We start from the raw sequence: 72,089 nt of genomic DNA, 5'->3' as shown, positions 1-72,089 counted from the left end.
AAGGTTAGATTTTTATTTGGTCAAGTAGTCTAATCACCCCCCCCCCCTCTAGACCTACTTTCGATCCTACAGTTGTCCATGAATATCAGTCAAGTCAAGAAACTCAGAAAGATTGTTAGGATAAAGAAATTAGCGACAAAAACAACAATATCTTTGTCTGCACTATGAAGAAGACATCAGTTCACTACATGATGGTACTAAGTATTATACCTTGCCTTTTTTATCCCTTTGCCCCATTTTCAATATAGAGAAGATATTTATGCACATCCTTGTTTTCAGGCCTTTTCAAAGCAGTTCACTGATGATTACCTCTCAAACTACCTGTATGGCCAGGAGGCGAGGAAGGTATTCATACAACACCCACGGTTCAATATTGAAGTGTTCCTCAAGAGGATGAAGGGTGAACGGTCAATCATCCACAGGCACTGGCCTAAAGTTACAAAGACCTTCAACATCAATGAAGGCTCAATATTAGCCTTCCGCTTTAGCAGTTTTCCTGATGAGATTCATCTGTCTATGTACCATCTATGATGGTAATTTTGAAAGGTTATAGATGTTGCATGTGAAACTTGGTGTTGGTGCAGTTGTGTAATGGGGTAGATGAGTGTTGAAGCTGTATGATGTTGTACTCTGATGTATTTCAATTAAGAAATCCTGCTTCCTTAATATGAAAATGAAATATATTGTGTGCTTAATATGAAATTTCAATTAGATTAATAAATGGATTATTAATAATATGCCAATTAGCATGCTAATTGGTTTTTTCTATTGCAAACAATTATTGAGAAAACACCGTGGGCGATGACCTCAGGCAACGCACACAGTTTCTAGGAATAAACCATATTGTATCAATGAATAATCACACACGACATCCTCTTGAAAACTGTTTACGTTAGGTCACCTTGCGCAAATGTTTACAACATAAAAAGTATGCGTGATGGATAACCTTTGCCACACAGTTTCTTCTACGCACCGTGTGTGATGCATTCAATAACGCAAATGATAAAATTGTTAATATCGTATGCAATGGCAAGGCTATCACAAAGGATTTAATGGGGAAAATTATGTGTGATGTACCTGCGAATGAAAACATTTACCTTGGAGTGACTGTGTGGGATGTATATACGAATGGAAATGCACTTCTTGGATTAACAGTGTGTGATGCATTCAATAACGCAAATGATAAAATTGTTAATATCGTATGCAATGGCAAGGCTGTCACAAAGGATTTAATGAGGAAAATTATGTGTGATGTACCTGCGAATGAAAACATTTACCTTGGAGTGACTGTGTGGGATGTATATACGAATGGAAATGCACTTCTTGGATTAACAGTACAGGATGCACATACTAATGGAAATGTATTCCTTGGATTGACTATGTGGAATGTACATACGAACGTAAACGTTTAGCCGGGACTGACTGTGTGGGATGTACTTATGATAGGAAACGATTTGGCATGTATAGTTGTATTTTTAGCACAAGTGTACATATAATCATATTTGGTCGCTCGCCCGTCGCACACGATCTCCTTTTGCCGAGCGTGTGTGCCAGGAAGGCCTATCCCCGACGGTTTCTGGGTCGTGTGGGAAGGACCCCCCTTTGCACATACTCACTCAGCGACGGTTCAAAATGCTGTCATGGAAAGGAGTTAAAAACCGTTTGTATAGCACCTCAATGTACCAGTGAAAGATACCACCTGCAGTAGAGCCTAGAAGATTTCTAGAACAAAATTTAGTCCCGCAAAGAAATTTTATATTACCATCCATAAGCTTAATCCATGAGTGGGAGAATTTCTAATCATTAATTTCATTCTCTTCTAAGATTGTGCAACATGTTCTTTCTCAAGTTGCTTAAAATTCATAATTTGATTTCTAAGATAAATAATCTTAGTGGGATGAAATACTTGGTAATAAAGGCATCCTTAAACTTATCCCATTAATTAATACTATTGGGAGGCAAGGATGAAAACCAGGTTTTAACATGATCTCTTAGCGAGAAGGAAATAATTTGAAATTTATAATATCATTATCCACATATTTTTTTTCTTCTGCATATCACATAATTCAACAAAGGTATTAACATGGGATGCAACATCTTCATTGGGATTTCCAGAAAATTGTTCTTTCATAACAAGATTTAGCAAAGCAGCATTAATATCATATCACTCCGCACTAGTGGTGGGAGGAGCAATTGGAGTACTAATAAAATAATAATTATTAGTATTTGAGAAATCACACAACTTAGGGTTTTCTTGAGACATAGTGATAAAGCAAGCAAATGAGCAAACTAACAAAGCAAAATATTTTTGTGTTTTTGGTTTTTAGAGAAGTGGAGGGAGATGAAAAAGACAGGCAAATAAAAAATAGAGCAAGTAGATGATAGTTTGAGTGAAGGTACTTGTAGTGATTTGATGATGTCTCCCCGGCAAAGGCGCCGGAAATTCTTTCTCCTACTTGTGAGTTGTGTTAGGATTTTCCCCGAAGAGGAAGGGTGAAGCAGTATAGTAGAGATAAGTATTTCCCTCAGTGAGAACCAAGGTTTATGATACCAAAAGGAGAACCACGCAAATCCTAGTGAACATCACCTGCACACACAAAAGCAAATACTTGCACCCAACGCGGGCAAGATGGTTGTGAATCCCCTCTTGAACTCGTTACTTGCAAGGATCAAATCTTGTATAGGTGGATAGATAAATTGCAAAACAAAATAAAATTAAATAAATTGCAGCAAGGTATTTTTAGTTTTATAATATGATTAAAGTAGACCCAGGGGCCTAGAAACAATAGCATACAGTGGGTAGACAAATTACTGTTGGGCAATTGATAGAAAAGCACATAGTTATGACATTATTCATGGAAATGATCACACATGTAGGCATCACATCCGTGACAAGTAGACCGACTCCTGCCTACATCCACTACTATTACTCCACCAATCGACCGCTATCCATCATGCATCTATGGTATTAAGTTCGTGACAAGCGGAGTAATGCTTTAAGCAAGATGACATGATGTACACAAAGTAAAGTCAAGCAATATGAATAAACTCCATTGTTTTACCCTTAATGGCAATAATCCAAATACGTGCCTCGCTACCCCTTCTGTCATGAGGTGAGGACACCGCAAGATTGAACCCATTACAAAGCACATCTCTCATTGAAGATAAATCATTCTAGTTGGCCAAGCCAAACAGATAGATCAGATAGAAATACAAATCTATCATAATCATGCATAATAAAGTTCCGAAAAGACTCACTTAATTTCAATAAATAATCTGATCATAACCCACAATTCATCGGATCCCAACAAACACACCGCAAAAGAAGATTACATTGGATAGAACTCCAAGAAGATCGAGGAGAACATTGTATTGAAGATCAAAGAGAGAGAAGAATCCATCTAGATACCATGGACCCGTAGTTCTATGGTGAAGTACCCACGCATCATCGGAAGGGTGGCAAGGATGATGTAGAAGCCCTCCATGATCAATTCCCCTTCTGGCAAAGTATCGAAAAGGCCTCCAAATGGGAACACGAAAGAACAAAAGCTTGTGGCGACGGAAAAAGTGTTTTAGGTGGCTCTCTGTTAATTTCCCAATATTTGAGAATTTATAGAAATGAAATTAGGTCAGATGGAGCCATGTGGGGCCCATAAGGTAATAGGGTGTGCCCTACCCCCCTGGGCATGCCCTATTGCCTTGTTGTCTCCTTGTTTGTTGTCTGGTCTCCTCCTGAAGCTTCTAGGGTCTCTTTTGTCCAGAAAAAAATCGTCAAATAGTTTCGTAGCATTTGGACTCCATTTGGTACCGATCTCCTAGACTAGTCTTATAACACGTGCATATTGCCATTACTATTTATTAGACTCTCAAAAAAATTTAAGTGAAGCATGAGAGTCCAATCATTTCTATAAAATAGAACCACTGTCGTGCTCTAACAGGTATAAGTGAAGCACAAGAGCAACTGCCTAGCTCAAAAGATATAAGTGAAGCACATAGAGTATTCTAATAAATCACGATAATGTGTCCCTCTCAAAAGGTCTGTTCGGCAAACAATGATTGTGGAAAACTAAAAAGCAAACAAAGCGAAACTATAATGCAAGATGCTCCAAGTAAAACTCATATCATGTGATGAATAAAAATGTAGCTCCAAGTAACATACCGATAGATGGGAGACGAAAGAGGGGATACCATTCGGGCATCTCCAAGCTTAGATGCTTGGGTCTTCCTTGAATATTACCTTGGGGTGGCTTGCTCATCCCAAAGCTTAGGGTCTTGCCGCTCCTTATTCCTTCATCCATCGTGATCTCATCCAAAACTTAAAAACTTCAGCACACAAAACTCAACAGAAACCTCATGAGATCCATTAGTATAATAGACAAATCATAAACTTTAGGTACTGTTATAAACTCATTCATAATTTATTGTTGCATAATGCCTACTGTATTCTAACTTATCCATGACTTATACCCCCCGATATAATCCATAACATCATTAAAACAAGCAAACTATGCAATAAAAACATAATCTATCTAAAAGAGAATAGTCTGTAATGGTCTGAACAAAAACTATACTTATGTAACTCCAAAAATTCTGAAAATTTAGGACAACATGGGATATTTGTATATCAATCATGTGTAAAAATTTCATAATTTTATCACAATCCAATGAATCAAAATAATTTCCGCACTGGCCACAAAAGTTTTTGTTTTTCCGCAGAATCAAGTCAACTATTGTCTAAATCATCCCAAAGGCTTTACTTGGCACAAACACTAATTAAAACATAAAGAACACTATCATTGCAGTAGCAATAATTGTGTGAGCATAGAAAATAGAAAGTAAAAACAAAAATTTAAGATAACTATTGGGTTTCCTCCCAACAAGCGCTATTGTTTTACGTCCCTAGCTAGGCGTAATGCGTAGTTTCAAGTATTGTCATCCTTCATGTTAATTCCATAGGTGTCTCTCATAATAGATTCATGTGGTTGTTTGATTCTCTTAGTAGGGAAGTGTTCCATCCCTTTATTTAATGGAAATTGGAATCTTATATTTCCTTATTTCATATGAATAATAGCACCTATGGTTTGTAGGAAAGGCCTGCCAAGTATTATAGGAGAAGATGGATTGCATTCAATATCGAGCACAAATGAAGTCCACGGGCACATAATTTCTATTAACAAGTATGAGAACATAATTTATTATACCCAATGGTTTCTTAATATTTGAATCCGCTAAGTGCAAAATAAGGGAACATTCATTCATATCGGTGAGACCTAGCACGTCACATAAAGTTTTTGGTATAGTAGAGATGCTAGCACCAAGATCACACAAAGCATTACATTCATAATCTTTAATCTTTACTTTAATAGTAGGTTCCCATTCATCATGCAACTTTCTAGGTACTGAAACCTCCAATTCTAGTTTTTCTTCATGAGCTTAGCTTCTATAATGTGTTTAGTAAAAACTTTATTTTGTTTGTAAGCTTTAGGTGAATTTATCATGGATTTCAACAATGAAATACATTCAATCAAAGAGCAACTATCATAATCAAAGTCCTTGTAATTCAAAGTAGTCGGCACATCACTATTTAAAGTCTTGACCTCTCCAAATCCACCTTTATCATTAGGATCATCACCATCTGAACAATTGGGACACCTTCTAACTAAAGTTGACTCATCTCCAGTCCCTTTTCATCAAGTTTTATATTACTAAACAAAATTTCAATGGGTGTCAGAGGTTGTCGGAATCACGATTATGTTATACGATTCTACGACTTTACGATCCAAACTGACCCCTCTGATTCTATGATTTTAGTTCATAGAATCTACATTTCTATGATACTGATAGTCAAGATTCTATGATTTGCGATCCTACCATCAAAGCTCCGATCCGATTCAAAATCGCGATTCTGACAACACCGATCATTTTAATATCTTCATCATCACTAGTAAGAGGATGTGACTCTGGTTTAGTAGCCATCTTATTTACCAGTGTAGTTTGTTTATCGGATATCTTTCCTATCAGGTTTTCAATACAAGCAAGTTGAGACTGAAGGTTGGTGACTTCTTGATTAACTTCATCAAGTTGTTTACTAATGGCATCCAATAAAGTAGAGTTGATGTCTACTATGCAACTATATTCTTGTAGACACGTGTTGGGCCTCCAAGCATAGAGTTTTATAGGACAGTAGCAATTTCCCTCAAGTGGATGACCTAAGGTTTATCAATCCGTGAGAGGTGTAGGATGAAGTTGGTCTCTCTCAAACGATCCCTGCAACCAAATACAAGAAATCTCTTGTGTCCCCAACACATCCAATACAATGGCAAATTGTATAGGTGCACTAGTTCGGCGAAGAGATGGTGATAAAAGTGTAATACGGATGGTGGAAATATATTTTTATAACCTGAATAAATAAAAACAGCAAGGTAGCAAATAGTAAACGGGCACAAAAACGGTGTTTCAATGCTTAAAAACAAGGCCCAGGGTCCGTACTTTCGCTAGTGCAATCTCTCAACAGTGCTAACATAGTTGGATCATATGATTATCCCTCAAAGTGTAACAAAGAATCACTCCTGAGTTCCTATTAGCGGAGAACAAAAGATAGGAATTGTTTGTAGGGTACGAAGCCACCTTAAAGCTATTCTTTCTGACCGATCTATTCAAGAGTACGTACTAAAATAACACAAAGCTATTGTTTCCGTTCGATCTATCCTATAGTTCGTACTAGAATAACACCAAAGCATATTCATATTAATAATACTCAATCCACACAAAGAACTACAAAGAGTGCCCCAAGATTTCTACCGGAGAAACAAGGACAAGAACATGCATCAACCCCTATGCATAGATTACCCCAATATCACCGCGGGAATCCGCAAGCTGAGTGCCAAAACATATATCAAGTGAATCAATACGATACCCCATTGTCACCACGAGTATTCAATTGCAAGACATATATCAAGTGTTCTCAAATCCATAAAAGTATTCAATCCGATGACAACGAAATCCCAAAGGGAAAAACTCAATTCATCTCAACAAGATAGAGAGGGGAAAACAGCATATGATCCGACTATATTAACAAAGCCCGCGATACATCAAGATCGTGACATCTCAAGAACAAGAGAGCGAGAGAGAGAGAGAGAGAGAGATTAAACACATAGCTACTGGTACAAACCCTCAGCCCCGAGGGTGGACTACTCCCTCCTCATCGTGGTGGCCGCCGGGATGATGAAGATGGCTACCAGAGATGATTTCCCCCTCCGGCAGGGTGCCGGAACGGGTCTAGATTGGTTTTCGGTGGCTACGGAGCCCTGCGGCGGCGAAACTTCTGATCTAGGTTAACCCCGAAGGGTTTCGGAATATTTGGGAATTTATAGTGCAAAGAAGGGGTGCGGGAGGCCACTGAGGTGGGCACAACCCACCTGGGTGCGCCAGGGGGGCCTAGCGCGCCCTGGTGGGTTGTGCCCCCCTCGGAGCACCCCCAGGTGCTGCTCTGGCCCATCGGGAGTCTTTTGGCCCATAAAAAATCCACAAAAAGTTTCGTGGTGTTTGGAATCCGTTTAATATTGATTTTCTGTGATGTAAAAAAAGCAAAAAACAACAACTGGCACTAGGCACTGGGTCAATAGGTTAGTGTTGGGGAACGTAGTAATTTCAAAATTTTCCTACGCACACGCAAGATCATGGTGATGCACAGCAACGAGAGGGGAGAATGTGATCTACGTGCCCTTGTAGACCGACAACCGAAGCATTAGCGCAATGCGGTTGATGTAGTCATACGTCTTCACGGCCCGACCGATCAAGCACCGAAACTACGGCACCTCCGAGTTTTAGCACACGTTCAGCTCGATGACGATCCCCGGACTCCGATCCAGCAAAGTGTCGGGAAGAGTTCCGTCAACACGACGGCGTGGTGACTATCTTAATGTTCTACCGTCGCAGGGCTTCGCCTAAGCACCGCTACAATATTATCGAGGACTATGGTGGAAGGGGGCACCGCACACGGCTAAGAAAACGATCACGTGGATCAACTTGTGTGTCTAGGGGTGCCCCCTGCCCCCGTATATAAAGGAGCAAGGGGAGGAGGCTGGCCGGCCCTATAGGCGCGCCAAGGAGGAGTCCTCCTCCTAGTAGGAGTAGGACTCCTACTAGGAGGGGGAAGGAAGTGGGGAGGGAGAAGGAAAGGGGGGCGCCGCCCCCCCCCTCTCCTAGTGCAATTCGGACCAAGGGGGGAGGAGGCGCGCGGCCCACCCTGGCTGCCCTTCTCTTTCTCCACTAAGGCCCATATGGCCCATTACTTCTCCCGGGGGGGGGGGGGTTCCGGTACTCCGGTTTTCTCCGAAATCACCCGAAACACTTCCGGTGTCCGAATATAGCCGTCCAATATATCAATCTTTATGTCTCAACCATTTCGAGACTCCTAGTTATGTCCGTGATCACATCCGGGACTCCGAACTAACTTCGGTACATCAAAACTCATAAACTCATAATATAATTGTCATCGAAACCTTAAGCGTGCGGACCCTATGGGTTCGAGAACAATGTAAACATGACCGAGACACGTCTCCGGTCAATAACCAATAGCTGAACCTGAATGCTCATATTGGCTCCCACATATTCTACGAAGATCTTTATCGGTCAGACCGCATAACAACATATGTTGTTCCCTTTGTCATCGGTATGTTACTTGCCCGAGATTCGATCGTCGGTATCTCAATACCTAGTTCAATCTCGTTACCGGCAAGTCTCTTTACTCGTTTCATAATACATCATCTCGCAACTAACTCATTAGTTACAATGCTTGCAAGGCTTATGTGATGTGCATTATTGAGAGGGCCCAGAGATACCTCTCCGACAATCGGAGTGACAAATCCTAATCTCGAAATATGCCAACCCAACATTTACCTTTGGAGACACCTGTAGAGCTCCTTTATAATCACCCAGTTACGTTGTGACGTTTGGTAGAACACAAAGTGTTCCTCCGGCAAACGGGAGTTGCATAATCTCATAGTCATAGGAACATGTATAAGTCATGAAGAAAGCAATAGCAACATACTAAACGATCGGGTGCTAAGCTAATGGAATGGGTCATGCCAATCACATCATTCTCCTAATAATGTGATCCTGTTAATCAAATGACAACACATGTCTATGGTTAGGAAACATAACCATCTTTGATTAATGAGCTAGTCAAGTAGAGGCATACTAGTGACGTTTAGTTTGTCTATGTATTCACACAAGTATTATGTTTCCGGATAATACAATTCTAGCATGAATAATAAACATTTATCATGATATAAGGAAATAAAATAATAACATTATTATTGCCTCTAGGGCATATTTCCTTCAGTCTCCCACTTGCACTAGAGTCAATAATCTAGATTACACAGTAATGATTCTAACACCCATGGAGATTTGGTGTTGATCATGTTTTGCTCGTGGAAGAGGCTTAGTCAACGGGTCTGCAACATTCAGATCCGTATGTATCTTGCAAATCTCTATGTCTCCCACCTGGACTAGATCCCGGATGGAATTGAAGCGTCTCTTGATGTGCTTGGTTCTCTTGTGAAATCTGGATTCCTTTGCCAGGGCAATTGCACCAGTATTGTCACAAAAGATTTTCATTGGACCCGATGCACTAGGTATGACACCTAGATCGGATATGACCTCCTTCATCCAGACTCCTTCGTTTGCTGCTTCCGAAGCAGCTATGTACTCCGCTTCACATGTAGATCCCGCCACAACGCTTTGTTTAGAACTGCACCAACTGACAGCTCCACCGTTTAATGTAAACACGTATCCAGTTTGCGATTTAGAATCGTCCGGATCAGTGTCAAAGCTTGCATCAACGTAACCATTTACTATGAGCTCTTTGTCACCTCCATATATGAGAAACATACCCTTAGTCCTTTTCAGGTATTTCAGGATGTTCTTGACCGTTGTCCAGTGATCCACTCCTGGATTACTTTGGTACCTCCCTGCTAGACTTCTAGCAAGACACACATCAGGTCTGGTACACAGCATTGCATACATGATAGAGCCTATGGCTGAAGCAGAGGGAACATCTTTCATTTTCTCTCTATCTTCTGCATTGGTCGGGCATTGAGTCTTACTCAATTTCACACCTTGTAACACAGGCAAGAATCCTTTCTTTGCTTGATCCATTTTGAACTTCTTCAAAATTTTGTCAAGGTATGTGCTTTGTGAAAGTCCAATTAAGCGTCTTGATCTATCACTATAGATCTTAATGCCCAATATGTAAGCAGCTTCACCGAGGTCTTTCATTGAAAAACTCTTATTCAAGTATCCCTTTATGCTATTCAGAAATTCTACATCATTTCCGATTAGTAATATGTCATCTACATATAATATCAGAAATGCTACAGAGCTCCCACTCACTTTCTTGTAAATACAGGCTTCTCCAAAAGTCTGTACAAAACCAAATGCTTTGATCACACTATCAAAGTGTTTATTCCAACTTCGAGAAGCTTGCACCAGTCCATAAATGGATCGCTGGAGCTTGCATACTTTGTTAGCTCCCTTTGGATTGACAAAACCTTCCAGTTGCATCATATACAACTCTTCTTGCAGAAATCCATTCAGGAATGCAGTTTTGACATCCATCTGCCAAATTTCATAATTATAAAATGCGGCAATTGCTAACATGATTCGGACAGACTTAAGCATCACTACGGGTGAGAAGGTCTCATCGTAGTCAATCCCTTGAACTTGTCGAAAACCTTTTGTGACAAGTCAAGCTTTGTAGACAGTAATATTACCGTCAGCGTCAGTCTTCTTCTTGAAGATCCATTTATTCTCAATTGCTTGCCGATCATTGGGAAAGTCAACCAAAGTCCATACTTTGTTCTCATACATGGATCCCATCTCAGATTTCATGGCTTCAAGCCATTTTGCGGAATCTGGGCTCACCATCGCCTCTTCATAGTTTGTAGGTTCATCATGATCTAGTAGCATGACTTCCAGAACAGGATTACAGTACCACTCTGGTGCGGATCTTACTCTGGTCGATCTACGAGGTTCAGTAGTATCTTGTTCTGAAGTTTCATGATCATCATTAGCTTCCTCACTAATTGGTGTAGGTGTCACAGAAACTGGTTTCTGTGATGTACTACTTTCCAATAAGGGAGCAGGTACAGTTACCTCATCAAGTTCTACTTTCCTCCCACTCACTTCTTTCGAGAGAAACTCCTTCTCTAGAAAGTTTCCGAATTTAGCAACAAAAGTCTTGCCTTTGGATCTGTGATAGAAGGTGTATCCAATAGTTTCCTTTGGATATCCTATGAAGGCACATTTCTCCAATTTGGGTTCAAGCTTATCAGGTTGAAGCTTTTTCACATAAGCATCGCAGCCCCAAACTTCCAGAAATGACAACTTTGGTTTCTTGCTAAACCACAGTTCATAAGGCGTCGTCTCAACGGGTTTTGATGGTGCCCTATTTAACGTGAATGCGGCCGTCTCTAGAGCATATCCCCAAAAACGATAGCGGTAAATCAGTAAGAGACATCATAGATCGCACCATATCTAGTAAAGTACGATTACGATGTTCGGACACACCATTACGCTATGGTGTTCCGGGTGGTGTGAGTTGCGAAACTATTCCGCATTGTTTCAAATGTACACCAAACTCGTAACTCAAATATTCTCCTCCATGATCAGATCATAGGAATTTTATTATCTTGTTACGATGATTTTCAACTTCACTCTGAAATTCTTTAAACTTTTCAAACGTTTCAGACTTATGTTTCATTAAGTAGATATACCCATATCTGCTTAAGTCATCTGTGAAGGTGAGAAAATAACAATATCCACCACGAGCCTCAACATTCATCGGACCACATACATCTGTATGTATGATTTCCAACAAATCTGTTGCTCTCTCCATAGTACCGGAGAATGGTGTTTTTGTCATCTTATCCATAAGGCACGGTTCGCAAGTACCAAGTGATTCATAATCAAGTGGTTCCAAAAGTCCATCAGTATGGAGTTTCTTCATGCGCTTTACACCGATATGACCCAAACGGCAGTGCCACAAATAAGTTGCACTATCATTATCAACTCTGCATCTTTTGGCTTCAACATTATGAATATGTTTGTCACTACTATTGAGATTTAATAAGAATAGACCACTCTTTAAGGGTGCATGACCATAAAAGATATTACTCATATAAATAGAACAACCATTATTCTCTGATTTAAATGAATAACCGTCTCGCATCAAACAAGATCCAGATATAATGTTCATGCTTAACGCTGGCACCAAATAACAATTATTTAGGTCTAATACTAATCCCAAAGGTAGATGTAGAGGTAGCGTGCCGACCGCGATCACATCGACTTTGGAACCATTTCCCACGCGCATCGTCACCTCGTCCTTAGCCAATCTTCGCTTAATCCATAGTCCCTGTTTCGAGTTGCAAATGTTAGCAACAGAACCAGTATCAAATACCCAAGTGCTACTGCGAGCATTAGTAAGGTACACATCAATAACATGTATATCACATATACCTTTGTTCACCTTGCCATCCTTCTTATCCGCCAAATACTTGGGGCAGTTCCGCTTCTAGTGACCAGTCTGCTTGCAGTAGAAGCACTCAGTTTCAAGCTTAGGTCCAGGTTTGGGTTTCTTCTCTTGAGTAGCAACTTGCTTGTGTTCTTTTTGAAGTTCCCCTTCTTCTTTCCTTTGCCCTTTTTCTTGAAACTAGTGGTCTTATTGACCATCAACACTTGATGCTCCTTCTTGATTTCTACCTCCGCAGCTTTCAGCATTGCGAAGAGCTCGGGAATAGTCTTATTCATCCCTTGCATATTATAGTTCATCACGAAGCTCTTGTAGCTTGGTGGCAGTGATTGGAGAATTCTGTCAATGACGCAATCATCTGGAAGATTAACTCCCAATTGAATCAAGTGATTATTATACCCAGACATTTTGAGTATATGCTCACTGACAGAACTGTTCTCCTCCATCTTGCAGCTATAGAACTTATTGGAGACTTCATATCTCTCAATCCGGGCATTTGCTTGAAATATTAACTTCAATTCCTGGAACATCTCATATGCTCCATGACGTTCAAAACGTCGTTGAAGTCCCGATTCTAAGCCGTAAAGCATGGCACACTGAACTATCGAGTAGTCATCAACTTTGCTCTGCCAGACGTTCATAACATCTGGCGTTGCTCCAGCAGCAGGCCTGGCACCCAGCGGTGCTTCCAGGACGTAATTCTTCTGTGCAGCAATGAGGATAATCCTCAAGTTACGGACCATATCACATCACAACATGCCCTGCAAAAAACAAGTTAGACGTCCTCTACTTTGTTGTTGCAAGTTTTACGTGGCTGCTACGGGCTTATGCAAGAACCAATCTTTCCTACGCATCAAAACCACAACGATAGTTTGTCAAGTTGGTGCTGTTTTAACCTTCGCAAGGACCGGGCGTAGCCACACTCGGTTCAACTAAAGTTGGAGAAACTGACACCCGCTAGCCACCTTTGTGCAAAGCACGTCGGGAGAACTGGTCTCGCGTAAGCGTACGCGTAATGTCGGTCCGGGCCGCTTCGTCCAACAATACCGCCGAACCAAAGTATGGCATGCTGGTAAGCAGTATGACTTATATCGCCCACAACTCACTTGTGTTCTACTCGTGCATATAACATCAACACATAAAACCTGGCTCTGATACCACTTTTGGGGAACGTAGTAATTTCAAAATTTTCCTACGCACACACAAGATCATGGTGATGCATAGCAACGAGAGGGGAGAGTGTGATCTACGTACCCTTGTAGACCGATAGCGGAAGTGTTAGCACAACGCGGTTGATGTAGTCGTACGTCTTCACGGCCCGACCGATCAAGCACCGAAACTATGGCACCTCTGAGTTTTAGCACATGTTCAGCTCGATGACGATCCCCGGACTCCGATCCAGCAAAGTGTCGGGGAAGAGTTCCGTCAGCATGACGGCGTGGTGACTATCTTGATGTTCTACCGTCGCAGGGCTTCGCCTAAGCACCGCTACAATATTATCGAGGATTATGGTGGAAGGGGGCACTGCACACGGCTAAGAAAACGATCACGTGGATCAACTTGTGTGTCTAGGGGTGCCCCCTGCCCCTGTATATAAAGGAGCAAGGGGAGGAGGCCGGCCGGCCCTATAGGCGCGCCAAGGAGGAGTCCTCCTCCTAGTAGGAGTAGGACTCCTACTAGGAGGGGGAAGGAAGTGGGGAGGGAGAAGGAAAGGGGGGCGCCGCCCCCCCTCTCCTAGTCCAATTCACACCAGGGGGGAGGAGGCACACGGCCCACCCTCGCTGCCCTTCTCTTTCTCCACTAAGGCCCATATGGCCCATTACTTCTCCAGGGGGGGTCCGGTAACCCTCCGGTACTCCGGTTTTCTCCGAAATCACCCGGAACACTTCCGGTGTTCGAATATAGCCATCCAATATATCAATCTTTATGTCTCGACCATTTCGAGACTCCTCGTTATGTCCGTGATCACATCCGGGACTCCGAACTAACTTCGGTACATCAAAACTCATAAACTCATAATATAACTGTCATCGAAACCTTAAGCGTGCGGACCCTACGGGTTCGAGAACAATATAGACATGACCGAGACACGTCTTCGGTCAATAACCAATAGCGGAACCTGGATGCTCATATTGGATCCCACATATTCTACAAAGATCTTTATCGGTCAGACCGCATAACAACATACGTTGTTCCCTTTGTCATCGTATGTTACTTGCCTGAGATTCGATCGTCGGTATCTCAATACCTAGTTCAATCTCGTTACTGGCAAGTCTCTTTACTCGTTTCGTAATACATCATCTCGCAACTAACTCATTAGTTGCAATGCTTGCAAGGCTTATGTGATGTGCATTACCGAGAGGGCCCAGAGATACCTCTCCGACAATCGGAGTGACAAATCCTAATCTCGAAATACGCCAACCCAACATTTACCTTTGGAGACACCTGTAGAGCTCCTTTATAATCACCCAGTTACGTTGTGACGTTTGGTAGCACACAAAGTGTTCCTCCGGCAAACGGGAGTTGCATAATCTCATAGTCATAGGAACATGTATAAGTCATGAAGAAAGCAATAGCAACATACTAAACGATCGGGTGCTAAGCTAATGGAATGGGTCATGTCAATCACATCATTCTCCTAATAATGTGATCCCGTTAATCAAATGACAACACATGTCTATGGTTAGGAAACATAACCATCTTTGATTAATGAGCTAGTCAAGTAGAGGCATACTAGTGATGTTTAGTTTGTCTATGTATTCACACAAGTATTATGTTTCCGGATAATACAATTCTAGCATGAATAATAAACATTTATCATGATATAAGGAAATAAAATAATAACATTATTATTGCCTCTAGGGCATATTTCCTTTAGTTAGTCCCAAAAAATGATATAATGTTGCTATAAATGATTGTAAAACATCTAATAATGATAATATATTGGCATGAATACTTCATAAATTATAGATACGTTGGAGACGTATCAAGAGTGTTCTTTAAGTTCCTCAGCAAAGAATTTATTGTGCTCATACTGTGTAAACATGAAATTCTTAGTAGTATTTTCAATCTTAGCCAACATTTTATGATAAGAACTATCATAGATTTTTTCTTGCGACATAGCGATGAAACAGGCAAAACATTTTTTTGTGTTCTTCGATTTTTAGAGAAGTGGAGGGAGATGAAAAAGAGAGGCAAAGGCAAATGAAAAGGCAAATAAAAAGTATAGCAAGTAGATGATAGTTTGTATGTAGGAACCTGGTGAGAATTTGATGACATCTCCCCAGCAACGGTGCGAGAAATTCATTCTGCTACTTTGAGCTGCATTGGTATTTTCCCCGAAGAGGAAGGGTGAAGTAGTACAATAGAGATAAGTATTTCCCTCGGTGAGAACCAAGGTTATCGAACCAACAGAAGAACCATGCAATCTCTCGTCGTCAGCACCTACACAGGCAAAATAAAATACTTGCACCCAACGCGGGCAAGAGGGTTGTCAATCCCCTTGAACTCGCTACTTGCAAGGATTAATTTTGCTAGTGGTAGATAGATAAAAAGAAAAGTAAATAAATTGCAGCAAGGTAATTTTGGTTTTTGTAATATGATCAAAATAGACCCGGGGGCATAGTTTTCACTAGAGGTTTCTCTCTCGAAACAATAGCATACGGTGGGTAAACAAATTACTGTTGGGCAACTGATAGAAAAACACATAGTTATGTCGTTATTCATGGCAATGATCACACGTATAGGCATCATGTTCATGACAAGTAGACCGACTCCTGCCCGCATATATTACTATTACTCCACCAATCGACAGTTATCAAGCATGCATAAAAGAGTTCAGAGAAGACTCAAACAATATTAAAGAATAATCTGATCATAAACTCACAATTCATCGGATTCCAACAAACACGTCGCAAAGGAAGATTACATCGATATAACTACAAGAAGATTGAGGAGAACATTGTATTGAAGATCAAAGAGAGAGAAGAAGCCATCTAGCTACTAGCTATAGACTCGTAGGTCTGTGGTGAACTACTCACACATCATCGGTATGGCAGCAAGGTTGATGTAGAAGCCCTCCGTGATTGATTCCCCCTCCGGTAGAGTACCGAAAAAGGCCTCCAAAAGGGATGGCTGAAAAACAGAAGCTTGCGGTAACAGAAAAATTGTTTCGGGTGGCTCTCTGTTGGTTTCCCAATATTTAAAATTTGGTAGAAGCGAAATTAGGTCAGAGGGAGCCACGTGGGGGCCATAAGGCATTAGGGCGCGCCTACACCCTAGGGAGTGCCTTGTTTCCTTGTCGTCTACTCGTTTGCTGTCTGGTCTCCTCCAGAAGCTTCTAGAGTCTCTTTTGTCCAGAAAAAAATCGTCAAAAAGTTTCATAGCATTTGGACTTCATTTGGTACTAGGCACTGAGTTAATAGGTTAGTTTTCAAAAAATGATATAAAATTACATATTAAAGCATATAAATTATACAAGATTGATAATATAATAGCATGAAACAATAAAAATATATAGATATATTGGAGACATATCACTATCCCTAACGCTAATCTTCAAGTTCCTGAACAAATCATGTGATAATGAGTGGTTTCTCGCGGTGTTAAGAATATTCTTCACTCATCAAGTGGTCCGATAGCTCTGAAGAACTGGCCACCTGAGAAGACTTGGAAGCACTCAAGCAATTGTTCCTTCGCGTGCCGGCTTGGGGCAAGCCGCATCTTGTCCGGGAGGGATTGTCAGCAGCAACAACAGCAAGCCTCACACGCGGGAAGGAAGCAAAGCAAGTTCAAACCGGCAGCCCACTCGCAAGCCTCGACCGCCCGCTCGGCTTGCTGGCCCAGAATGAGCCTTGGGCCTTGTAAACATTGAAATGCCCCATTGTAGCTGTAGCAAGGACAGGCAAGCACGATAATGGGGGACTTCCTATTTGCCACTGGTTGCAGCAAAATGCCGACGTTTCGCACAGGGCGTCACTAACCTGGGCAAGCCCATTTCCGTTGGCACAATCGAGATATGAAAAAACGCAAAATAGAGCGTGCTTGTGCTGCTAATCGATCCTGGGACCTCGTGATCAATGGCACGCCATGCTAGGCACTGCACAGTCAACTTCTCATGTTAAGATTGAAGCGTCAGTCCTAAAGAAACATACAACAGCGGCAGGATCGAACAATAACCTACTGCAAGTGAGCAACGCTAATAGCCACCATAATTTCTGGGATTTCGTACATAAAATGGCAGTCCGCCTTATATGAACATAAGCTGCAAACATTTTCATATTTCATAGAGAGAGAAAAATTAAAACTTGAAACATTTTTGGGAATCTTAGAAAAAAATCAAAATAAAGGAACAACATGAAAACGACATTTTTTCCTGAATTCAAGAAGAATTTCTCGAAAATGCAAAACATTTTCTGAAAAACGGGAACACAAAACTAAAAGCACGAACATTTTTCAAAATTACGAACAGAATTTTCAAGACGTGAACAATTTTTTGAATTCCCCAGAACATTTTTGGAATTTGGGGTTAAATTTTGAAAAATATGACCATTTTGATGTGAACAAATTTAGAAAGCGGGAACATTTTTTGGAAATTCCCATTTTTTTGAATTGGTGAACAAAAGCTAATAAATATGAACATTTTTTGAATTCCCCAAACATTTTTTAACTTGCAAACAAAGGTTAAAAACATGAGCATTTCTTGAATTTATGAACAAATTTTGAAATCCAGAACATTTTCTGAGAAATTGATATTTTTTAATTGGTGAACAAAAATTTAAAATATGAACAATTCTTGAAAATTCAGAACAAAATTTCAAAACAGAAAAATAATTTTAAATAATTCAAACAATTTTGTAAGTGCTATTTTTTCAGTATTGGACAAAAATAATAAAAATGAAGGCATTTTTCTATAGCTCCGAACATTTTTCTAAAACACAAACTTTTTTGTAAAACGCGAATAATTTTTGAAACTTCGAAATTTTTTCGAAACACGAACATTTTTTCAAACACACAAACATTGAGTAATTTTTTAAGATGTCTAAAACCCAAATTTTGAGTAATTTTTTGAACGTATAAGTTTTTTCACAAATGCAAACAAAATTTTGAAAACGAACAAATTTTGGATTTCCAAAACATTTTTTGAAAGAACAGTTTTTTAAAGCATGAACATTTTTTAACGTTGAGAACAAATTTTGAAACGGAGAACAAATTTCGAAGTGCGAACAATTTTTTAAAGCACACACATTTTTTGAATCTTGAGAACAAATTTTGAAATGAAGAACAATTTTGAAAAATCCTGAACAAATTTGGTAGCATGAATTATTCTTGAATACATGAACAAAAAGTTGAAATCAGGTACTTTTCTGAATTTCGAAAGTTTTGAAGTTTTTTGTGTAACAAGAACAATTTTTGAGTTTTGAGAACATGTTTTCAAAAACTGAACATTTTCTGGAGACACTATTTTTTTGAATATTTTGAAAAATAGAAGATAGGAACAGATAAGGAAATAAAAGCCAAATAAAGAAAATGTGCTGAAAAGAGAAATTAACTTGAAAGGGAAAACAGAAAGAAAACAAAAAAGTAGAAAAGACAAAAGAACCAGAAAAAGGAAGAAGAAAAAAACAGAAAGAGTAAAAAAAGAAAAAGAAACTAAAAAATAAAAAACCGCTTCAGGAACCTTCTAGATGATTCCCAAAACCAGTAAGCACCAGCTGGAACGCTCTAGAAGGTTTGCAAAACCGGAACTTGTACGGACGCTACAGATGGGCTGGCCCAAAATCGCTCCCTAGTCGCATCTCTGTGCAATTTTTTTGAGGGAAAGCCTTCTGACAGTTTATTAATCTTCAAGTAAGTTTACATCATTTGCCAAAGCATCTAAAATGAAACTAGGCGGATCCACATACCACGAAGTGGTAAGAGGTCCCTCCGCTTGACTAGCTAGCAAATGATCTACCTTATTACTTTCCCTAGGATAATGAACAAAAGAAATACTAGAGAAATTCCTTGCTAAAAAACTACACTCCTCATAGATAGTTGTTGCAGCACCAATCGAATTGCCATCCTCTTGCATAGTCTGAATTACTTCCAGGCAGTCTGAATTAACAATGATGTTATTGCATCCTGGGTTGCTTGCTAGGATCAATCCGTCCCGGATAGAGCGAGCTTCAGCTGTAGGTGCATCAGCTACGTAACTGATAGCACAAGCACTCGCCGATAAGAATCTGCCTTGATCATCGCGGATGACAGCTCCTGTTGCTCCACTTCCCGCATCAACAGAGAACGCCGCATCGACATTCAGCTTTGCAAATCCAACTCCAGGTTGTTACCAGCCGTGTCTTCGAATCTTAGCTGCTGATTTTGCTGCTCTCACATAACTCAAGAAAACCGCAGCGATACCTTGCGCCGAGCGAGCAGTGGTCTGAACCGGTTCGTCCCGCGCAATACGCCGCCGTTCCCACCATGTATACCAGCAAGCCGTCGCAACTAGTTCCTTAAACCCCACACCCGAAATGTGAGTAGGTCCCGAAATCTGACCTCGCAGTATGGTTTCCAAGGCACCCGGGCCTGTATTATCATGTCCGCAGGATGAAGATATGGCGTCACCCATGCCCAAACTGCCCCAGACTTCTGAAACTCGAACACATAAGAAAGTAGCATGCTTGATATCCTCACAATGGACTTTGCAAACAGGGCAGAGGCTACTAGTCTGTATGTGTCGATTAGCAAGAATGCTATTACATGGAATGGTCCCATGCAATACCCTCCAACAGTGGATCTTTACCTTTGCCCAGACTTGAAGTTTCCACAGCTGCTGCCAGACAGGGTTCACTGTGGTGGTGCTTGGAGGGCTCGTCCTAGCCAATTTCCTCCCGTGTTGGAACTCCCATTCAGTGTAATACGCGGACCTGACGGTAAATATGCCGGTTTTGTTAAAATTCCAAGCAACAAAGTCCTCCATATAACCAACTGCTAGGGGAATGTTCAGGATTCTTGCAGCATCAACTGGCAAGAAGAGGCTCCTCACGAGCTGTTCATCCCATTCCCTAGCATCCGGATTGATCAATTCTGAGACCGACGTCAGCACAATATTCCTTTGTTCAGTCAAGATCTTCCTTGATGGGCTATTTGGGATCCACGGATCATCCCAAATATTGATATTTGTACCATCTCCCACCCGCCAAATGTTTCCTTTCTTAAAACATTGGATACCCGCATGTATGCTTTGCCAAGTATACGAAGAACCCTTTTTCAATTCAGCACTGAGAAGATCGCCAGAAGGGAAATACCTCGCCTTCAGTACCCTTGTACAAAGGGAGTCTGGCTCGCATAACATCCTCCATACCTGTTTGGCAAGCATTGCTAGATTGAAACATGGTATATCTCTGAATCCCATACCTCCTCTTTTCTTTGGTATGCACATCTTCCACCAGGCGAACCAATGCATATGCTTTTTCACATCATCATCTCCCCACCAGTAACGGGTCATAGCATCTGTGATCCCTTTTGTTATCTGTTTAGGGAGTTTGAAGACTGACATTGCATATGTTGGAATGGCCTGAGCCACCGCCTTTAGTAAAACTTCCTTCCCACCGTATGAGAGGATTTTTTTCTTTGTAACCATTCAACCTTTGAACAACTCTATCAATCAAATCTTGGAAGCTATCCGATCTATTTATTCCAACTTGTGCAGGCAAGCCCAAATATTTATCCGTGATTGCTTCCGTCATAATGTTCAGCACCGAGCAGATTTCAGCCCTCACCTCAACAGAAGTACAGGGGCTGAAGAAGATACTAGATTTTGCGTCACTCACCAATTGTCCTGAGGCATTGCAGTATGCCAACAAAACATTCTGGAGGGTGTCCGCATTTTTCCTGTCCGCCTTCATTAAGATGAGCGAATCATCTACAAATAGGAGGTGAGTAATAGTAGGGGCACCCCTACAAACTTTCATCCCCTCAAGATTTCATGCTTCCTCTTCCCTCATTAGTAGATTTGAGAGAGCCTCAGCACACAGGAGAAAAAGATACGGTGATATGGGGTCTCCCTGCCTGAGTCCCCTAGTGGGAGTAAATTTACTCGTTTCCTCCCCGTTTACTCGGACTTGGTATTTAACCGAGGTCACACATGCCATAATCATCTTGACCCACCCCGTGTCAAAACCAAGCTTAATCAGCATTTTTTTGAGAAAATTCCACTCGATTCTATCATAGGCTTTATGCATGTCAAGTTTGATCGCACATAAGCCATTCTTCCCAGTCCTCTTCTTCTTGATGGTATGATAAGATTCATACGCAACCAAGACATTGTCGGTAATCAAGCGCCCCAGGACAAAAGCACTCTGATTTGGTGAAATTATTTCTGGGAGAATCAACTTCAGTCTTCCTGCCAACACTTTTGAAATAACTTTGTAAATAACATTACACAAGCTTATTGGTCAGAATTTTGTTACCTCCTCCGGGTTCTCCACTTTGGGGATGAGAACAATGATAGTGTCATTCCACTCCTCTGGAATAACACCCGTATTAAGAGCTCGAAGCACCTCATTCGTAAGCTCGTCCCCTAACAAAGGCCAGTACCTCTTGAAGAAGACATCATGTAACCCATCCGGCCCTGGCGCCTTGAGGTCTCCAATACTGAATAGTGCTTTCATGACTTCTTCCCGAGTATAAGGTTTTGTAAGGATTTCATTCATCACATGAGAAACACAAGGGTTAACCTTGTTTATTACATCATCATTTTCGTTCAATAATTCAGTAGAAAATAGATGCTGGAAATATCCATGGATATGTGACTTGATAGCTGTAGGGTCCTCAATCCAGCCTCCATTCCCATCCTTGAGCTTTTTAATGCAATTAATCTTCCTCCGCATAGAAGCAAAGTTCTGAAAGAAACTAGTATTTCGGTCTCCATGTTTCAGCCAATTCGCATGGCTTCTCTGAAGGTACTTGATCTCCTCCTTTTCATGAACATTTTCAATTTTTAACTGAAGCTCCTGAATCTTTGCAGTCGCCTCGTCAGAGAGAGGCCCAGACATGATCTGGTTAAGCTCATCTTGCAGCGCCCGCAACTGATGCCGCGGTTCCTTCAGAACTTGCTTGTCCTATGCATGTAGGGCCGAGTGCACCTCCCGCACTTTTTGGGCCAGGCCCCCTGGACCGGAATTAGCCGCTGCTCACGCTTGGCCCACCACATTGTCAACTGAATCCTCGACAAGCCACCTGGCTTCAAAGAATTTCTTCCTGGTTATAGGTGTAACCCTTGCATTGCTATGGTACTCCGTATCAACCACTATCGGTCTATGATCAGATTTGGAGAATTCACTGTGGATCACTCCCCGCCAGAGGAAAGAGATCATTCCATCTTTGGTCACACACAGCCCGGTCAAGCCTCTCCCGGATCCTTCCCCTTCGCCATGTGAATATGTCTCCAATGTAATCCATATCAAACAGGTTACAATCTACCAGTGCATCACGAAAATTTTGCATGTTCCTTTGGGACCTGAGAGCCCCACCTTCCTTCTCACTTCCCATGAGGATTTCATTAAAGTCACCAAGGATGATCCAAGGAAGGTCAACCATATTTTGCAGGGAGCGAAGATACTCCCAAGTTAGATGTTTTCTATCCCCACTTGGTTCTCCATATAGACCAGTGATCCGCCATCCCGAGCCACTGTTTTCATCAATTCGGATATCGAAGAAATTCGAGTGAACCTCCTTTGATGTCACATTTAAACCCTTATGCCAGAAGAGTACCAAACCACCACTTCTACCATCACTTTCCCACATTATCATCTCATCAAGGGACAACTTTCTCTTCATTTTCTCTGCCCTAGCAATAGTCAGATGTGACTCGGACAGAAAAATCACATCCGGTCTTACTTGCCCCTGGAGCTCCAGGAGCGATCTAACTGCTGGGGGTTTCCCTAACCCCCGGCAGTTCCAGCTCAGTATTTTCATTGCGATCGGACAGGCTCCCTCTCGGAGCCCGCCGATACTTTGTCACTGGAATCCATCACAGTGATACTGTGCAATTTGGTCCCCTTTGAGTCTTGAGACATGGAGTCCCCATCGTCATCCTCCTTCCTCTCTGGGTTATCTTCTCTTCCCCCAACAAAAACCACCATCTCATGTCCAGCCCCCCCACTAGAAACTGCTGCAGCAGGGGGATCAACAGTGGCGCTTGGCGTTTCAAAATTCAGGCGTTTCCTTCCAGAAATCTGGAGATCAGGGTCCCTCGCCCGCTCCCCTTTTGCAGGGCTGGTAGCTGTATCAGCAAGGTCTTGATCCGTTTAGGATGGATCAGCACGCTTCTGAGACTCATAGGTGTTTCTCCCACCCCTTCCACTCCCACCCCCCCTACTCCCACCCCTAGCTGGGTTGGTACTGGAAACCAGAGGGGTGAACATCGGAGCTAGTAGCCAATCACCCCAGTTCAGATCTTTCGGATCATGCTTGCCATTGGCATGTTCTAGGTGTGTGTGCCCTAGAAGACCACAAAAGAAACAGAACTTAGGAATTTTTTCATAGAACACTTGGTAGAACACCTTTTCTTCGTTCTTCGTGATCGACAGAAACCTAGTCAGGGGCTTGTTTACATCAAGTTTTACCCTAACTCGTACAGACCTCCCATCCCCGCGGGAAGAGAGATTGACGTACAGAACCTCCCCAACTCTCCTACACCATGCTTCGAGGACCTCCTTCCTCCTATATCCGGGGGGTAGGTTTTGGATTTGTATCCAGACAGAGATCTTATCAAGAATTACCAGGTCCAACTTCTGAAAACCATCATACGGCTCAACCAGAACACCATTATCCCGGAAAAGCCACGGACCCTGTTCAGTAACTCTCTTCCAATCTCCCAGACAATTAACAGTGAGGACGAACAAGTTCTCGCCCACCGGCTTGAAGTTCACGTCCTGTGCTAGACTCCACGCCGCCCTCATATGTGTGTAAAACGATTCCCTTGAGAACGGCCTGGTTGTGTGCACGCGGCAGATCGCCATGAATTCTGCCTGCGGAGATGCATCCGGGAATTCCTCATCAAAGTTCAGGTCGTCATCTTCCTTGTCCTACAGATCTAGGTGAAGGAAATATGCCCTAGAGGCAATAATAAAGTTATTATTTTTTTCCTTATATCATGATAAATGTTTATTATTCATGCTAGAATTATATTAACCGGAAACATAATACATGTGTGAATATATAGACAAACATGTTGGGGAACGTAGTAATTTCAAAAAAATTCCTACGCACATGCAAGATCATGGTGATGCATAGCAACGAGAGGGGAGAGTGTGATCTACGTACCCTTGTAGATCGACAACGGAAGCGTTTGGTTGATGTAGTCGTACGTCTCCACGGCCCGACCGATCAAGCACCGAAACTACGACACCTCTGAGTTCTAGCACACGTTCAGCTCGATGACGATCCCCGGTATCCAATCCAGCAAAGCGCCGGGGAAGAGTTCCGTCAGCACGACGGCATGGTGATGATCTTGATGTACTACCGTCGCAGGGCTTCGCCTAAGCACCGCTACAATATGACCGAGGTGGAATATGGTGGAGGGGGGCACCGCACACGGCTAAGGAACGATCACGAAGATCAACTTATGTATCTAGGGGTGCCCCCATGCCCCCGTATATAAAGGAGCAAGGGGAGGAGGCCGGCCGGCCCCTATAGGCGCGCCAGGAGGAGTCCTCCTCCTAGTAGGAGTAGGACTCCTACTAGGAGGGGGAAAGAAGTGGGGAGGGAGAGGGAAAGGGGGGCGCCGCCCCCCTCTCCTAGTCCAATTCGGACCAGGGGGGAGGAGGCGCGCGGCCCACCTCTGGCAGCCCCTCTCTCTCTCCACTAAGGCCCATATGGCCCATTACTTCTCCCGGGGGGGTTCCGGTAACCCTCCGGCTCTCCGGTTTTCTCCGAAATCACCCGGAACACTTCCGGTGTCCGAATATAGCCGTCCAATATATCAATCTTTATGTCTCTACCATTTCGAGACTCCTCGTCATGTCCGTGATCACATCCGGGACTCCGAACTAACTTCGGTAAATCAAAACTCATAAACTTATAATAATACTGTCATCGAAACCTTAAGCGTGCGGACCCTACGGGTTCGAGAACAATGTAGACATGACCGAGACACGTCTCCGGTCAATAACCAATAGCGGAACCTGGATGCTCATATTGGCTCCTACATATTCTATGAAGATCTTTATCGGTCAGACCGCATAACAACATACGTTGTTCCCTTTGTCATCGGTATGTTACTTGCCCGAGATTCGATCGTCGGTATCTCAATACCTAGTTCAATCTCGTTACCGGCAAGTCTCTTTACTCATTCCATAATACATCATCTCGCAACTAACTCATTAGTTGTAATGCTTGCAAGGCTTATGTGATGTGTATTACCGAGAGGGCCCAGAGATACCTCTCCGACAATCAGAGTGACAAATCCTAATATCGAAATACGCCAACCCAACATCTACCTTTGGAGACACCTATAGAGCTCCTTTATAATCACCCAGTTATGTTGTGACGTTTGGTAGCACACAAAGTGTTCCTCTGGAAAACGGGAGTTGCATAATCTCATAGTCATAGGAACATGTATAAGTCATGAAGAAAGCAATAGCAACATACTAAACGATCGGGTGCTAAGCTAATGGAATGGGTCATGTCAATCAGATCATTCACCTAATGATGTGATCCCGTTAATCAAATAACAACTCTTTGTCCATGGTTAGGAAACATAACCATTTTTGATTAACGAGCTAGTCTAGTAGAGGCATACTAGTGACACTCTGTTTGTCTATGTATTCACACATGTATTATGTTTCCGGTTAATACAATTCTAGCTTGAATAATAAACATTTATCATGATATAAGGAAGTAAATAATAACTTTATTATTGCCTCTAGGGCATATTTCCTTCAGTCTCCCACTTGCACTAGAGTCAATAATCTAGTTCACATCGCCATGTGATTTAACAGCAATAGTTCACATCACCATGTGATTAACACCCATAGTTCACATCGATATGTGATCAACACCCAAAGGGTTTACTAGAGTCAGTAATCTAGTTCACATCACTATGTGATTAACACCCAAAGAGTACTAAGGTGTGATCATGTTTTGCTTGTGAGATAATTTTAGTCAACGGGTCTGTCACATTCAGATCCGTAAGTATTTTGCGAATTTCTATGTCAACAATGCTCTGCACGGAGCTACTCTAGCTTATTGCTCCCAATTTCAATATGTATCTAGATCGAGATTTAGAGTCATCCAGATCTGTGTGAAAACTTGTATTGACATAACTTTTTACGACGAACCTTTTTGTCACCTCCATAATTGAGAAATATTTCCTTATTCCACTAAGGATAATTTTGACCGCTGTCCAGTGATCTACTCTTAGATCACTATTGTACTCCCTTGCTTAACACAGTGTAGGGTATACAATAGATCTGGTACACAGCATGGCATACTTTATAAAACCTATGGCTGAGGCATAGGGAATGACTTTCATTCTATTTCTATCTTTTGTCGTGGTCGGGCTTTGAGTCTTACTCAATTTCACACCTTGCAACACAGGCAAGAACTCTTTCTTTGACTGTTCCATTTTGAACTACTTCAAAATCTTGTCAAGGTATGTACTCATTGAAAAACTTATCAAGCGTCTTGATCTATCTCTATAGATCTTGATGCTCAATATGTAAGCAGCTTCACCGAGGTCTTTCTTTGAAAAACTTCTTTAAAAACACTCCTTTATGCTTTGCAGAATAATTCTACATTATTTCCGATCAACAATATGTCATTCACATATACTTATCAGAAATGTTGTAGTGCTCCCACTCACTTTCTTGTAAATACAGGCTTCATCGCAAGTCTGTATAAAACTATATGCTTTGATCATACTATCAAAGCGTTTATTCCAACTCCGAGAGGCTTGCACCAGTCCATAAATGGATCGCTGGAGCTTGCACACTTTGTTAGCTCCTTTTGGATCGACAAAACCTTCCGGCTGCATCATATACAACTCTTCTTCTAGAAATCCATTCAGGAATGCAGTTTTGACATCATTTGCTGGATTTCATAAAATGCGGCAATTGCTAACATGATTCGGATAGACTTAAGCATCGCTACGGGTGAGAAGATCTCATCGTAGTCAATCCCTTGAACTTGCCGAAAACCTTTTGCGACAAGTCGAGCTTTGTAGATAGTAACACTACTACCAGCGTCCGTCTTCCTCTTGAAGATCCATTTATTTTCTATGGCTTGCCGATCATCGGGCAAATCCATCAAAGTCCATACTTTGTTCTCATACATGGATCATATCTCAGATTTCATGGCCTCAAGCCATTTCGCGGAATCTGGGCTCATCATCGCTTCCTCATAGTTCGTAGGCTCGTCATGGTCAAGTAACATGACCTCCAGAACTGGATTACCGTACCACTCTGGTGCGGATCTCACTCTGGTTTACCTACGAGGTTCGGTAGTAACTTGATCTGAAGTTACATGATCATCATCATTAGCTTCCTCACTAATCGGTCTAGTAGTCACAGGAACAGATTTCTGTGATGAACTACTTTCCAATAAGGGAGTAGGTACAGTTACCTCATCAAGTTCTACTTTCCTCCCACTCACTTCTTTCGAGAGAAACTCCTTCTCTGGAAAGGATCCATTCTCAGCAACGAATATCTTGCCTTCGGATCTGTGATAGAAGGTGTACCCAACATTTTCTTTTGGGTATCCTATGAAGACGCACTTCTCCGATTTGAGTTTGAGCTTATCAGGATGAAACTTTTTCATATAAGCATCGCAACCCCAAACTTTAAGAAACGACAACTTTGGTTTCTTGCCAAACCATAGTTCATACGGTGTCGTCTCAACAGATTTAGATGGTGCCCTTTTAACGTGAATGCAGCTGTCTCTAATGCATAACCCCAAAATGATAGTGGTAAATTGGTAAGAAACATCATAGATTGCACTATATCCAATAAAGTACGGTTATGACGTTCGGACACACCATTATGCTGTGGTGTTCCAGGTGGCATGAGTTTGTGAAACTATTCCACATTGTTTTAATTGAAGACCAAACTCGTAACTCAAATATTTGTCTCCGCGATCAGATCATAGAAACTTTTATTTTTTTACGATTTCCACTTCCTGAAATTCTTTGAACTTTTCAAATATTTCAGACTTGTGTTTCATTAAGTAGATATACCCATATCTGCTCAAATTATCTGTGAAGGTCAGAAAATAATGATACCCGCCACGAGCCTTAACACTCATCGGATACATCAGTATGTATTATTTCCAATAAGTCAGTTGCTCGCTCCATAGTTCCGGAGAATGGCGTTTTAGTCATCTTGCCCATGAGGCATGGTTCGCAAGCATCAACTGATTCATAATCAAGTGATTCCAAAAACCCATCAGCATGGAGTTTCTTCATGCGCTTTACACCAATATGACCTAAACGGCAGTGCCACAAATAAGTTGCACTATCATTATTAGCTTTGCATCTTTTGGTTTCAATATTATGATTATGTGTATCACTACGATCGAGATCCAACGAACTATTTTCATTGGGTGTGTAACCATATAAGGTTTTATTCATGTAAACAGAACAACAATTTATTCTCTTACTTAAATGAATAACCGTATTACAATAAACATGATCAAATCATATTCATGCTCAACGCAAACACCAAATAACACTTATTCAGGTTCAACACTAATCCCGAACGTATAGGGAGTGTGCGATGATGATCATATCAATCTTGGAACCACTTCCAACACACATCGTCACTTCACCCTTAACTAGTCTCTGTTTATTCTGCAACTCCCGTTTCGAGTTACTAATCTTAGCAACTGAACTAGTATCAAATATTGAGGGGTTGCTATAAACACTAGTAAAGTACACATCAATAACATGTATATCAAATATACTTTGCCATCCTTCTTTATCTGCCAATCACTTGGGATAGTTCCACTTCCAGTGACCAGTCCCTTTGCAGTAGAAGCACTTAGTCTCAGGCTTAGGACCAGACTTGGGCTTCTTCACTTGAGCAGCAACTTGCTTGTTGTTCTTCTTGAAGTTCCCCTTCTTCCCTGTGCCCTTTTCTTGAAACTAGTGGTCTTGTCTACCATCAACACTTGATGTTTCTCGATTTCTACCTTCGTCAATTTCCGCATTACGAAGAGCTTGGGAATCGTTTCCGTTATCCCTTGCATATCATAGTTCATCACGAAGTTCTACTAACTTGGTGATGGTGACTAGAGAATTCTGTCAATCACTATCTTATCTGGAAGATTAACTCCCACTTGATTCAAGCGATTGTAGTACTCAGACAATCTGAGCACATGCTCACTAGTTGAGCGATTCTCCTCCATCTTTTAGCTATAGAACTTGTTGGAGACTTCATATCTCTCAACTCGGGTATTTGCTTGAAATATTAACTTCAACTCCTGGAACATCTCATATGCTCCATGACGTTCAAAACGTCTTTGAAGTCCCGATTCTAAGCCATTAAGCATGGTGCACTTAAACTATCAAGTAGTCATCATATTGAGCTAGCCAAACGTTCATAACGTCTGCATCTGCTCCTGCAATAGGTCCGTCACCTAGCGGTGCATCAAGGACATAATTCTTCTGTGCAGCAATGAGGATAAACCTCAGATCACGGATCCAATCCGCATCATTGCTACTAACATCTTTCAACACAATTTTCTCTAGGAACATATCAAAATAAACACAGGGAAGCAACAACGCCAGCTATTGATCTACAACATAATTTTCAAAATACTACCAGGACGAAGTTCATGATAAATTTAAGTTCAATTAATCATATTACTTAAGAACTCCCACTTAGATAGACATCCCTCTAATCCTCTAAGTGATTGCGTCATCCAAATCAACTAAACCATGTCCGATCATCACGTGAGATGGAGTAGTTTCATTGGTGAACATCGCTATGTTGATCATATCTGCTATATGATTCACGCTCGACCTTTCGGTCTCCGTGTTCCGAGGCCATATCTGTATATGCTTGGCTCGTCAAGTATAACCTGAGTATTCCGCGTGTGCAACTGTTTTGCACCCGTTGTATTTGAACGTAGAGCCTATCACACCCGATCATCACGTGGTGTCTCAGCATGAAGAACTTTCACAACGGTGCATACTCAGGGAGAACACTTCTTGATAATTAGTGAGATATCATCTTATAATGCTACCGTCAATCAAAGCAAGATAAGATGCATAAAAGATAAACATCACATGCAATCAATATAAGTGATATGATATGGCCATCATCATCTTGTGCTTGTGATCTCCATCTTCGAAGCACCGTCATGATCACCATCGTCACCGGCGCGACACCTTGATCTCCATCGTAGCATCGTTGTCGTCTCGCCAATCTTATGCTTCCACGACTATCGCTACCGCTTAGTGATAAAGTAAAGCATTACAGCGCGATTGCATTGCATACAATAAAGCGACAACCATATGGCTCCTGCCAGTTGCCGATAACTCGGTTACAAAACATGATCATCTCATACAATAAAATTTAGCATCATGTCTTGACCATATCACATCACAACATGCCCTGCAAAAACAAGTTAGACGTCCTCTACTTTGTTGTTGCAAGTTTTACGTGGCTGCTATGGGCTTAAGCAAGAACCAATCTTACCTACGCATCAAAACCACAACGATAGTTTGTCAAGTTGGTGTTGTTTTAACCTTCGCAAGGACCGGGCGTAGCCACACTCGGTTCAACTAAAGTTGGAGAAACTGTCACCCGCTAGCCACCTTTGTGCAAAGCACGTCGGGAGAACCGGTCTCGCATAAGCGTACGCGTAATGTCGGTCCGGGCCGCTTCGTCCAACAATACCACCGAACCAAAGTATGACATGCTGGTAAGCAGTATGACTTATATCGCCCACGACTCACTTGTGTTCTACTCGTGCATATAACATCAACATATAAAACCTAGGCTCGGATGCCACTGTTGGGGAACGTAGTAATTTCAAAAAAATTCCTACGCACACGCAAGATCATGGTGATGCATAGCAACGAGAGGGGAGAGTGTGATCTACGTACCCTTGTAGGTCGACAACGGAAGCGTTTGGTTGATGTAGTCGTACGTCTCCAAGGCCCGACCAATCAAGCACCGAAACTACGGCACCTCCGAGTTCTAGCACACGTTCAGCTCGATGACGATCCCCGGGCTCCGATCCAGGAAAGCGTCGGGGAAGAGTTCCGTCAGCACGACGGCGTGGTGACGATCTTGATGTACTACCGTCGCAGGGCTTCGCCTAAGCACCGCTACAATATGACCGAGGTGGAATATGGTGGAGGGGGGCACCGCACACGGCTAAGGAACGATCACGAAGATCAACTTGTGTATCTAGGGGTGCTCCCCTGCCCCCGTATATAAAGGAGCAAGGGGAGGAGGCCGGTTGGCCCCTATAGGCGCGCCAGGAGTCCTCCTCCTCCTAGTAGGAGTAGGACTCCTACTAGGAGGGGGAAAGAAGTGGGGAGGGAGAGGGAAAGGGGGGCGCCGCCCCCCTCTCCTAGTCCAATTTGGACCAGGGGGGAGGAGGCGCGCGGCCCACCTCTGGCAGCCCCTCTCTCTCTCCACTAAGGCCCATATGGCCCATTACTTCTCCCGGGGGGGTTCCGGTAACCCTCCGGCTCTCCGGTTTTCTCCGAAATCACCCGAAACACTTCCGGTGTCCGAATATAGCCATCCAATGTATCAATCTTTATGTCTCGACCATTTCGAGACTCCTCATCATGTCCGTGATCACATCCGGGACTCCGAACTAACTTCGGTACATCAAAACTCATAAGCTTATAATATAACTGTCATCGAAACCTTAAGCGTGCGGACCCTACGGGTTTGAGAACAATGTAGACATGACCGAGACACGTCTCCGGTCAATAATCAATAGCGGAACCTGGATGCTCATATTGGCTCCTACATATTCTACGAAGATCTTTATCGGTCAGACCGCATAACAACATACGTTGTTCCCTTTGTCATCGGTATGTTACTTGCCCGAGATTCGATCGTCGGTATCTCAATACCTAGTTCAATCTCGTTACCGGCAAGTCTCTTTACTCGTTCCGTAATACATCATCTCACAACTAACTCATTAGTTGTAATGCTTGCAAGGCTTATGTGATGTGTATTACCGAGAGGGCCCAGAGATACCTCTCCGACAATCGGAGTGACAAATCCTAATCTCGAAATACGCCAATCCAACATCTACCTTTGGAGACACCTGTAGAGCTCCTTTATAATCACCCAGTTACATTGTGACGTTTGGTAGCACACAAAGTGTTCCTCTGGCAAACGGGAGTTGCATAATCTCATAGTCATAGGAACATGTATAAGTCATGAAGAAAGCAATAGCAACATACTAAACGATCGGGTGCTAAGCTAATGGAATGGGTCATGTCAATCAGATCATTCACCTAATGATGTGACCCCGTTAATCAAATAACAACTCTTTGTCCATGGTTAGGAAACATAACCATCTTTGATTAACGAGCTAGTCTAGTAGAGGCATACTAGTGACACTCTGTTTGTCTATGTATTCGCACATGTATTATGTTTCCGGTTAATACAATTCTAGCATGAATAATAAACATTTTCATGATATAAGGAAATAAATAATAACTTTATTATTGCCTCTAGGGCATATTTCCTTCAAAACAGAGTGTCACTAGTATGCCTCTACTTGACTAGCTTGTTAATCAAAGATGGTTATGTTTCCTAACCATGAACAAAGAGTTGTAATTTATTAATGGGATCACATCATTAGGTGAATGATCTGATTGACATGACCCATTCCGTTAGCTTAGCACCCGATCGTTTAGTATGTTGCTATTGCTTTCTTCATGACTTATACATGTTCCTATGACTATGAGATTATGCAACTCCCGTTTGCCGGAGGAACACTTTGTGTGCTACCAAACGTCACAACGTAAATGGGTGATTATAAAGGTACTCTACAGGTGTCTCCAAAGGTACATGTTGGGTTGGCGTATTTCGAGATTAGGATTTGTCACTCTGATTGTCGGAGAGGTATCTCTGGGCCCTCTCGGTAACGCACATCACATAAGCCTTGCAAGTATTGCAACTAATGAGTTAGTTGCGAGATGATGTATTACGGAACGAGTAAAGAGACTTGCCGGCAATGAGATTGAACTAGGTATTGAGATACCGACGATCGAATCTCGGGCAAGTAACATACCGATGACAAAAGGAACAACGTATGTTGTTATGCGGTCTCACCGATAAAGATCTTCGTAGAATATGTAGGAGCCAATATGAGCATCCAGGTTCCGCTATTGGTTATTGACCGGAGACGTGTCTCGGTCATGTCTACATTGTTCTCGAACCCGTAGGGTCCGCACGCTTAAGGTTTCGATGACAGTTATATTATGAGTTTATGAGTTTTGATGTACCGAAGTTAGTTCGAAGTCCCGGATGTGATCACGGACATGACGAGGAGTCTCGAAATGGTCGAGACATAAAGATTGATATATTGGACGGCTATATTCGGACACCGGAAGTGTTCTGGGGAAGTTTCGGATAAAACCGGAGCACCGGGGGGGGGGGGTACCAGAACCCCCCAGGGGGTTAATGGGCCTCATGGGCCTAAAGTGGAGAAGAGGAGGAGCTGCCAGGGCAGGCCGCGCGCCCCCTCTCCCCCTAGTCCGAATTGGACAAGGAGGGAGGGGCGGCGCCCCCCTCTCCTCTCTCCCTTCCTTCCCCCTCTCCTAATTAGACAAGGAAAGGGAGGGGAGTCCTACTCCCGGTAGGAGTAGGACTCCTCCTGCGCGCCTCCTACTAGGGCCGGCCGCACCCTCCCTTGGATCCTTTATATACGGAGGCAAGAGGCACCCCATGACACACAAGTTGATCCACATGATCATATTCTTAGCCGTGTGCGGTGCCCCCTTCCACCATAGTCCTCGATAATATTGTAGCGGTGCTTAGGCAAAGCCCTGCTACAGTAGAACATCAAGATCGTCACCACACCGTCGTGCTAACGGAACTCTTCCCCGACACTTTGCTGGATCGGAGTCCGGGGATCATCATCGAGCTGAACGTGTGCTAGAACTCGGAGGTGCCATAGTTTCGGTGCTTGATCGGTCGGGCCGTGGAGACGTATGACTACATCAACCAAGTTAACGCTTCTGTTGTTGATCTACAAGGGTACGTAGATCACACTCTTCCCCACTCGTTGCTATGCATCACCATGATCTTGCGTGTGCGTAGGAATTTTTTTGAAATTACTACGTTCCTCAACACTAGGCGCATGAGGAGATCATCAATGGGGGACTTCCCGTCCCTTCTTCCTCCAGAGACCCTGCTCTGGCTACTTGCTCCCGATCCGTTGCTTGCCATGGCGAGAAACCTAGATTGGTCCGCCTCGCGCCCTCCACCGAGAGGTCAGAGTGCCCAACAAGGATGGCAGACCCGATCCGAGTGCAGGCACCCCGACGGAGCTTGGCTAATCTCGTAGATTAGCAGCAACTCTGGCAGATCGCCAAAGGAGTCAAAACCCTAGACGTCGCCGCCAGGGAAGTGGGGTGTTCGTACTCGTGGTGGTTCCGCATCTCTGTGCGATTCATCGACAGTTTGACGCAATATGCGTCCATTAGGTTTTTCCCGGCAATGGCTAGAGGATAGGGTCGCTGCGAGCGTCATCCACCTCCCATTCTCCTCGGAAATTCCCCTCTTCGTGTAGCTCGAATTCGAAATTCATGATGAAACAAAGAGGGCCGAAATCACTAGTTAAAGAGTACTCGTTGCAAAGATCACTCCAACTCCCCTGGTTGCGACAAGTGGCCCATATGCAGTGCGCCACTTGTCACAACCTAGGAGTTTTCCCTTTTTTCGTAAATCCGTTTATTCAAAATGTTTTATCTCTCAAACCGTGCGTTCAAATCTCGAACTGCTTTCACTGTTGGATTCCTCGCGTCGAGATCTTCAAAACTAGATCCCATGTTGATAGGTTTTGATGAACTATTTTTAAAAAAAACTGGACGAAAAAACCGAACCGAGAGCACATGTCTTTCCCTTTTCGAAAGAGGCACGCCCGTGCCTCTCATGAAATCACAAACCGTGCCTCTCGCGAAAGCAAAACCGTAACTCTAGTGGCAGGAAAAAAAGACAAAACACATTTTTTTCGTTTCCGAGGTGGCACGGCCGTGACTCTCGCGAAAGCACAACCATGCCTCTCGCGGAAGCAAAACCGTGACTCTCGCGAAAGGAAAAAAATGCATATTTTCCGTTTCCGAGAGGCACGACCATGACTCTTGTGAAAGCACAACCGTGTCTCTTGCGAAAGCAAAACCACGACTCGCGAAAGAAAGAAAAAACAGAAAACACGTTTGTTTTCGTTTCCAAGAGGCACGTCCGTGTCTCTCGTGGAAGCAAAATCGTGACTCTTGCGAAAGAAAAAAATAGAAAACGCGTTTTTTTCGTTTCCGAGAGGCACGCCCATGACTCTTGTGAAAGGAAAAAACCCGCATTTTTTCCGTTTCCGAGAGGCACGCCTGTGACTCTCGTGAAAGAAAAATCGTGCCTTTCACGGAAGTAAAATCGTGACTCTTCTGAAAGGAAAAAAACACGTTTTTCGCAAAAAATATTTTTTTTCAAAATTGTTTTTGATTGAAAAACTAGGAAAGACCGGTGGGAAACCAAAACGTCAAGAAAACTCGAAAAAACCCCGTTTAAAAAGCCAAAAACGCGTGCAGAAAAATAAAAAAATTCAAAGAAAGCGCCCAAAACGCGACACATGGCGAATGACTGAAAGCGCGCCAAGTGACGTTGATCGTTGCGAGTCAGGGTGCAAGCGACGCGGGTTGCCCGCAATCCCGCAAAAACCGCCCCGCATAAAACATGCTTTGCGGTAACCTGCGGGTAACTGCATAATTATGCGGCCACTTGCGGGCTGTCCGCCGGAACCCACTATGTGCGGCATAGCCACTCCAGTTTGTATTAGAATCTTAGATGTTGTGCGTGTGCATTAGACTCTAGAATCCTGTTTGCATGAGTTTCACTTCTCAGCGCCCAACGAGCAGACCCGACGGCGGCCGCTCCTCCAGCTTACGGACACAGGGTTCAAGCACACATACTTCAAGTTGTGTGGCGTCGACGTTGACGTGTACATGGGAACCTGCGCCGCCATCATCGTGCCCAATGGTGCAGGCAAGTCCATCCCGCAGAAGTGCTCTCCGGATGGCACCTGATCAGTCTCTTCGGATGGCAGAAGATGCGCGTGGTGCTCGCCTCCATGGCACTGAGGAACTGCACGATGCTGCTCCTGGGGCTGTACGAGCCCATGAACTATCTGGACATGCAGACCAACGACGTGTTGGCTGAAGCACTGTGCGAGTTCACTGCATGGGTCGTGCTAGTCAGCCAACGCTCAAGGCTTAGTTCTCGGTCGTGCAAGGACGAAAAGGGCAGCGAGGTGCGGGTGGCGCAGGCCGCCTGGCCGGCCGATGAGAACGTCGACTAAACATGTGTATTAGCAAAGACAAAACAAAGATTATGCGGGCTGGCGGCTCCCGCTTAACCCGCATGTCCCGCATCATGGTCACCCGCGTAGCCCACATGTCGTGTGCGGGCAAGATTGTCGGACTGCGGGACGACCGCAACCCGTCCCACTTGCATCCGAAGAAGCGCTAGTTAACTATTGCTTTTAAAGAAGGCCTCAATCGCCCTCATGCCTACCATCGTGGCCCAGCCACGGCCCTTTGATATATACCATGCTTGGTGGGCTGAAATTCCATCACGGGATGCAATTCTTCGGGCCGTGTACGCGGCTGTGCGTTACTGGTATACCGGCCTACACGGATAGGTCCCATTCCCACCGTGCCCTCGATTTTTCGCTGCTCCCGCAGAAGCGCACAGCCATGGCCACCGCCGCCGCCACAGCCGCCTCACCGTTGCACGACTCCCGAACCTTCGCCCTGCAGCAGGGCGAGTTGGATGGGCGCTTTGCGGATGCCGGAGAGAAACCAGCAGCACCATCCGAGGAGCCAGCGGAGGCGGAGGCGGAGGAGGACGATGACGACGATGAGGACGATGACGAGGAGTATTGGTCCTACCATGACGTGGGTGAAGCCCTAGACTGGCTCGACGCCGCCGAGGGCCCGGATGGCTCGACGCGTCTTTCCTCAACATTCTCGGCCGCCGGAAGCGCCGCTGCGGCGCGGAGGCCGAACGCGCACGGCGGCATGCTCGCGCGCACACTCCAGCCACTCTCCAACCGCACACAGAAGCTGGCCTCGCACGTCCGCGCCGCTCCCTTGGAGGTATGCTCTTTCAACCACCTTGGATTAGTTCTGATCGGCCTGTGCTGTATTACTAACTTTTATGGGCGTATGCTATCAAGGACTAGGGTTCAGTGGTTCACTATCTTCTGGTCAAAGTTGGTTACCTAATAAAATTACTAAAGATAACAGTTCTACTTCATATTGGAGCTAGGCCTAGTAGTATCCAGCTAGGGAAATTCTAAGTTTCCAACGTCGCTCTGCAAACAACTAACTGAAATAATTCTGCTAAATTTGATGTACGTTGCTGCATTGATTTTTATGTAACGCCGGTGCCTTAACATATGGATATTTGTTATCTGAACGAAACACCCATCATGGTTTGTTCGTCTGGGTGTTGTAGCTTTTTTTGCTGATTATTTGATGTCTGTGAATTTTGAACCACTCAGGAGTGGGAAGGTAGAATGAACGTGGGGATGTCAAATTCTGTGACAACTGCAATCAGGGACAGCATAAGAGATACTGCAATTGGAAAAACAAGGAACACTGGGAAGGCAGATCGTGCTACAGTTGAACAGGTTTGTACTTTTTTTGCTGCTTGGTGATGCTTATTTCATTCTCTGCTTGGGAATTGAATCTGTACACTTTCAGTATTCCTCTATCAAATTAAGAATCAATCCCGTAGCCTTTCACCCCAATTTGCTCTCTGTCAAGTGGTTGTCTGTTTTAGAAGTTTCTCCCCTCATCAAGTATGCAGTAATCAAAATTTATTTATTACCTCCGAGCTATAATAAGTGCCGCAGTTTTGAACTAAGGTTGAACTAACCCTAGGTTCAAAACTGCGACACTTATTATGAATCGGAGGGAGTAGATTATAATGTTTGATTTGATGTACATGAATAACAATTCTTATTGAAGTCATCTCAGCTCCTGCTCGACCTCCTATCGCAACATATTCCCAAACCCACTGCATTCCTGGGTACATAGGTGGCTGAAATGGCACCATTAATCCGCTGTTGACTACTTCAACAAAAAGCTGTATAAATCTCGGTTGTAACTTACTGCATACCTTCATCAGACTTGAGTCCTGCTTCATTTTCTATTGCCTGTTCTGTAAGTTTGTGAAGCAGAAGTTTGAACATCGCTCTTTTTGATGCCTACTGCATTTTTGTTTATGAGTTCTCCTGACTGATTAGGTACCATTGCTTCAATGCTGATAATTGTGTGTGTGTGTGTGGGGGGGGGGGGGATCTGATCTATTTCTTTTCCTCTTCTGCAATTTGTTTAATTAATTTTTTTGTCATTGTGGGCCCTCAAAAGAGTGCTCTCTATTGCACATGTGATTTGATTACTTGATCTGATGATTGCACGATATTTTCAGTTCTTATTGGAAGGGCATACTTGCTCATTTGTTCATCCAGATAAAGTTATAAATTTTGATTTACTGGGAAAGACAAAAACATGCTTTAACTCTATAGTCTATGTAACGAATGATGTTTTAGTGAAGTACTTTTTCTAAACATTTGATTTTTTCTTTATATGCAGGCTATTGACCCAAGAACCCGCATGGTTTTGTTCAAAATGTTAAACCGTGGTGTGTTTAATAACATAAATGGTTGCATTTCTACTGGAAAAGAGGTAACCTTCAATTTGCAGTGCACATCGTAGCGACAAGGCATCTGCTACTTGATAATTTCATTGCACCCGCGGATTTAAAAATAATATTATGAGAGAAGTTTGTGGAGCATAGAGCTACTTTAGCTGTTGACAGAGGAAAATAGAGAAGGCATCCCATACTACAAGTTGCATTTTTACTCACCATTCTGTATATCTATTATTAGAATAACACACTCAATATTAACTGTGGCAATTGATTTTTTTTCCTTTGTAGGCAAATGTATATCATGCAACAAAGACGGATGGCAGTGAGTTAGCAATCAAAGTCTATAAAACTTCAGTGCTTGTTTTCAAGTAAGATTTGGATTTTATACTTGCCTTTTCTCTTATAATAACTGGATACTCAAAGCTACGTCGGAATGCTGTTTATGGGCATTTTGTCCTTTCAGTACTTCTAAATTGTTTTGTTTCAAAAAGGTTTCCATGTGAACAAAGTACACACTTCCTTGTTGCAGGGATAGAGATCGATACGTTCAAGGAGATTATCGTTTTAGACATGGTTACTGCAAGCATAATCCTCGGAAAATGGTAAAGACCTGGGCTGAAAAGGAAATGCGAAATCTTTTACGGTATGACATATTCTTATTTAGCATCCTTTATTCATGATTTTCATTCCAGCAATTTGGCAAGATGTTTCTCAATGGGATTCTGTTGTTGAACTGGGTTTATTTTTGTGGGGAAAAAGAGGATGCATTTGGAAGCATAAGCTGTTGCTATCCTATATTTGTTCTGTCTCTCTGGCAGCCCGGTGCACGTAGCTCCCGCTTGTGCGGGGTTCGGCGAAGGGCCGACCACTTTTGTTCTGTTTCTCTATAAATTAAATTCTCACTTTATATAATTTTTATCTTCTTCTGCAATACTTCGCAAAATGCTTTCAGTTATTGAAATAGATAGATTTGCACTTCTCTCTCTTGTTCAGAGTTAGAGCAGAAGGAATCCGATGCCCGAAGCCGTTACTCTTGAGGCTTCATGTTTTGGTGATGGAATTTATAGGTAAAACTTGTGGTGATATTTGCTTATTCAACGCCTATCAACATTTTCCTACAGAAATGGTATCATATCATGATATAATAATTGTCCAAACATACGCCTTGTTAGCAGAACATCCCACAGAACAGTACTTTCAAAGGTATTATCAGTGCGTCTAATAAATTGAGTTGGTTCTCCTTCAGGAAAGGGAGGTTGGGCTGCTCCTCGTCTTAAGGATGCTAATTTGTCCGATGACAAGTTGCGTGAAACGTACTTTGAGGTACATGACGCATGCAAAGACTAACTACCAGTTGAAATGTCAGCTGAATATGGTCTTCTCCTATAGAGGAATGAACAAGGAACCACATAGTACCCAAACATTAGATTTTGGGCACTCTTATCATACCATTTTACAATACTTACTGCAGCTTATTTTCAGATTGTTACAACGATGCGGACACTTTACCAAAAGTGCAAGCTTGTCCATGGTGATTTGAGTGAATACAACATTCTTTATTATGAGGTAGTTGAACACTTCTGATTAAGCCTCTTTAATCTCTTTTATTTCCCTGTTAACCAGGTTCCTCATTCTTATTTGCTTGTTGTGCAGGGACACTTGTACATCATTGATGTTTCACAGTCTGTCGACCTTGACCATCCTTCAGCTTTGGATTTCCTGAAGGAAGATTGCTTGCATGTTAATGTGAGTAAAATTAAATTAAAATTGACCAGACATGGATAACTCGTGGTATTTAATACGTGTGCAATGCTGTTTTCAGGATTTCTTTGAAAAACGAGGCATTCCTGTCATGACAGTAACAGAGCTATTTAATTTTGTTGTGGATCAAAATATCGCTGATGAAGATGTTGATGATTACCTGGAGAAGGCATGTCCTTATTTTACTTTCAGTAGTTACATTACTTCGCAATCATCGATTTTTGCGTGATACTATGCTCATCCTTGGACAGAAGATCTGACGGGTTATCAATGTTGTGGTTACAACAGGTTCAACAAAAGATTTTGGAAAATGGAGATACAGCTGCAGATGATGATGAAATTGCTCCAACAGTCTTGGTGCAGGTAGGAATATGAATATTGTACTATGCATTTGTGCAGCTTTGCCAGAAATATACTCCCTTTGTCCCAAAATAAGTGTCGCTGAGTTAGTACAAAGTTGTACTGGAGTAGTTTACAACAGTGAGCATCTTCACTTCTCCAGTGAGGGACCTTAATATCTGAGGCATACGTTTATTTATTGCATATATCTGTTACTCGCCAATCATCACTATTTTATACTATGTTTCGATTCAAGGTATTGACATTACCTTTGTGGTACTCCCTCTGTCCGGAAATACTTGTCATCAAAATGGATAAAAGGGGATGTATCTAGACGTATTTTAGTTCTAGATACATCTCTTTTTATCCATTTTGATGACAAGTATTTTCGGACGAGGGAGTAACTGTTTTATCTCATGTGCACAATTCATTGGTCTGATTCCAGTTAGTCTTGTCTTCCAGATCTCTTATACGAGTTTCTAACTACTTCGTGTTTATTTTGTTTCTTTCATATTTTTGTGCTGTGTGTTATACAGTTTACTTACTAATAATATTACCTGCTTTGCTCTTTTTGATAGACGTTGGATTATGTGAAGCAATGTGAGGCAGATATTGTCAGCATGTCAATGATGCAACGCCCATCCGTTGGTTATGAGCCAACAGCAGATAAGCTTTATGACCAGCCACTGTTAGGATTTGTGCGGGCAAAAAATGAGCCTACCGAAAACAAGGAAGCACAGCCGGCACAAAAAACACGCGAAGAACCCTTGGACCTGCAAACTAAGTGCTCGTTGGAGAACAAGGAGGAAGATGAATCGGGTGACAGTGAGTCCTGCTCTAGCTCCGACGAAGACGGTTCGTGGCATGAGTCCACAAAGGTGGGGCCCGAAGAAAGGAAGGCTGCTCGCAAGGAAAACAAGAAGAAAGTGAAGGAGGAAAAGAGGGAAACTCGCAAGACGAAGATCCCCAAGGCCGATAAGAAGAAGAGGAAGAAAATGGCGAAGGCAAAGTGCAAGCGGTAATGGATCACTGCTGGCTGGCAAAGTGGCAATCCACATGGTTGACACCCATCAATTTTGTTATACAGATCTACTTGCACTCAGTGTTGTCTTCAATGGAAATGAGTGAGAAGTGTTGGATGCGCTTTCTTTTTGTAGTAGTCCTTCTAAATGTATTGCTTAAAAACCAAACTTGTAAAAGATCCGTCCTGCCGCAACATTATCAGATATTTTGAGTTGTGTGTATGCTTAATTCCGTCTGTTCTGTTGGTTACATCTTATGTGGCGATTTTCTAATGTAAACTATGGATGAGAACATCAACTCTTTATGGGTCTACAAAGTTCGCGGTAGATTGTTCTCAAGCCCAAATCGCATAGCAGAAGCAGGAAATTTTTGAATGTATGATGTGAAGATAAAGAAAGGAGACGGATGCCTGGACTGTTGTGATCCAAATCACCTAAACTTGCATCAAATAGGAGAGCGCCCCATTTGAAATTTCCCTTCCGTTTATCTGATTCCAAATATTTTCGGAGCACCCCTAACTTAACCCTTCAAGGTAAAGAGTTAAAAAAAATCCACATCTTACGGTTGCCCTTCCTTAGATTCGAAGGCGAGGTGAGCGAGCGAGCAAAGCAAACCCTCCCAAAACCACGAGCCCCTCCGCCGCGTCCCCGGCTCTCCTCTACCGAAGCCGACGCGAATGCCGGAACCGCGGGCCATCCTCCCGCTCCGCGCGCTGCCGCCGGACGCGCCGCTCCCCTTCCCCCCGCCGTTCCACCACCAGACCCCCGCCACCTCCGCCGCCACGGCCACGGCCACGGCCAGCGCCAGCACCACCCCGACCCCTCCCCCGGCCACGCCCCCGAATCCGACCCCTCCCCCGGCCACGCATCCCCACTCCTCGTCCTCCACGCGGCCGCCGCATCCATGGGAGATCGCCGCGCGCGCCTGGCTCGAGTCCTTCCCCGACGGCCGCCTTCCCACCGAGCCCGAGGTCGACGCTTACATCGACGCCCACCGCCCCGAGCTCCCATCCCTCCCCCGCTCCCAGCTCCACCAGCGCCTCCTCGCGCTCCGCGGCGACCAGGTAACCCATCTACCCTTTCCCTTTCCACGGTCGACGATTCGCGCACTGGATGGAATTATTACCTGATTGCTGCGTGGTTAAGTTTACTGGATTCATCAACTTGAGCTCTTAGAGTGGCTGCACGAATTGTGACATGATAGGTTTATGGCTGTGGGGTATCTTTTACATCAATCGAGGTGACCATTGTTTGGGGTTCCAAGTAGCACCAGTCATGCAAAAGTTACAAAAGTTCAAAAACAAAAACCATGCAAAACTTAACTTCTCAAAATTAGGTTTTCTGAAATCAGATCGTTATTACTTTTATTGGAACTCTAATTCGATCACATTAAATTCTTACTTCAGGTATTCAGCTATGTGCCTATGTTTATGAGCTTAATTAGCCCAATTTGATCTACACAATATCTCTTAAATATGCTTAGATGTAGCTTTCTTTTGCATTCCTCTAATCCTTCCAGTGACCAAGGAAGCTAAGTTCATTGTGCAATTTTTTTTTGTCGTTCCCATCAGGTTTTAGATCCAGACCAAAGTGCATTCCCATACAGGTTCCAGCGAACTGATCTCTGGAAGCCTGTGTATCAGTGGTTGGAAACTCTTGAGATGGACTCGCTAGTTACATCAAAGCAGATATCGGACTGGCTTGCATCGAACCCACAGGTGATGGATAGGCTGGTTGAGAAGCATTCCAAGTATCATCTGATACACTACAGCCAGCGGATGCACTTGAAGTTGCTCAAGAAGAGAGGGAAGTTGCCAAAGGTACAAAATTTTCTGAACCACTTTGATTGGTTCGTGGGTGAAATGTTTTTATTTTCTTTCTACTGGCTGAATTTGGTTAAACCTTTCCAAACAATACTACATTGGTATTTTGACATCAATTGTATTTATATTTATTCTTTAGGAGATGTGGGGTACTCTGATATGTTTCTGTTTTTCATGAATCAAATATACTATGTCTAATCTAAATTTAACGCCCTAGTAAAGTAGTATTAGCTTTTGTACCTTGTATTATTACAACAACAACAGCAAAGCCTTCAGTCCCAAACAAGGTGGGGTAGTCTAGAGCTGAAACCCATAAGATCTCGCAACCAACTCATGGTTCTGGCACATGGATAGCTAGCTTCCACTCACCCCTGTCCATGGGTAGTTCTTTGGTGATATTCCATTCCTTCAGATCTCTCTTTACGTACTCCTCCCATGTCAAGTTTGGTCTACCCTGACCTCTCTTGACATTATCAGCACAGTTTAGCCGTCCGCTATGCACTGGAGCTTCTGGAGGCCTGCACTGAATATGCCCAAACCATCTCAGACGATGTTGGACAAGCTTCTCTTCAATCGGTGATAGCCCAACTCTGTCCCCTATGGCCGTATATCATCATTCTGGACCCAATCCTTATGTGACCACACATCCATCTCAACATGCGCATCTCCGCTACACCTAACTGTTGAACATGTCGCCTTTTAGTCGGCCAACACTCAGCGCCATACAACATTGCGGGTCGGTTATCTCAGGCACAGTTATAGCTCTTTTATTTCAGCAGGGGAATGAACCTAGCCTCCTAAAGCAGCACATACTTCTTTTTCCGGTCTGTTACCTCAGGCACAGTTTTTTAGTAACACAGCTTCTTCTTTGCTTCATTAGTTATTATATGTGGTTATGCTAGTTTGAACTGTTGGCTAGTTAAGTTGCATTTGCAAGGAATCGTTTGAGGTAATAGTACTTAATACAACATACTCATTTTAGTATCTCATAGTTTTTTTTATTTGTTTCGGTAAGTTTATTCTGTGAATACATCTTCCTATCCTTGCAAATAATATTCTGATCGGCTGTTTCTCGATTGCTTGAGAATGGATGAAATCACATTCCATTTGCTCACTGTTGGATCTCCTCAAATGATTCTTACTGCGGATTTTGTCTTCCTCTCTGGAGATGACAGTGTGTTGGGTTAAGGTTCAGGTTCGGATGTAGATTCAGGGTGGAGGTTACCTGTGGGGAGCAGGGAGAGCCAGCGGGTGATCAACATGGCGGGGATAGAGGTGATGGCGGTAGCTGCTGGAGTTGGAAAAGGAGGGCCGCGAGAGAGATGACTGATAAAATGTGTTTAGGAGGATGGAGGGCGAGGCTGCTGCTTTCTGTTTGGATTTAGAGCATCTACAGCCGGGCGACCCAAACCCTCCTCAAATGCCAGGGTGGTCCGCCCGGTCACAAAATTTTGACCCAGACGGACGCATCAAACAGGCCTCAAACGCCCGGGCTGACCACCGCCCCTCATATCCAGCCCAAATATGGGGCGGATATGGGGGTGCCCGGGCGCGCCAGCCACGTTGGACCCGGCCCACGCTGGCCCACCTGACCCCACATATATTCGTCCCTATCCGCTCGCCGGACCAAACCCTAGCCACTTCACACTCCTCTCCCCTCCACTCCCTCCGCCACCCGAGCTCACCTCCGGCGATTTCCGGCCGTCTCCGGCATGGCGGGCAGCGGATCTGACTCCAACCAGTCCGGATCCGTTGACTGGGGTGTCACCCCGTGCGGGTTGGAGGAGGCAATGGCGGTCCACATTGCACTCCGCCGCTCCCGGGAGGACAGCGCCCGACCAATGGAAGGATCTGTCCGGCGCGACTCCATAGCGTCGGCTCAACGGGCGCTCGGGTCCTCTAGGGCTGGATCATCGCGGTCCCAGTAGCCGGAAAATCTCTCCTTCCCCATCACCGGCTAGGCAGACTATGAGTCCCACCGGGAACGGGAGGCCCGCCGTGGGAAGGAGAGGATAAGGGCCGCCGAGGCCCGTATCACGGCGGAAATGGCGGTGGCTGATGCGGCGGCGCGGGCGGCCGCAGAGGAGGAAGCCATCCGCGCCCGCCTTGTGAAGAAACGGCAGCGGAGGAACAGGCGCACCCTCGCCCGAGAGCAAAATCGGGCGGTCCATGCCATGGCCGGACTGCCACAGAAGGAGGAGAAGGAGGACAGCGACGACGAGGACAGCTCCGGCGATGAGCAGATCTGGCTCGATCCCTACTGCGTCTTCGACCGGTACTTCTGTGAGAAGGACGGCAAGGGCGCCGGGAAGGGCAAGGGCAGCCGTGGATGATCTCGACCATAGCCAAACATGCCAAATTTTGGTAGTCCGATGGCATGCCAGTAGTGATGGAGTAGCCGGACGATGTGTGTAATGCATCGACGTAGTTGCATGAGTTTGTATGGATTTGAGATATGATAATTGAGGTGTCCAGTTGTGAGAAGGCAAATTTGAGGCTTGACCGTTCAGTGTCCGCGGATGCGACCGGGCGTGTCCGCGGGCGTTTGAGGGGCCGGATTTGCAAAGTCCGGCTGTAGATGCTCTTAGATCCAACAGTTCACAACATTGACTGGTTTTAACAAAAAAAGCAAGCAACCGTAGTTCACAAGATCACATCAATTGACCTCTTTTGAACAAAAAACAATCTACCATGCAGCTGTTGGATCCATATATATCTTGTCCTTATTCTAGATGGTCCTTACATAATCTCGATTTGCGTTCTTTTCTTGTTCCCCTTTAACCTTTTTTTCCCTTGAAGATACTAAGCTTTACCAAATTGATGCTTAAATAACAGACTCTACAACTTTCTGCGGCTAGAGCCACATTCCAGCCAAGTGCTGTTCCAGTTGCCCCACCAGAAAGTGTGGCGACCTTACCGAAATCTCTACCTCCGGCGACAGGTTTTGCTTTCATTGATTCTACATCTTTTCTGGAAATTATATTTTTTTGGTCTCCTTGATCATATGCGTTCTGCCTTTCCATAGGTGGATTTCCAGGCGGCAATGCAAGCATATCTCCAGGTGGCAGTGCAAACAGATCTCCAGGTGTCAGTGCAAGCAGACTTCCAGGTGGCAGTACACCAATAAAGGACAAAAATATGTCTTTGTCCAAAAAGAAAGAAGCTCTCTTCAAATATGAACTGTATGCACCTAACTCTTGTACTGTTCTTACTTAGGGTTATCAGTTGACTTTCTCTGCTACATTATTAATGATGTGTGCTAAAATAACCATGCATGCATTTCAGTTTGACAGATTTGCAGAATCAATTGACCAGTGTGATGTTAAAGCACTGTCGTACTGTCGCCATTAAAGATACAGATTCACTGTATATGGATATTCAAAAGCCGGAGACCAACATATTATGTATACAAGAAGGGGCAACTACTGCAAGCGCATCAAACCCTGCAGATGTGCCAAAGATTTATGTCAATGAACAGCCGAAAGCAGGGGGAGTAGTGGAGAGTGAATTTGGCCAAAAGAGAAAGAGAAACCCAATCATTGTTACACCAGCGTGGTGTTACAGTGAAGCTACAACAGGTTTGTCCCTTTTCTTGGTGGTAGGATAGATCCTCTGTTGTTCTGTTCGATACAAGTTAATTTACGGACTTAGACACCCTTTTGGCTGGTCATTTGTGTATTCTATGGATTGTAGGCTTGCTCTTTAATTTGTAAACATACCATGCCAAAGGCCTTCCATTATCTGCAGTCATATAGTTGCAAATTTGTTGTTCTGATCCGTATCAACTATCAACTAAAAAGTCATGTTTCAGGAACGTCGGAGCGTGAACAGAATTCTAGTTCATATAGTGATGGTGCGAGAAGTTTTAATATATGGAAGGGACATGTTAATCCATCGTCTCCACAGAGATCTATAAAGAAAAATCTATTGTTCTGCCTAGAGGGGCGTGAAATCGGTAGCAACTGGTCTCAAGTTTGTTCTTATGGAGGTTATGCTGGAAGGAACCGTGAAAGATGGACCCCATTTCTTGAAGGCATGTTTGTTTTGATCTCTAAACAATATTGTTGTTCAGCAGTGTTCTGATATTTAGTTTTCATTTTGTAAATCATAATAGATTCTTCTTGATTTCAATATTTAGGATGGAATTCACCCGCAGTTCAGTTTGAAGGGCCTGCGGTACAAGCTGTAAGAAAAAGTTACCTATCTTGGAATGCAACTTCATGTGCTTATACATCAAGTGCTCCTTCTGCTCAGCCTCATGACAGGGTATGGATCTCTCAAATGCCTGGTAATGCAATTTGGTACAAGTTCAAATACTCCCTCCGTTCCTAAATATTAATCCTTTTAGAGAATCCAATGCGGACTACATTCAGAGCAAAATGAGTGAATCTACACTATAAAATATGTTTATATACATCCGTATGTACTCCCTATTGAAATCTCTAAAAAGACTTATATTCAGGAATGGAGGGAGTAGTTGATAACGTGATGAACTGATGTCTGGCAGTTTGCGTGCTCAAAGCTTATGTAGTATCAAACATAGTTTAAGAAGCCTGAAAGCAAACAGACAGTTGAACTGAAAAAACAAGAACCACTGTGTAAGTGTGCCAATAGAGGTACAAACCACGTCTGATTAACAAGTGATGATCATGCAAACTCTTTGGCTCATGCGGTTACTAACTAAGATCAATCAGAAGCTTGTGTAAGTTACCCTGTTGAGATCAAGGAAAAAAGTGGTAGCGTTAATTGTGCGTTTTGACACTGCCTTGCGCTTTTCTGACCAAAGTGCATGCTTAAAGCGCAATTATGCGCACAATAAGTGCAATTAAGCGCCAGCTTGCCTAGGCGTGTTTTTTTTAATCATGGATCGAGATAGAAAACTTAGTCAAATTCAAACCATAGTAATTGATACCCAATGCCAATGGTGATCACATGGTTAAATTGTGAGCTAAGTTGTCATTTCATCTTTATTTACTGACAAAGTATGCTTGGGCTTATGTTGACCCACTTCTACAAGTTTAGAGACCTAATGAACAATCATCAAGTTCAGAGACCCAAGCGACATGTCTGTACAAGCTGAAGGACCTATGATGCACTTTACTCTTTATTTTACCAATATACACATTCTGTTCTTAAATTCTGTACTTTGTGTTGGCTCAGCAAGGTGTACGCAAAGTTCTTGATGTAAAATTTCACCCAGAAGGGTTGCCCCAGCTTGTTTCTTGCTCTAATGAGGTTGGTACCTTTCATGATTACAACTGCATTTTCTACTCAAGATTTTATAGTAGTGAGGGGGTGCCCTGGGAGGCAGGCAGGCTGGCAACAAGCATGGCATTATAGCTGCTGTGAAATGCCTTGATACCTCCCTGTTGTTCTTTGGATTCCTATTTGTATTTTGTAGTTTTTTAAATTTCCTTCTTTTGATTCATATAAACATATTATTCCATCAATCCAGGCACCAAATGAATTATTGCTTTTCAATCTTCTTTCTGGGAGGGCTATTCAACTTAGAGGCCACAATACTAAGGTATGCCATACAAGTTCGTTTATGTTATATCTACCCACATATAAATAGAGTATCTTCTGCGCTAGTGAATCTATTCTGCCTTAGGGCTATTCAACTTAGAGGCCACAATACTAAGGTATGCCATACAAGTTCGTTTATGTTATATCTACCCACATATAAATAGAGTATCTTCTGCGCTAGTGAATCTATTCCGCCTTCCTTGTTTGTCCTTTTTTGTTGAATGGATCTTATTTTTGAACAGCTCTTTTGTCCTTTTGTGCTTGGAGAACAGTATACTTTAGACTTTACTAACTCGGATAAATAACTCAAGAGTTAAGACCACCGCCATAAGAAATACAAAATAAGTGGTTGTGTGACATGCTTAACCTTCTGTTTCCTGCAATATTTACTTGTCTTCATGATCAATTGTTTGTCACGTTTTTCTTTTTCAAGCATGTTCCACACAAGGAGAAAATGTGCACCCTGTTTCTTCCGTTACCATGCTATGACTACATAAAATAAATTCAGAAGTACAGTACTATGTTGCTCCCTCTGTAAAGAAATATAAGACCTTTTAGATCACTACTTTAGTGATCTAAAAGGTCTTATATTTCTTTACAGAGGGAGTACCATGCTAGTATTAACCACTCTCAACTCTCAGTACTCATTGTAAGATGCGTGTTTAATCCTTGTGCTCGTATTTGGCATGCCTTACTTTCTTTTTGCCTTATACTACGTTACAATTAGTGTTTCACTTGGTTATATTTTATTGTTCCCAGATCCAGTCAACCTCATTTGCAGTTAAAGGAGCAAGCGTTGTATCTTGTGGTTCTAATTTACTGAAGGTGACCCTGGAGTACTAATCAATGCAACAAATTAAGAACCGAATGATATTAATTTATTTTTTCTTTATAAATAAACAATAGGTATGGGACTGCATAACGGGCTCTTGCCTCTACACCCTGGGTGGCGATGACCAAAATTCAGTGGGGCATACTCAAAAAATCAATGCTATGGCAGTGAATAAGTGGCAGTCCTGTATGTCAACTCTCATGAGCTTTATTTCTGTGTGTTTAATATAAGCGTACCTATACCCGTCTTTCTTGTAGATGTCTTCTTTCGCTTCCTCTGTTTGCAGTTGAGTTGAGAGCTTTAATGGATAGGTCTGAGATCTGGCAATATGTTTATGTATGTTTAATATGTCACATTGTTTCTATGTATGTTTAATATGTCACATTGTTTCTTACACTTACTTTCCTTAGGAAACTATGACTGAATGACTTAAGTTTTAACAAGCAATTTCATATGATGGTTAGTTTTATGTATGATACTAAAATGTGCTGCCTACTGTATTGATGATTGTGGCCATGTCATTACAATTGATTGAGCCTATGTTAACTCCTGTATTTCTTTTGTCTGACCTATAACTGTATATAAAGCTTTGTTTAGTTACAATTAAATTTATTTTTCCAAAGCAAAGTATTATCAACAATTAGGAAAAGAAGCACCCCTTCAATTTGGTTTGTTCTGCTTGTATTTTCAAGTTCTTGTAGAAGATGGGCTTCTACAATGGTACCCCCTCCGTCCCAAAATTCTTGTCTTAGATTTGTCTAGATATGGATGTATCAAGTCACATTTAGTATTAGATACATCCGTATCTAGACAAATCTAAGACAAGAAATTTGGGACAGAGGGAGTATCACTTTCTGTATATGTGCTGATAAGTAAGTCCATACATTTGGCAATTTGAACTGCCCTCACATGATGCCCCGTCCATTTTTATAGGTTATCCCTTCCATTATAATAGTGATATCACTGTATCCTTTTGTTGCGCATCCTCTTTGCCTATGTGTTTTGGAAAATCAGTACAAAGGAGTATCACAGGGATACAGTTTTTTCCTTTTGGTACCTAAGCATTGTAGTGTTTTTGCTCTATTCAAACTTGTTGTTCTGCTCTAAATTGTTTATAGAGCATCTCTCCTTTAACTTTGGTTATTCTAGTTTTCAACATAGTGTACACTTGTAGGTCTGGTTGTCACTAGTGGAGCAAAAGGTGATGGGAAGCTTCTACTATGGAATGCTCTGAGAGGTGAACTCGCTTCTGATCTGAATTCAAACCTGAGGTAAACTGGATCCTTTCTTCTTCTGGAATACTCCTTAGTCCCTAAGTATTAAGATGCACACCATTCTGGTACTGTGCAGCCAAAAAGTTCCAAACATTACCTGTTAGGGCTATATTTAGCAAAAACAACAACAACAAAGCCTTTAGTCCCAAACAAGTTGGGGTAGGCTAGAGGTGAAACCCATAAGATCTCGCGACCAACTCATGGCTCTGGCACATGGATAGCAAGCTTCCACGCACCCCTGTCCATAGCTAGTTCTTAGGTGATACTCCAATCCTTCAGGTCTCTCTTAACGGACTCCTCCCATGCCAAATTTGGTCTACCCTGACCTCTCTTGACATTCTCCGCACGCTTTAGCCGTCCGCTATGCACTGGAGCTTCTGGAGGCCTGCGCTAAGAATTACCTGTTAGGATTCTTCCACAATTCTTCCACATCGTTTTTATTTTATTTGTGCATATTGTCTGTTCTCTTGTGACAAGAATCATCCGACGAGGAACACCTTCTAGCAAATTTTCTTCTCCCAGTAATGTTTTGTGTCATGCCCCAGTGAAACATCTCACTTCCTGCTGCTCCCTCCGTTCGGAATTACTTGTCGAAGAAATGGATGTATCTAGACGTATTTTAGTTCTAGATACATCCATTTTCGAGACAAGTAATTCCGAACGGAGGGAGTAGCATTTTGTGAAGTCCCAACGTTTAGTATATCTTCTGAGTTGTGGCTGCTCCATTGATATAATAGATTTTTGACAGGTGGAATTGGAAGCCCACACAAGTGATTTGCTTAGATCTTTGGCAAACTAATTCCCGTTTCATCTCCCAAAGTGTCGTAGCTTCCACTCCATGAGTTTCGGTTGACCCATGCATCTGTTAGGTAGTAGTAGCTAGTACCTATGACCCAGAACTCTGTGCCTGGCACATGAATGATATCCTCAGGCTAAGCTTCTAAAGGAACATACATGAAGGAGGTATCAGCATTATGACAGTTTTTTGTTCAGGTGCTAACATAAGTAAAGCCCAACGAATAAGAATTTAGTTGACGCTTTGTCATTCTAAAGATGGATTTTCTAGGGTTTACATGTCCTAATTAACTAATTAGGAAATTTCACCACAAATAGATGAACTTATATTGTGGGTCTATCTGGGTCAAGAACTATGGAACTGAACATTTAGGTCAATTAACTACAGAACTGTGCATTTCGGGTGAAAGAATTTGTTAACCAAGAGAAAGAGATAAAAAATGGGCCATCCATGTGAGTACTAGATGGTTACTGAAGGAATTGCCACCTCAGTAACACATCAGCATGTGTACTCTCACGTCCTATCCATGTCAACCATTTCCAAACCCACCTTTGGATCTTCATCTTTTATGGTCAGTCCAACAAGTTTGTTGATCTGGATGCACCCACTCGCAATTTCATGTACCTGTGGTAGTATGGCACAATTTCTGCAAAATGTCTACTATTCGTTCATTAAATACGCAAAGAGAGATCTGAAGGACTGGAAAATCACCAAAGAACTAGCCATGGACAGGGGTGCATGGAAGTTAGCTATCCACGTGCCAGAACCATGAGTTGGTTTTGAGATCTTATGGGTTTCAGCTCTAGCCTACCCCAACTTGTTTGGAACTAAAGGCTTAGTTGTTGTTGTTCATTAAATGCACAGCTCTTGTTCTGTCAGTAGCACTCAAAGCACGCTTGTGGCTTGTGCACATGATACCCACATATTAAGTGCAAAGCATATTCGCTTAACCATGTCTTCTGTTAATTTTTGGGTCAGATAGTGCAAAGCTTAGTGTTCCCTAGTTCACATATTTAGTGGTTTTATGTTTCTAGTTTCCTCCTACGCCTGTGCGTCCCCATAATTCTTATTCATCTTGTCATAGATGTAAACATTATCAAATTCTTTGCTGATGCAGGTCACAGGATATGGTGTATCCTTCGATTGATACAATGGAGTTCTGTAGTGAGAATCTTCTGGCATGTGGAAGTGACTGTGATTATGGTGGCTCAGCTGTGGTACAACTATGGGATATTGAGTCTCCAGAATCTTACTTATCTTTCTCTGCAAGCGATTCGGTATATATCATTTTTTTAAGTTTCTTACTGAAAGTTGTAGAAGTGAACACTGAGCAGAACACTAACACGTTTCATTCACAGTATATTACTTCCCTTAAAATCAATCCTGCTGGCAACACTATCATTACAGGTTATGTTCCTTCTCTGCTGTGTATAGTATCTCTCTATTGCAGCCAAACTAACACTGGGGTTATGGTTATTTCCTCCAATAGCAGGTTCTGGTGATGGGACTATTGGTTTATTTGACATCCGTGCTTGTTCTGCAATTAATCATTTGTCGGTGGGGTCTGGTTCTGAGGTAGTATTCTTAATTCTTTCCATCAGTTACCAGACATACTGGTTGTTTTGTGTTAGTGTAGTTCTTAGACACTTCCTTTTAATTATATTTTCCTGGGTTTACTCATGGGTACTAGTGTTTGCTGTTTGTACTTTGACCAAAGCTGGCATCAGTGCATCACCCTTACCTTGTAACTCAAACACGAAACAATGGGTGTGCCCTAACGTTCTGCCTTATCTGCAAGCTGTCATCAGCCCCCCTGTAAATTTTGAGCCCCATTTCCTCTTGGATGCCTATTCAATGAATTGGAAGGAGGGGATATGTAACTTCAGTCAACATTAGTGTAGAATTTGTTTCAAACTTCCCAATTGCTCAATTGACTTGGTTTTGATATCTTATGGCTTTCAACTTTCAACTCTAGCCTACCTCAACTTGTTGTTCATTTGACGGCACATACCATAGCTCTTTTCGAGAGCATATAGCTCTACGCATTGAAACAGTTCCTTGTTCTTTGGGGCTTATTGTGTCCATTAATCTGCCACAGTTAGTAGAATCTGAAATTTTTGGGTGGAGTTTGCACGGATCATTTGTAAATTATGTCATGTCTTATTGGTTCTCGTCTAAGGATTACGGATGCATCTGTATTGCTGAAAGTGACATTTTCTTTAAGCTTACTGTGTCTTCTTGGTGGATTTTTTTCTTCAAGCTTCCATTCTGCTTATTTGAATGATATTAACATGTTTCTTCCATAAGAACTAATAATTGCTGTATTGGTGCTCAACAGGTTACATCTGTTTCATTTAGCAACTGTGGTACCTATTTTTCTGCCTCTAGCACATCAAATAACACTTTGGTTTGGGATACAAGACTAGTTCCACTAAGTCACACCAGAGATGTTTTGCGAAGCAAAGACATGCGTTTTTTCCGGCCTTTACATTGCTTGAGCCATGGCAAGCAGATGCCAACTGCAGAATATACGAGCCAACTACCAGGGTAATTGCATTAAATATAAGTTTGGCATTGTTTTAGCTAATGATTTTTTGTTTTCAGAAATGTTTGTGGTTATTTATGATCTTTGTTGGTGAGCTAACTGGGACTCATTTGTTTTCTGAATTTGACAGTAGTTTTTGACCCGATCTGTGATTTACTGTTTCAAAGTAATCTGGCATACTCTATCAACCTACATGACACATCATTCTCTTCTGTTTTATTTTGTCCAGTGATGAAAAATTTGCGACTTTGCACAAGAAAATGCCAACTCCACAATACAAGAATGTATTTGTATGGATGAACATCTTTTTTCTATAGTAAAATTTCACATTGTGCTGCTCCAGTAGCTGAAGATACATAGTCCAGCATTGAAATTTCTTGCCTGTGTCCACAGCTCCATATGTATTGGCTGATTTAATAGCACAGAAGGTGCTAATTATTGTCGCAAAATACAAATGAGCACTGGCATTGCCATGAAGATTTGGAGATAGCTAAATAGAAAATTAATCTTAATTACTAATTGTGGTAGTAATCCTTCCTTGCACCATTTCCCTGTTATTCTCCTGCTCGGAGAACTGTACTGCTAAACTCTCTTTCTGTTCAATGAAATGAAACGCAAAGTCTTTGTGTTTTCTCGAAAAAAAAGTACATTAGTATGTACACACTCTTGTGACTAGTAGTCTACCATGTTACCGCCTTTCTAGCAGCATAATCTGAATATAGATGAATGCGTAATTAGCTGATAAAATGTAAGGTACTACCTCCGTCCTGGTTTATTGGTCTCCTTTGTATTTTGTGCCAAATTTTGACCTTAGGTTTAACTAACAAAATGTTAATGCATGTCATAAAAAATTATATCGTTGGAAATCTAAGGTCAAAATTTGGCACAAAATACAAAGGGGACCAATAAACCAGGACGGAGGTAGCAAGTCACAGCGGTAGACCGCTCACCATACTTCGGCTTGGATAATTAGCTGACTATGGTTGGCCATAAAGATCATCCTATATTTATTGTACATCTCATTTGGTATCACTCGGTGCCTTGTATATAGTTCATTTTTCCAGAACTACATACATTGTGTTTTGACAAAAACTGTTGTCTTTGTTACAGACATGTCGACGAGGGTGATCAGGGGGTAAATGCCACACAGTGGTTGCATAATCAACCTGTCCTTGTTACTGCAAGCGGTGATGGCAGGTGAGTAAAAATAAGTCAATGAATATGATCATTATACTTCTGTTATTCTTGTAAAATGTGCTCAACTGATTGACCTGCAGCGTTGGAATGTGGGATGTTACTCTAGGCAAGCCTTGTGTCAGACATATCGTCACTCATAATCGATGTGCCAACGCTGTAAGCATCATGTGCTCCAATATTTTCTACTGCTGGTCCTTCAGCAAACTTTTCTGATGTTTCAAGTTTTTCATGAAACAAATTCCAGGTTGCTGTGGCCCCCAATGATGAATACATCTCCACAGGAGGAAGTGACCAAAAAGTTGTGAGTTTCTGTTTGACATTTTAGTCAGTTCCCTTCGATGGGCGTTATAATGCATGGATGGGGGTGGTTTAGTGTGTCTGCAACAAACAACAACAAAGCCTTTAGTCCCAAGCAAGTTGGGGTAGGCTAGAGGTGAAACCCATAAGATCTCGCAACCAACACGCCCCAACGAAAATCTTTTGGGTTTCATCTCCATAAGAGTGGCTGAGTTTTTACGTTGGCTCGCCAAGCCTATCACAACCCTCCTCCTTTACCCGGGCTTGGGACCGGCTATGTTGAGACAACATAGGCGGAGTTTTAGTGTGTCTGCAACCACAGAAAAAATATAATAAGAAGTTGGCACACAACTTCCTGTATTTCATCCTGTTGTTTCTGGTAAAAGGGTGACTGTTTGCCTCGTTTCTTATGTTTAATAACTGCTCTTGCTTGATTTGGCAGGTTTTGTATCATAATAGAAATGGGTGTGCACATCTTAATTGGCGTCTTACGTACCCTCTGCCTGGAACTGATTAATATGCTGCCAGAAATTGTGCGATGATTGCACTAATTGTAAGTCACCTATTTTGTGCTTCTTGCATTCTTGAGCTTGCACACAGATAGTTAAAGGAGCAGAGCTTTACTCAGTGATATAATAATAAATACATGAATGTTGTATCAATACATATGAATCTACTGATTCACTTCTGCAATAGCTTTGAGTAGTATTGTTAATTTCACATCTAATGAGACCAGAAAGAAAGGGATAATTAAATTGATGAAAGGCCTTGTTTTGTGGAGACCCCTGATGTTTTATCTTCATCATGGACTGTACAGCTTCTGTTATTCCCCGCCTTACTCTGCATACTTCTGTCCCTAACTTTTCTTATATGCATATCTTTTTCAGCTGAGTTATCTGAAATAGGTTGTTGATCTACAGAAGAAACTCTGTGGCTTGAAAAGGAGGTAGAGCGATGGCTGGTATTGAAGCCTCTGCTGGATGGACGACTGCAGCCTGTGTTGGGCCTTGATATAAATGAATTTTCATTCCTCTTAACAAGTTGAGTCTGTACCTTTTTATTCTCCTGTAAAGAGAATTTATCAACCTGACTGGTGATAGTTTTCTAATCCTAGTGAAACATTAACACAGTTATGAGCCATATTAGGCAACTCACTGTAACACCGATTGAGCAATAGCTACTCACCCGTTGCCTGCATCTCTCTTCTTCCTTTTCCTTCAGTGTTAACATGTACTGTTTCAGCATTTCCAAAAGGGGAAGCTGCAAAAATTAATGTTAGCAGTTATATTCGTGAAATGGTTTTCTACTTTTTGTATATGGTGGCAGACAACATAAAATTGGAGGCTGAGCATTGATGTCATGCTTACCATCATATGTTGCATGAGCCGCCGTGATATTAGGCTTTGTGTGTGTGTTGTGTGTGCTGTGATGAGTGTATTTTTGTTTGGCGTGCGGCCTTAAACTCTTGTATCTATTTAACTTGCTTCTCTGTTTAATGAAAAGTTGCACAAATGTTTTTTTTGCACTTCATCTAAAGAAATATTGAACCAATTACTCGACCATCTGTCTACCTGAATGTGCATGAGTTTTGAATATGTACCAGACTGTTCAAGCCAGATGCCTTATTTCTTTTATCAAGGTTATTATTTTTGCAGTAGAGTTAATAATATCACTTTCAGGTTCTTACTAGCTCAAATTTAAGATGGTTACTGAAGTCTGTAATTTAGAAAATTTAAGTTCAGTGTTACACGTTGCTCATGTATCGATAATATTTGATGGAACAGTCAAGATCAGTCATGCAAGGTAACACAAGGTTTTTTGGCTCTGCGACATAGTGCATTTTATATATTTCAAATTTATGTTGTACATTTTAACAGACATATCACCTCATGAACTAACCTGCAGGAATTTTGTTATTTACCTTTCTGGGAGTAATATGATAATAGGCTTCTTCCAGTGATCCGCTGACTATTACTGTTTTTTTCAAATGCAGCGTTATAGGGGCATGTCATATGTGACTGCCATTTTGACTATAGCTATCCGTAAGCTATACCTTTTAGTTTGTCATTTTACAAGTATGTTGCTCGGTTGTTGGATTCATTGTTTACTATGTTTCCACTTTGTGAAGATGCTCTTTCGCATTTCAATGCTAAATTTCATGCTTGTCATTTGGTTTTTTGTTAACTGACAAATTCATTATACTCACCAAAGAGTTAATGTCAGTCCTCTTTAATGAAAGCCAAAAATGAAGTTGTAATTTAAATGAGACTGCATGACTAAATGTCCTTCAAGAGAAGATATTATAATACTTCAATATGCTTGTTCATAATTTTTATTTGGGAACTCCCATACCAGCAGCAGGCCAAGTCTTGGCTGCTCAGCCCGAGCCAAAGCAAGCTGGTGGAGAAACAGGCAGATCTAGCACAGGATGAAGGAGCTACTACCTGATAACAATGACAGGTAATGCTACGGGCTTGAGGTGTCATGGCCGCCCAGGAAGTGGAGATTCACTTCAGGAGGCCACACAGTTCAGGATGGCGAGTGGCAGTGGCTAAGACCAAAGCCTAGGTTAGGATGGGCAGTTGGTCAGATCTAGTATGGATAGTTGGAGTCGGCGGCTCTCCTAGGCTTCCCTCATCTGGGATCCCTGGGGAAGAGGATCAAGTTGGGATACCAAGCTGTGATCTCTTGTATATTGAGAGCACCCAGAGAGCATATACATAAGATGAACCGTCATTAGGTTATTTCCTTTTAAAATAATTGTTATTCCCTCCGATCCATATTACTTGTCGCTCAAATGGATGTATCTAGATGTATTTCAGTGCTAGATACATCCGTTTGAGCGACTAGTAATATGGATAGGAGGGAGTAGAAGATCAGGTTCCGAACCTTATCTGTTTGTTTAAGCAATTTATAGAGTACTGGACCCTCTACGATTATGTTTCTTGCAATTCAAAGACAAACTACATCCAGTAGGGAACTGGGCCAACTGGCCAATTCCAGTAAGAACAGTTTGGACTCTGTAGATTGACTTGTTCATTTCCAAAATTCTTTTTCTTCTGCTAGAACACTAAGTTCTGAGTGCTGTATGGAGGGCTGAATTCTGTTTTTATTCGAAGTTATAAGCTCTCACCTCATCGTAGTAGAAGATCTTTTTTCTCCCATGTTCCCAGATCTCTGTCTTTTCAATTAGAAGCTCTACCAAGCCTGCAACTTCTTCTAGTTAGTATGTCTTCTCTATTGACTTTCCTTCCATTGTTTTACTTAGTAGCTCTGTGCTTACCTGGAATTTTGTTTGCTATAATTCTAGCACGTTCCGCGCGTTTCAAGTGCCTGTGGGCTCCTCTGCTTACTGAGTACCTTCTCTCATCCTGTAGAGAGAAATATAATTAGCTGAAAGAAATCTTTTACTTGGAGTGAAGTTATCAGGCAGGTACTGCACCCTGCTATATTCTTCTAGCCACCGCTCCTCATCACATGAAGTTATCCATTTTTCGACTTTGTCCATTATTTCTTTACGGCTTGTGGCCTCCTCTTTTGTTTTGTATATATATCCATCCATTGTCTTAAGTAGATTATCGTGGTCCACATCTCCTGTACATATGTTTTTTAGACAATAGTGGAGATGTTATTTGATGCAATGGAAAGTATACTTATTCCTTTAAACAGAAGGGAATGGAATACGACTGGTGGAGCGCACCTGACATTATCAGTTCCATTATGTTGTCCATTTCTGTCTGGTAAGGCACATCCATGTGGGATATCTTGCAAATTTCCTCAATCTCAGCTTTCTTTTTGATGAATAGCTCTTTCATTTTGCTTGCTTTTAACTGATCTAGTCGCTGAACTTCAGATTCAATCTATTCATCCAATATAGCAATATTAAATACATAGCTGCTGAAGGGTGCAGCTAGTAAAATTAATGCAGCATAACTCGGATGAGGTTCTTGTCTGGGGTTTACCTGCTGAATTTTCTCTAGTCTTAGACTTCCAGGACCTAGCATACCATTGGCTGAAGTCAATGAAAATATATTAATTTGCCCGTAAGGCTGGCGTTCTTCCATCGCAGTATCTAGTATATTCCATAAGTTTGCCAAGGCTTTTCCAAGGCTGTGGAGCTGCAAAGTAACACCTGCATCAGTAGGTAGTTCTGCAAATTCCATGTTGTGTGGGATATGTTTGGAACTAGGAAAATCACTAACATTCGGATGCTACAATAAAATTATTAAAGAGTTGAATATCTATATTTCTGAAACTGACTAGGCAAGTTTCTTATAAATGTCTTGAGCCGGTTTTCTTGATGGCGTTGAACTTGGAATGCTACCGGGCGCAAGTCTAGCTTTAACTTCCGAGGTGTTTTGGCACTTCTTCAGTTCTGTTTTGTACCTTTTGCTATCATTTTCCTGGTTCCTGGTGCTGTTTGTTACGTTAGAATATTCTAATAATCCCATCAGGTCTGTCAACCTCATTATAGAAGCATTTGAAGCAGCATAATATATTACCTTTTCCAATCTGTGGTTCTTCTCTTCTTTAAGCTGCTGGACCATAGTATTGAGCTTGTTAAGGATGTCGTCACTGATGTTCTTTTTCTGTTGTTCATTTGCTCCAATTAGCAAGCTGGGGTGAACACTAGCAAGAACGTTTGAGGGATCCATCCCCATAATCTTTGCGAAATTGCAAATTAGAACTTTATACTCTTCAACTTTGCACAGGCGATCGCCCTGAAAGAAAATAAAATATGGTTGGCATGTGAGATGAACAGGACGGTTGTAGCACAAGTTTTCTGTTTCTATGTACCTTTTCTCTTTTAAGTCGTTGCAGCTCACTTTGGTGCTCCTCAAGTTTCTTGAGTGACAAATCATCTTCATTTACTGTGACAACTTCATTCTCCGAGCGTCCTGCTATTTCGGAGGCGATTCTCTGTACTTCAGTCTGAACCTCTGTGAACTGTTTTAGTCTGGCTTCTTTTTTCATTTGCATTTCTTGCAGGGCTGGTGTGATGGAATTCAGCTGCTCCTTTAGAGTGCCATTCATTTTCTCAGGCTGCAGAAAGAAAATTCAGGTTAGTCTTTTTCTTAATGTTTCCCTTGTGAATGTGATCCAATGAAAATGCCTTTCAGTTGAGAGTTATACTCGGCCTGGGAATGATCTTTCTCCAAGGGAAAGAAGTAGGTTGGTAAATTCTGCTTCAGATTCAGCCAATGCTTGATGCAGTTGAATCCGCAACATATTAGCACTATTTACTTTTCTCCTGTAAACTTCTTGGCACTCTTGCTCTAGCTCTTCCAGTATTCTTTCCCTCTCATTTTCCTCTTGTCCAACCTCGTCCCATATCATCTGGCACCGTATGGAGTTAAAAAAGTATAAGAACATCATCGTCTCCTTGTGCAAGAGAAACTGGGGAGGAGAAATTTGTGCACCTTTAGTTCTTGAAGCAAGTATGTAGATGAGGACTCCGGCAGAGCCAGGCATCGAGCTGTTCCAGCCGTCCTGAGTGACCCCATCGCCGAGAACTTCCGACAATCTCGAGGAAAAAAACGCGGGAGCAACCCAAATGGGCGTGCTACTTGCTTAGAGCTTGCATTGGAGGGTTGAGAGATGTGTAAGTAGTGAGTGGATGGATGCTGCGAGTGGCTTTAGACGCTGGTTTTGCTTCCAAGACAAGTAGCACGCCTGTGGTAGGTGTCGCCATGAGCTGAGCCAAAGCCTGAAGCTTTAGGTACAAGGCTAGTTGCTTTGTTGCTTCTTTATATATTTTTCTTGGTCGCTGGCCTCCGTATTTTCAAGTTGGGCAGGTATTGTCTACTCGCACCTTTCCTTTTTTTCGTGGGTCGCATTGAAACGAAAAGATGAGTGTTCCAAATCAGTGATGGTGCTCTGCATCCATCCTCATTGGATTGAGTTCAACGGGCTCTCTGTCGGCGGCGAGCTTGCAGCTGAAGAAGCCGAGCGCACAAATGGGTGCTGCTTTTTGGGACATGTGGATTGCTTTGAGAAGGAAAGGTTACTCGGTGGTTACTGGCTGGTAGACCTGAAAGTAACGGGCCAATTGCTCACACCATTAATCGAGTAACTTGATTTGCAGGTAAGCGTGTAGTAGTTTCCTGGGCATGGCAGTTGCTATTTCCGGCCACGTGGTATCTTCTTCTGCCCAGCTGCCTGCCTGGTTCTCTCTGTTCCTTAACGTCTTAACGGCCTGCGGTTCTATTTGTGGATTGCTGAATTTTCCAGCGTCCACGTTTTTTCACGTGAATTTCAGTCTGAAACGGCAGCTTTGGTATATGTTGTCATGCCGTGCCTTTGTTTCTTTCTCGCGTTGGCGTGTCACCTCGCATTTGTGGAACTCGCAGTCAGCGAGGTCTGTATAACGACGTCCGATCTCACGGGCTAGCTTTGTCGGCTACCAGCTTCGGTTCACAGGGCTAAAGATTGTTCGGAAAATCTATCTGGGAGACGTCTGCTGGTTTTGTCCTCGTGTGCGGTGCGCTAAAATTAAGTTCGGGCGAGCGAAGAATCGGATGGACGGTAGGGGAGGACGTCAGCTCGCTCGAATGAGGTGAGTAGTGTAGGACGATAGGCGGGCATGGGAGGCCTAAACAAAGCCACCGATTAGCAGATCAGTGGCGTAAAACGAGGCGGTGGTCGCTTGTGGCATTTTGTTGGTGCAGTTGTTGTAGAGATGATAGGATGCAACATATGTATATTCATGGGCATTCAGTGCCAATTTATAGATGTATAGGGAGATCATCACGTCCAAGACTAAACCCTATGAGATAGCGCAAATTAGTGTACATAAGGCGCTAAACATCCCTGCCCGTAGTGGAAGTGTCGGCGCTGACACATAGTCTGGACCGAAATTCCTCAAAAACCGACGTCGGTAACCTCTTTGTCATGATATTCGCAAACTGATGAGAGGTAAGCACGTGAAAAACTCGAACGTGACCAAGAGCCACCTGCTCACGAACCAAGTGGATATCTAGTTCAATATGTTTTGGCGCCATTGCCCATGATGATAGTAGTGGAGGCGTAAAAGAAGTCGTGGTCCTCCGTGCAAGGGTTACCCAGACCCACCCACAGTTAGCTCGGCTCCTTCCATTCATACCAAAGCCATCTCAGCCGCAAAGCACGAGCAAACTTGTCGGTGTTGATGACACCTAGGCCACCATAGCTTGTAGGCCGACATACCATTTCCCAGTTGACTTTGCATTTTGCACCGGTAGTTTTGTCCGAACCGGACCAAGGAAAAGCCCGCTCAATCTTGTTGAGGTTGTTGAGGGAGCCCCGCAGGACAATGAGGGGTGTGATGGAGTACACAGCCTGGGAGGGACGACCGAACGAACAAGGGCCATGCACCCAATGGTGGTGATGTTTTTCCCGTCCCAGGTAACCTGTTTTTCGGCTGCCTTGTCCTCAAGGTATTGGAAGTCAACTTTCCTCAGCTACCACACAGAGAGCGGAAGACCCAAATATTTGATTGGGAAGGACACTCTTGATGCGGGCATACTTCGAAGGATGTGCACTAAATCAAGGTTGGCCCATCAATGGGCACCACTGAGTTTTTATGGAAGTTGGTGCAGAGACCCGTCACAACACCAAAGCCCTTTAAGATCACAGACAAGTTGTCGATGTCGCTCTTAATTGGTGCCATAAAAACAGCCGCATCATCGGCGTAGAGGGAGGTTCTCACCATGGCACCCCGTCCATGCTCAAGATCAACCGAGACACTGTCATCACCGGCCACCGTGTCCGCGAATTCTTTACCCTTTGGATGCTCATCCACGACTTCCATCTCGACGAACACTCCGAGGATGACATTATACAGAAGCACTCTACGGACGGTTCATACTCGACGTTGTCCGCGTACAAGGCGCAATTCCTTGGTTTGACACTCCCCCCATGGACTTCATGGTCTGGAATGTATGGGCGCCCTCGAAAGTCAAATTCTTCGCTTGGTTGGCCTTGCAAGATCAGATTTGAACCGCCGACCGGCTTGAGAGACGTGATTGGGCTAATTATGGCCTTTGCCCCTCTGCAAACAAGAGCAGGAGACAAGCATCCATCACTTCGTCAAATGCCGTTTCACTACTAGGCTTTGGCGATTGATCATTGATAGGTATGGTCTTGTGCACATGGACACTAGTGGCTGGCACCTTACGGAGTCTCTGTTCGAGTGGTGGGATAGATGAACCAACTCGAGTAATCCCAATCGATGCGCCATGGCCTCTCTTACCATGCTTGTGTCGTGGACAATTTGGAAAGAGAGGAACTCTAGGGTGTTTCGCCACAAGAATGCACCGCCGCCAATCCTACTAAAGCTTATCGTGGATGAGGCCAACCTTTGGGTATCTGCAGGGGCTAAGAAATTGGGGAGAATTGTATTAAGTGAGTAATTGTCATGCCGCTCGCTCGGCCTTTTGTAACACTCTGTAACTTTACTCTCCTCTCATTTAATCGATGGGGCAAATCTTTTGCCTCCGTTTCAAAAAAAGTTTAGTATGTCTGGTGCGGCGATGATGAACGGCGGAGACGTTGTCGCAATACGCCACAGTGGCCTTGTCAACAGGACAAGAGAGCTCGGAGAGAACCTGCCGAAGCCAGGAGCATTCAACAACGAGGTTAGCCACAACGCGATACTCAGCCTCAACACTGGACCGAGAAACCGTGGGCTGCTGCTTGGACGACCAGGAGATAAGTGATGGTCCAAGGTAGACACAGTAACCGGAGGTGGAACACGGTGTGTCGAGGCCGGCAGCTCAGTCCGCATCAGAGTATGCCACAATGTCCTTGAAGCATGGAGCGAGAGGCCAAGATCCATAGTACCACGAATGTAACGGAGAATCCGTTTCACCACGGTCCAGTGAGCATCACGAGCTGAATGCATATGAAGGCACATCTGTTGACTGTAGACTGCAACTCCGAGCAAGTGAGCGTTAGGTACTACAGAACACTAACAATCAAGCGGTAGAAGGGGGCATCCGGGGCCGGCGAACCATCGGTGGCGGAGAGCTTGACCTTCATGTCACCATGCTCAGGCTTGACCTTCATTCACCCCTCCCACCCATGTTCCACATTGATGAATAAACTTCTTTAATAAACACAATAGGAAAAAACACCTCCCAACAAACAAACAAATCAACTTAAAACATGACTAATCTACCAACGAATAAACTTACCCAACTTCCTCACAAATATTTCGTGACGCATGTCACAAGAAAAGCATGATCTACATAACGACAGAGCACAGGGCATGGTGAAGTATGAGCATGACAACAGAGGCATGACACCGACCGGTGCGCAGCTCAGCCAAGCGCAACAGTGGAGACAAGGGCACAGAGCACGCCAAGATCAATGGTGCAACCCGTCAAGATGATGTAGTCGATGTAGAGGAGTAGGTAGGCAGTCTCATGGTTGTGTTGATAAACAAACAGCGAGGCGCGTTGGAGCGAGCGGAGAGGAAGCTGAGTTGATGAAGAAACGACGCGATGCACGTTACCAACTGTGTAGTGCCTGCTTGAGCCCGTATAACGAGTCAGAGAGCAGGCACACATGATGTGGGTATGTGTCGTCGAAAAAGCCAGTGGGCTGCTGGCAATACACCTTCTCGTCAAGATAACCATGGAGAAAGGCGTTGGAGACATCCATCTGGTGCACCAGCCACGCCCGAGACACTGCGAGGTGCAAGACGGTACAAATCATGACCGGTTTGACAACCGGGGCAAAGGTGTCCGTGAAGTCGACGCCGGCTCGCTTATGCCTCGAACCACCCAACACGCTTTGTATCGCTCGAGTGTACCATCGGGGCGAAGTTTGTGCTTGAGTGGACGGGGAACAAGCTGCCATGTCCGGTTGCACTGCCACTATGGATTCCAGAGAGATACCTGAGCGGAGGTGGGCAACAGCGAGGGCGCTGAGGTGGAAGCCACACACACGTACTCGTCGGTAGGGTAGTGGGAGCTCGCTCAGCTCGGCTGGAACACACCCACATGAGCACGAGTAACGGGACCCGTGAGTGGTGGAGGCGCCCCGCTGGTAGCCGGGCCCGACGCTATGGGAGCGGGTGAAGGCACGTCTATCGAGGAAGAGCCCTGCGAGCTAGAATCCCCGGGCTGCGAAGCGGTCCGTGTAGAGGTCGGGCCGCACGAGGAGGTCGGTGTCACCGTAGCCGAACCAGCCGACGGTGGTGTGGCCGGGGCCCCATCCGACACCGAAGGCGCCGCCCCATGAGGCGTCCGAGGCGTGGCACTAATAGCAAGCTGGCGCTAGCGATTGAGAGGTTTGTGCACGGGCAAGCTGGCACTGACGATCGGGCGTTCTGCCAAGCGGGCGAGTGGCGCTAGCAATCTGGAAGTCTGGCGAGTGGGCACGGGCGCTAGTGATGTCTACTACACAACCTTCTTCTTGTAGAAGTTGTTGCGCCTCCAAGTGCAGAGGTTTGTAGGACAGTAGCAAATTTCCCTCAAGTGGATGACCTAAGGTTTATCAATCCGTAGGAGGCGTAGGATGAAGATGGTCTCTCTCAAGCAACCCTGCAACCAAATAACAAAGAGTCTCTTGTGTCCCCAACACACCCAATACAATGGTAAATTGTATAGGTGCACTAGTTCGGCGAAGAGATGGTGATGCAAGTGGTATATGGATAGTAGATAAAGGTATTTGTAATCTGAAATTATAAAAACAGAAAGGTAACTAATGATAAAAGTGAGCGTAAACGGTATTGCAGTGATAGTAAACAAGGCCCAGGGTTCATACTTTCGCTAGTGTAAGTTCCCTCAACAATACTAACATAATTGGATCACATAACTATCCCTCAACATGCAACAACGAGTCACTCCAAAGTCACTAATAATGGAGAACAAATAAAGAGATTATGGTAGGGTACGAAACCACCTCAAAGTTATTCTTTCCAATCAATCCGTTGGGCTATTCCTATAAGTGTCACAAACAGCCCTAGAGTTCGTACTAGAATAACACCTTAAGATACAAATCAACCAAAAGCCTAATGTCACCTAGATACTCCAATGTTACCTCAAGTATCCGTGGGTATGATTATACGATATGCATCACACAATCTCAGATTCATCTATTCAACCAACACAAAGGACCTCAAAGACTGCCCCAAAGTTCTACCGGAGAATCACGACGAAAACGTGTGCCAACCCCTATGCATAGTTTCATGGGCGGAACCCGCAAGTTGATCACCAAAACATACATCAAGTGAATCACGTGATATCCCATTGTCACCACAGATACACACAGCAAGACATACATCAAGTGTTCTCAAATCTTTAAAAACTCAATCCGATAAGATAACTTCAAAGGGGAAACTCAATCCATTACAAGAGAGTAGAGGGGGAGAAACATCATAAGATCCAACTATAATAGCAAAGCTCTTGATACATCAAGATCGTACCACCTCAAGAACACGAGAGAGAGAGAGAGAGATCAAACACATAGCTACTGGTACATACCCTCAGCCCCGAGGGAGAACTACTCCCTCCTCGTCATGGAGAGCACCAGGATGATGAAGATGGCCATCGGAGAAGGATTGCCCCCTCCGGCAGGGTGCCGGAATGGGTCTAGATTGGTTTTTGGTGGCTACGGAGGCTTCTGGCGGCGGAACTCCCGATCTATTGTGTTCTGGAAGTTTTAGGGTATATGGACTTATATAGGCAGAAGAAGCACGTCAGGGGAGCCACGGGGGCCCCACGAGGCAGGGGGGCATGCCCTAGGGGGGGGGGGGCGCCCCCCACCCTCGTGGGCAGCTCCCGTATCTTCTGACGTGGGGTCCAAGTCCATCAGGTGTGTTTCCTTCCAAAAATAACTTCTCTAGTTGATTTCGTTCTGTTTCGACTCCGTCTGATATTTCTTTTCTTCAAAACACTGAAATAGGCATAAAATAGCAAATCTAGGCTGGGCCTCTGGTTAATAGGTTAGTCCCAAAAGTAATATAAAAGTGAATAATAAAGCCCAATGTTGCCCAAAACAGTAGATAATATAGCATGGAGCAATCAAAAATTATAGATACGTTGGAGACGTATCAGGCATCCCCAAGCTTAATTCCTGCTCGTCCTCGAGTAGGTAAATGATAAAAAGATAATTTCTGATGTGGAATGCTAGTTGGCATAATTTCAATGTAATTCTTCTTACTTGTGATATGAATATTCAGATCCATAAGATTCAAGACAAAAGTTCATGTTGACATAGAAATAATAATACTTCAAGCATACTAACTAAGCAATCATGTCTTCTCAAAATAACATGGCCAAAGAAAGTTATCCCTACAAAATCATATAGTATGGCTATGCTCCATCTTCACCACACAAAATATTTAAATCATGCACAACCCCGATGACAAGCCAAGCAATTGTTTCATACTTTTGATGTTCTCAAACTTTTTCAATCTTCACGCAATATATGAGCGTGAGCCATGGACATAGCACTATAGGTGGAATAGAATGGTGGTTGTGGAGAAGACAAAAAGGAGAAGATAGTCTCACATCAACTAGGCGTATCAACAGGCTATGGAGATGCCCATCAATAGATATCAATGTGAGTGAGTAGGGATTGCCATGCAACGGATGCACTAGAGCTATAAATTTATGAAAGCTCAAAAGAAACTAAGTGGGTGTGCATCCAACTTGCTTGCTCACGAAGACCTAGGGCATTTTGAGGAAGCCCATCATTGGAATATACAAGTCAAGTTCTATAATGAAAGATTCCCACTAGTATATGAAAGTGACAACATAGGAGACTCTCTATCATGAAGATCATGGTGCTACTTTGAAGCACACGTGTGGTAAAAGGATAGTAGCATTGTCCCTTTTATTTTTTATTTGGCCTTTAATTTTTTTGGCCTTTCTCTCTTTTTTGGGGATAATGCTCTATTGAATGATGATCATCATACTTCTATTTATTTAAAACTCAATGATACAACTTGATACTAGAACAAAGTATGACTCTATATGAATGCCTCCAGCGGTGTACCAGGATATGTAATGAATCAAGAGTGACAAGTATGAAAGAATTATGAACAGTGGCTTTGCCACAAATACTATGTCAACTACATGATCATGCTAAGCAATATGACAATGATGAATGTGTCATGATGAACTAGATGGTGGAAAGTTGCATGACAATATATCTCAGAATGGCTATGGAAATGCCATAATAGGTAGGTATGGTGGCTGTTTTGAGGAAGGTATATGGTAGGTTTATGGCACCGGCGAAAGTTGCACGGTACTAGAAAGGCTAGCAATGGTGGAAGGGTGAGAGTGCGTATAATCCATGGACTCAACATTAGTCATAAAGAACTCACATACTTATTGCAAAAATCTATTAGTTATCGAAACAAAGTACTACGCGCATGCTCCTAGGGGGATAGATTGGTAGGAAAAGACCATTGCTCGTCCCCGACCGCCACTCATAAGGAGGACAATCAATAAATAAATCATGCTCCGACTTCGTCACATAACGGTTCACCATAAGTGCATGCTACGGGAATCACAAACTTCAACACAAGTATTTCTCAAATTCACAACTACTCAACTAGCATGACTCTAATATCACCATCTCCATATCTCAAAACAATCATCAAGTATCAAACTTCTCTTAGTATTCAACACACTCATAAGAGAATTTTATTATTCTTGAATACCTAGCATATTAGGATTTTAAGCAAATTATCATGCTATTTAAGACTCTCAAAATAATCTAAGTGAAGCATGAGAGTTCATCTATTTCTTCAAAATAAAACTACCACCATGCTCTAAAAGATATAAGTGAAGCACTAGAGCAAATGACAAACTACTCCGAAAGATATAAGTGAAGATCAATGAGTAGTCGAATAATTATGAAACTATGTGAATACTCTCTAACATTTAAGAATTTCAGATCTTGATACTTTATTCAAACAGCAAGCAAATCTAAAGAAAATAAAACGACGCTCCAAGCAAAACACATATCATGTGGTGAATAAAAATATAGCTCCAAGTAAAGTTACCGATAAACGAAGACGAAAGAGGGGATGCCTTCCGGGGCATCCCCAAGATTAGGCTTTTGGTTGTCCTTGAATATTACCTTGGGGTGCCTTGGGCATCCCCAAGCTTAGGCTCTTGCCACTCCTTATTCCATAGTCCATCGAATCCTTACCCAAAACTTGAAAACTTCACAACGCAAAGCTTAACAGAAAACTTGTAAGCTCCGTTAGTATAAGAAAGCAAATCACCACTTCAAGGTACTGTAACGAACTCATTCTTTATTTATATTAGTGTTAAACCTACTGTATTTCAACTTCTCTATGGTTTATAAACTATTTTACTAGCCATAGATTCATCAAAATAAGCAAACAACACAATGAAAACAGAATCTGTCAAAAACAGAACAGTCTGTAGTAATCTAAATCAAACGTATACTTCTGGAACTCATAAAATTCTCAAATAAATTTCTGGACCTGAGGCATTTATCTATTAATCATCTGCAAAAAGAATTAACTAAATAGCACTCTCCAAATAAAAATGGCAGCAATTCTCGTGAGCGCTAAAGTTCCTGTTTTTTACAGCATGATCAACAAGACTTTCCCCAAGTCTTCCCAAAGGTTCTACTTGGCACAAACACTAATTAAAAGCATTAAACCACATCTAAACAGAGGCTAGATGAATTATTTATTACTAAACAGGAACAAAAAGCAAGGAATAAAAATAAAATTGGGTTGCCTCCCAACAAGCGCTATCGTTTAACGCCCCTAGCTAGGCATGATGATTTCAATGATGCTCACATAAAGGATAAGAATTGTAACATAAAAAGAGCATCATGAAGAATATGACTAGCAGATTTAAGTCTAACATACTTCCTATGCATAGGGATTTTGTGAGCAAACAACTTATGGGAACAATAATCAACTAGCATAGGAAGGCAAAACAAGCATAACTTCAAAACTTTAAGCACATAGAGAGGAAACTTGATATTATTGCAATTCCTACAAGCATATATTCCTCCCTCATAATAATTTTCAGTAGCATCATGAATGAATTTAACAATATAACCAGTACCTAAAGCATTCTTTTCATGATCTACAAGCATAGATATTTTATTACTCTCCACATAAGCAAAATTCTTCTCATTCGGAATAGTGGGAGTATCATAGGAAACTCGAATACTATAAATTGTTTCCACATTAAAAGAGTAATGTTCAGAGAAGGGTTAATCATAACCATGACAAGTTTTATAAATATAATCACTACTTTTTATAG

The 72,089-nt window shown here is 42.8% G+C and overlaps 3 protein-coding genes across 4 annotated transcripts; 2 read left to right on the top strand and 1 right to left on the bottom strand.

Annotated features, from left to right (window-relative positions):
* Window positions 1–37,379: 37,379 nt before the first annotated feature.
* Window positions 37,380–42,780, top strand: LOC123151786 (serine/threonine-protein kinase RIO1). The gene is made up of 12 exons (XM_044571434.1): window positions 37,380–37,868; window positions 38,276–38,404; window positions 39,372–39,464; window positions 39,718–39,797; window positions 39,959–40,072; window positions 40,423–40,496; window positions 40,676–40,752; window positions 40,912–40,995; window positions 41,083–41,175; window positions 41,252–41,359; window positions 41,479–41,553; window positions 42,108–42,780. The coding sequence occupies exons 1-12, from the start codon at window positions 37,467–37,469 to the stop codon at window positions 42,549–42,551; spliced, it is 1,773 nt and encodes a 590-aa protein (XP_044427369.1). The 5' UTR covers window positions 37,380–37,466; the 3' UTR covers window positions 42,552–42,780.
* Window positions 42,781–43,128: 348 nt separating this feature from the next.
* On the top strand, window positions 43,129–58,137 carry LOC123151785 (uncharacterized). 2 transcript variants are annotated; one of them, XM_044571432.1, is made up of 21 exons: window positions 43,129–43,615; window positions 44,123–44,371; window positions 47,210–47,315; window positions 47,400–47,556; window positions 47,660–47,952; window positions 48,186–48,407; window positions 48,513–48,662; window positions 49,539–49,609; window positions 49,830–49,901; window positions 50,660–50,725; window positions 50,807–50,918; window positions 51,907–52,003; window positions 53,920–54,079; window positions 54,161–54,209; window positions 54,295–54,377; window positions 55,141–55,349; window positions 56,458–56,544; window positions 56,625–56,700; window positions 56,789–56,845; window positions 57,284–57,394; window positions 57,729–58,137. In XM_044571432.1, exons 1-20 carry the CDS (start codon window positions 43,229–43,231, stop codon window positions 57,356–57,358), a joined length of 2,778 nt encoding a protein of 925 aa, XP_044427367.1. In that variant the 5' UTR covers window positions 43,129–43,228; the 3' UTR covers window positions 57,359–57,394; window positions 57,729–58,137. The 2 variants fall into 2 exon arrangements, with proteins under 2 accessions (XP_044427367.1, XP_044427368.1); XM_044571433.1 differs by having other exon boundaries at window positions 43,131–43,615; window positions 48,513–48,640; window positions 49,535–49,609.
* LOC123151788 (65-kDa microtubule-associated protein 8) lies at window positions 57,443–62,561 on the bottom strand. The gene is made up of 11 exons (XM_044571435.1): window positions 62,262–62,561; window positions 61,975–62,178; window positions 61,639–61,884; window positions 61,344–61,562; window positions 60,804–60,959; window positions 60,542–60,701; window positions 60,284–60,435; window positions 60,125–60,212; window positions 59,975–60,048; window positions 58,027–58,101; window positions 57,443–57,906 (listed from the first exon to the last, which is right to left on the bottom strand). The coding sequence occupies exons 1-11, from the start codon at window positions 62,343–62,345 to the stop codon at window positions 57,592–57,594; spliced, it is 1,773 nt and encodes a 590-aa protein (XP_044427370.1). The 5' UTR covers window positions 62,346–62,561; the 3' UTR covers window positions 57,443–57,591.
* Between the last annotated feature and the right edge of the window lie 9,528 nt (window positions 62,562–72,089).

Source organism: Triticum aestivum, chromosome 7A, assembly GCF_018294505.1.
Source record: "Triticum aestivum cultivar Chinese Spring chromosome 7A, IWGSC CS RefSeq v2.1, whole genome shotgun sequence".
Lineage (NCBI taxonomy): Eukaryota > Viridiplantae > Streptophyta > Magnoliopsida > Poales > Poaceae > Triticum > Triticum aestivum.
This window is presented reverse-complemented; position numbering and strand designations above follow the sequence as displayed.

Excerpts from the sequence above, each read along its gene's own strand:
- LOC123151788 (XM_044571435.1), bottom strand. The coding sequence starts at position 62,345 with ATGGGGTCACTCAGGACGGCTGGAACAGCTCGATGCCTGGCTCTGCCG. Across the intron at positions 62,179-62,261 it reads ACTTGCTTCAAGAACTAAAG|ATGATATGGGACGAGGTTGG; the intron begins GTGCACAAATTT and ends ATACGGTGCCAG. Across the intron at positions 60,960-61,343 it reads AGAACCACAGATTGGAAAAG|CTCCACAGCCTTGGAAAAGC; the intron begins GTAATATATTAT and ends GTTACTTTGCAG.
- LOC123151785 (XM_044571432.1), top strand. The coding sequence starts at position 43,229 with ATGCCGGAACCGCGGGCCATCCTCCCGCTCCGCGCGCTGCCGCCGGAC. Across the intron at positions 44,372-47,209 it reads AGAGAGGGAAGTTGCCAAAG|ACTCTACAACTTTCTGCGGC; the intron begins GTACAAAATTTT and ends CTTAAATAACAG. Across the intron at positions 49,610-49,829 it reads TTGTTTCTTGCTCTAATGAG|GCACCAAATGAATTATTGCT; the intron begins GTTGGTACCTTT and ends CCATCAATCCAG.
- LOC123151786 (XM_044571434.1), top strand. The coding sequence starts at position 37,467 with ATGGCCACCGCCGCCGCCACAGCCGCCTCACCGTTGCACGACTCCCGA. Across the intron at positions 40,996-41,082 it reads ACAACATTCTTTATTATGAG|GGACACTTGTACATCATTGA; the intron begins GTAGTTGAACAC and ends CTTGTTGTGCAG. Across the intron at positions 41,360-41,478 it reads TTGATGATTACCTGGAGAAG|GTTCAACAAAAGATTTTGGA; the intron begins GCATGTCCTTAT and ends TGGTTACAACAG.